Genomic DNA, 72,089 nt, shown 5'->3' with positions numbered 1-72,089 from the left:
ATGTCTGCTGTCCGTCTAACCCCTTATCACATGACTTTCTTAATCTTATTGATGCTTTTAAATTTTAAGCCTATATTATTAACACTGCCTCTTCCAGAGCTCTCTCATTTTTCTAATACACCTGTAAGTTTTTCTCGTTTCTACTTCCACACAGTTTGGTACAAATTTCAACTTGTGTTTTGCTGAATGCTGCTCACAGCTTGCACTTTGGATCAACCGTTATCTGACTTGATGCTGATCAACATCTAGCCTCCTTGAACTCTGCTCTGGCTTAAGGCAGCAAATGAAAGCCTCACAAGCAAAAACCAAAATCTGTACTGTGGCAAAACTCTGATACCCGTCTCCTAAGACAAAACTGTAGAAAGGCAGAACGGAAATGGGAAAAGGACAGGCTGCATATCTCTCTCCAAATGTTCAGAGACTCTCTTACATTCTACCAGACTGCAGCTAAGTCTGCAAAAGCTGCATACTTCTCTAACCTAATCCCAATCGAAACTAATGAAGGTTTTGTTTTCAATTATTCAGTCTGTTATAAATCCTTCTGTTAACACCTTGCCTGCTGCCTCTGATGCTCTCTGTGAAAGCTTCTTGAGATATTTTTACTAACTTAAGACTTGGTGTCTGCCCCACTTTAACTTTAACCATCTCTCCAGTCATGTCATCTGCCTCTGCATTTTTGGATGCTTTTGAACCCATCAACCTCCAGGAATTGAAGGAGGTGACTGACAATCTTAAACCTTCATTCTGTTCTAGCGATATCATTCACCCCAAATTTTTTTAATTAATTATTGATTCGATCGGGCCAGGTCTGCTCTCTCTTATTAATTAGTGTCTCCAAACTGGCTCTGTTCCTGCCAACCTTAAATTTTCGGCCTATTTCTGTTTTGCCTTTCATTTAAAAAGTTTTGGAGAAAATTGTGCTGAATCAACTTCAATGCTTTCTGACTAGTAATTGTATTTTCTATCTGGTTTTAAGTCTGCTCATAGCACTGAGTCCGCCCTTTTGAGAGTGTTAAATGATATTTACCTCTACACTGATTCCGGAGACTCTGTGGTTCTTATTCTTTTAGATTTATCAGCTGCTTTTGATGCCATAGACCTTACAGACAGGAGGTTGAGCAGCTGGCTGTCTGGTGCAGTCACAACAACCTGGAGCTGAACACTCTCTCAAAGCTCTGTGGAAGGAGATTGATGGTGGACCTTCAGGAGAAACCCCCCTGCACTCCCCCCCACTCACAACGTCATAGATAGCACTGAGTCTGTTCTGTGCGTACTCTAATAGCTGTCTGGTTTGATTCAGCTGCAAAATCAGACATAGGGAAGACTACAGAGAGCAGTCACGGGCTGCTGAAAGGATTATTAGTGCTCCCCTGCACACCCCTACAAAAAGAACTGTATATACCATCTAGAAAGCAGCCCTGTTCCTGGAGATCTACCTTCCTATAGAGTGCTCCAGCTCCAACCCTGGATCAAACACAGCTGAACCAACTAATTAGGATCTGGAAGAGGCACTTGATAATTACAGACAGGTGTGTTTTTTTTGATCAGGGAAGTTGGAACTGAACTCTGCAGGAAGGTAAATATCCAGGAACAGGGTTGGTCACCCCTGATCTTGAGAGTGAGAGGAAAAGGGCCCAGAAAATCACTCTGGATCCCTCAGATCCAAGCCATCTCCTCTTGAACTTTTGCTATTGGGACGGGCGCCTACAGAGCACCTAAATCTTCTGAACACCAGGCTTAAAAAAAAGTTTCTTCACCCAGGCAATCCACCTCTCATGAACAGCTAAATGCTCTTCCCATTGTGTTACACCGTTTTAATATTTAATAGTATCGATCTTGGAAATAAAGTAGCTCATAAAGTAATTACAGCTGTAGTGTTGGGAAATGTCAGCACCTGTTGATGCTTTATTTAGTTTTCATAATTTAGCCACTGTATTGAATAAATACCTAGGAGGAAGAAAGGGTCCATCCTCGAACATTTTACTGCAACGGCCACGGTGGCTGTCTCCTGTTCCTTTATCGCGGTTGTAAGGATAAAAGAACCTCAGATACTTTGATCTCCCGAGAAACAGACAATACAAACATACATGAGCATCTTTGAGACACCCCACAGAGTGGAGGTGTAGGAGACCTCCTTCCCTTCTGTCCATGTTGTTTCATTTTTAAATCCCTTCACCCCACCTTCCTTCTACTTGGTGTGCTCAAAATGATAACATGAAAATGTGCAATGCAGAGTGTAACTAACAGTCATGTCTGGTATCATTTGAAATGTCTCAGCTGAGCCATACTATGACCAACATGGGTTTTTACTACTGTCCATTACAACTGCTCTGTCTGATTTTGAATGTTGGTGTTGGTTGGTGTCCGCAGATGGACGTATGTGTGGTGTGGCCGCCGTGCTCATGCTGTTCTTATCGTTATTTTCTTAACACTGCTTATGATTACATACAGGCTTATGTTCTGATTAAATGGTGATGTAAATTCAAGCAGGTGTAACTGTTAGTTGTGTTGGCCTATTTTGAGGTTACATATGTAAAATAGGCTAGGCCCACCCACATTGTAATTCCTCCTGGCTGTTAATTGCCTAGTGAATACAAGATTGATCTGGGTGGACAAACCATGGGATCTATTTTCCTTATGGAAGGTGATGAATCTATGTAGTATTGTCTCTGATGAGAATTTGATCTCTTGTACAAACTCAGAGTTTGCACTTAATTGGCTATGTAAACTGGGCATAAAAACTAGTTGAACTGATATTACTTGTTATTTTTGATACATTCTGCCTTGGACTCTGAAAATTAATGAACGGCAAGTAGATTCACTGACAGAAGGAATCCATTGGAGAGGAAGCTAAAATTCATGTAATGCTAAATTTCTCCAAAATCTGGTTCAATAAAGAAACTATTTATTTTTTATATATTTTCTATTTTTATTTTCTTAATCTCACTTATTTAAATGCTCTTTCTATTCTTTTGTGTTATGTATGTACAGTATGTATATGTAGCTATTAGGGGTGCATGATAAATAACTGACAAGCTGCGCAAATCAACGCTGATAATGAACGTGGATTTGCGCAGCTTGTCAGTTAACAACGGCTCTGTGTATACAAGCTGCTCTATGTTCCCTCATGCACCTGATGGAATTTACACTCTGATTAGATAACCGGCCTTTACTGACTAGATTTCTTCCCCTGGAAACCACAACAAATTCCTTTCGTGTTTGCACACACTTGGCGAATAAAGCTAATTCGGTTTCTGATTTACTATTTTTAACTGCTATTTTTTGCCTTTTCTTGCTGAATTCGGGGGTACAGTTTACTACATTGTAACTGCTATTTTTTGCCCTTTTCTTTTTGTAGACTTCAATAAAAAGGTTTTGATTTAACTTTGACATGTTAAACAATCTGAACTTTACTGTCAGATAACAAGTACCAAAAATTAGACATAGATTACTGTGAAACAGACATAATCACTGCGATTCTAATGACGTTATCACAGTCATTCCTTGCTCCATTATACAAAAAAAAAAAAACAAACATAAACAACCCAAACAGTCCAGTCTCCATAAATATAAATTTAAGAGTTACTGAGGCCAGTTCTGGATAACCAAAGAAACATATGAAGCATTCATCCTGTAAAAAAAACGACTCAAGCCCATTATACTTAACCAGACCACGACATCGACTGCCACCAATTCACACACACCCTCCAAAACACACATACATTACACAACATTCAAGCTCCATTTTTTTGTGAGCCACTCGCAAGGATTGACTGGGACTGGAGTGCGCCTGCCTCATGTACACATCTTCCACAACTGGTATTTCAGTGAATCCACTGATTCATGAGAAATTCTTTCTTCATTTGTTTGGGTGCGTCTTCTTTTTGGACAAATAAAAGACCTGTTACAGATACATAGACAAAGTAATATATCACTTTATCCGGTTTGAGTAACAAAAAGAAATGTAGTTAGGACTATTCTTGTTAAAACATCAGGAAACAACCCTGTGTTTGTCATGTTAACTAAATCTTGTTTTTATTGGTTCTAAACAACAAGGAAATAATCTGTCATAGTCTAATGATCATTTAGCCTATTATCACTATTATCATCATCATCGTCGTCATTTAAATAACTGGAAATAAATCATTTTGCAAGAGAATACAAAAGCATTCCAACACATATGTCATTCCAACCAGACATCTCTCCTCACAGGCTTTACTTTACCCTGTACAGCATTCATCTCAATAAGCGTTTTCCTAACATATTTCTCTTTCTTCTAAAAGTTTCCTGATTTATCTATGACTTAGGGAAGGGTCAGCTGAAACATTGCGTACTGATAGATGTGAAGTTTATGACTGATGCAGAAAGCTAGTTCAAGTCAAGTCCAAGTTCAAGTCAAGTCTGATTTTATTGTCAATTTCCACATGTACACTACATACCTACAGAGAATTCGAAATTGCGTTACTTCAGACCAGACCCCCGTTGCAATACAGATAACATGACACATTAACAGCCTAAAACAAATAAACTAGAGTCAAATATAAAGAGGGTAGATACAATCAGTACACAATAAGTGAATTATATACAAAAAAAACGACATATATAAAACTAAAAGTTTAACAAATAAAGTTAAAGGGTTAATAAAAGCAGCGCATGGAGTGGTAAAGACAGATACGTAGTGCAAACTCAATGAAGTGAACAACAGTGCAGTAGAGAAGATTTTTTAGTGCAAAAAATCACTTATTAAACATATCTTAAGTATGATTAAAGTGACAAGTGACAAGGTCGACACAAGAGCAGTTTATTTAAACTGACTGATGAGGTAAGTTCCATGCCGACGTGAGGTAGGTGAAAGCGTGAGTGTGAGCAGACCAATGCTGCACAATATGACTTCGTGCATGTCAATCATATATATTAGTGGGAGGGGGGGGTTCAATAGGGGGGCAGGTGGTGCCTGGGGAAAAAGAGGGGAGGGCCTGGGCAAGGTTCGGTGAGGGAGTTCAGCTTCCTGACAGCCTGGTGGATGAAGCTGTCCTTCAGTCTGCTGGTCCTGGCCTGGAGACTCCAGCATCATCCTCCCTGATGGTTAGCAAGGCTGAAGAAGCTGTGTGATGGATGAGTGGGATCACTGTGATGCGAGGGCTTTTGCGGGGTGAGACGTTGTTCCATAAATTTCCTGGAGGGAGGGTAGAGAGACACCAAGGATCTTCTCAGCTGCTCTGCACTATGCGTTTGTAGAGTCTTCCGGCAGGACGTTGTTTGCAGGCGCCATAACCACACACAGTGATGCCGCTCGTCAGGATGCTCTCGATGGTGCCTCTGTAGAAGGTGTACATGATGGGGGGTTGGGTCTCTGGCTCTCCTCAGTTTGCGGAGGAAGTAGAGACGCTGCTGTGATTTCCTTGGCCAGTGCTGCAGTGTTTGTCCGGTCCCAGGGAGAGGTCCTCTGTGGATGTGACACACCAAGGAACTTGTGCTGCTTCACTCTCTCCACAGTCGCATCCGTTGATGGTCAGAGGAACGTGCTGAGTGTGTTGCTCTCCTGAAGTCACAACAATCTCCTTCGTCTTCTCCACGTTCAGAGAGAGATTGTTGTCACTGCACCCCCCGGCCAGGCGGCTCCCCTCGCTCCTGTAGTTTGTCTCATCTCTGTTGCTTAAATGAGACCCACCACAGTCGTGTCATCCGGCAAACTTAATGAAGAGGTTGGAGCTGTGTGACGGTGTGCAGTCGTGGGTCAGCAGGAGTGAAGAGAGGAGGGGGCTCAGCACACATCCTTGGGGTGGCCCCAGTGTTCCAGTGTGATGGTGCTGGATGTGTTGCTGGCGCGACCCGTACTGCCTGAGGTCTTCCAGTCAGAAAGTCCAACAGCCAGTTGCACAGCGAAGTGTTGAGCCCCAGCTGACCAGCTTGTAGATGAGCTGTTGAGGGATGATTGTGTTGAATGCTGAACTGAAGTCTATGAACAGCATTCTGACATAAGAGTCCTTTTTTCCCCAGATGGGTGAGTGCTGAGTGGACGGCAGTGGAGATGGCATCATCGGGAGTCGACCGGTTGGACCGATATGCAAACTGGAATGGGGTCCAGGGAGGGGGGGAGGGCAGACTTGATGTGGTGCATGACCTAGCCGTTCAAAGCACTTTCCTGAGGAGGGGGTAAGTGCAACAGGGACGGTAGTTCATTGAAGCAGGATGGAGATGGCTTCTTCGGGACTGGAATGATAGTGGTAGTTTGAAGCATGTGGGAATAAACAGCCTGACCTCAGTGAGATGTTAAAAATGTCATTGTGAAGAAATCAGTGAGTTCTGCTGCACAGTCTTTCAGTACACGCCAGGGATGTTGTCAGGACCCGGAGCTTTGCGGGCATTGATCCTGCTGAAGGATCTCCTCACACTGTCCGGGGGTCAGCGTCATCACCTGGTCGCCCGGGAGGAGGTGGAGTCTTCTGTGCAGTGGTGCTGTTTTGTTGCTCAACGCGCGAGGCGAGAAGGTGTTTCAGCTCGTTCAGCAGGAGGAGATGTTTGTTTGCGTCACCAGGTCCGTGGCTGGGGGGCTTGTAGGTCAGTAATGGGTCTGTATCCCATGGCCACAGGCTCCTAGTGTCTCTGCATGTCGCTGAATTGGTGAGCTATCCTCCTGGGAGTGCTGTTCTCTTAGCCTCTCTGATAGGCCGCTGGGACAGAGTCGGTGTCGTGCTAGCTGTTCTCAGGCCTCACCGTCATCTCCAGCTCTGAAGGGCAGCATTCCGTGTCTTTCAGGAGTTCTGTAGACCTCCCCCGTCATCCATGGCTTCTGGTTGGCCCGGACAGTGATAGTTTTTGTGATCGTTACATCATCAATACACTTATTGATGTAGGCCCGAACAGTCTCTGAGTACTCCTGGAGGTCAGTGGTTTTTTTTTTGTTATTGCATGTGGCAGCCTGTTTAAACATGTCCAGTCACGTTGTGTTTGAAGCAGTCCTGAGAATCTTCTGATGATCCTTCTGGCCACACTTTAATCTGTTTGTAAACTGGTTTGGCGACTTATAATGCAGTGGTCTGTATGCAGGCATTAGCATACAGTGATGTGATCTGAGGCTCCGACGGTGGGGGAGGGGGGGGCTTTGTAGCTCCTCTCTGTGTGGTTGTAAAACAAAGTCCAAAATGTTATTACCTCGTGTTGGAAAGTTGATGTGCTGGTGTATTTTTGGAAACACACTCTTAAGGTCAGCATGGGTGGATGAAATCCCCAGCTATGATTAGAAAAAGCATCAGGGTGTGCTGTCTGCTGCTGCTCACTGATTTGTGTTGGTACAGTTTCATTAAGTGCGCGTCGTTCCTGTTGCTTGGTGATGTTGAAATGGGGGAATGTACACTGAAATGAGCAGTATATAGCAGTATATTCCATCGGCAGATAGAACGGCCGGCAATTAATAATCATAAACTCCACCAGGAGGGTTGAGCTCCGTGTTGTCTGATCTGCAACAGTATGGCGGAACCACGCGTCATTGATGTAAAAAAACAAAGCCCGCCGCCACGGCGGGTTTTTCCTCCGCAACGAGAGCTTCTGTCCCGCTCGATAGCACGTCAGCTGGTGCGCGAGCTGCAATAGCGCCATCCTTTGGAACGGCTGTTGCTGAGCCATATTGTTTCGGTGAACACAAAAAAAACACAACAGTCGTCTTACGTCCTCTGAGTTGAGCGTAGTAGTAAACGAATGTAGTCCAGTTTATTGTCCCAACGAGGCGTGAGCGGTAGCCAGTACGATGGTGGGAGGAAGATGGCTTGTGTGGGTTTAGCCGTTAGCACTAGGCCCGGATACGCTCCGCGCTTCCCCACTCTTCTGCTTCCTCTCACGGCCGCTGTGGCGCCTCCGCTAGCGGGAGCGAGATGCAGTAGTGGGGGGTCGCGACTGATGGTGAATGGCCCTCCGTAGCAGATCGAGATCCGCAGCTGTTCCGCTCTCTTGCGCGGAGTTTTGAACTGTAAAAATGCGGTTCTGCACGACATCGAGCAGAACTCGCGACTGTAATTGCGCCTTACCAGACCGGTCGACGTGACGACAACGTGCAACAAACACTGGCGAGCTCACAAGACAAAAAACATACGGCAAACCACTCTGGTCTGTCGGGACAGAGAGAAGCAGCCTGCCTTGTTGCGCGCGCGCCGCCATCTTCATCTATATCTAAACATCATAGTCATTTTGTTCATGACCTCTAGAATGGACTATTGTAATGCCACTTCTAGGTGGGTGTCCTGCGAGCCTTCAATGAAACTAAGCTACCAGGTAGTCCAAATGCAGGGGGCTAGAGTCCTTACCAGGTCAAGACAATAGTGATCATATCTACCCACCAATTACCTACAGCGTCTCTGCACTGGCTACCTGTTTAAGTTCCGTAATCAGTTACAAATAATATATACTTACTTATAAGGCTCTTAATGGCGCTTACGCTCCTGCGTCCCTAACTAGTCTTCTTTTACCACGCGCATACAATACCATCACAGCTCCTAAGGTATACAAAACGCTGGACTTTTGATAGTACCTAGGATAGCTCAGATGATGCTAACCCAGAGACAACATACAGAACTACCACATTTTGCTATAAGTTTGATTGCATAATTGCTGTTAATAGTGTTAATCGTCTGTATGTTGAGTTCTTTTATTGTATTTTTTTCTTTCCGAGCATTCCTCTGTGCCGTAGGTCACATAAACTTGACAGTCACAACACATGATAAGCTACTCACCTAAACATCCATACCGCTAGCACACTTAACTTTCTGTAAAGTTGCTTTGCAATGATTTGTATCATAAAAAATGCTATACAAATAAACACTGAATGCACATGACACTGATTATTGAATTAGATTCATTGTCACCCTGACCCAATTTTTGTGAACCTTTCTTCAAAACTGTGTAATTTACATAAGATTAAATCTCTTTTCAAATAGTTTGGAAGGAAAAACCATGTCCACTGTTCAGCTTTCTAGTAATCCTGAAGATTACCTTGATTAGCGTGTTCAGGTGTGTGTTTGATAAAGTTTGAAGCTAAAGTCGAGAACTCCTGACATAAGACATGAAAGGGAAAAAATAGGTAAAATTTTAAACATTAGTGGAGTTTAAAAGTAAATTATTCCAGTTACTTAAAGGTGCAATAGATGTTGGAAAATGCTAACATTAGCCTGATAGCACTGAAAAAGAACGTCCCACCCTCCCTGCAATAGCCATCCAAAGCCACACCCCCTGAATGCATTTATGCTCACAGACCAAAATACCAGAGACAACCTTACTACATTAGGCTACATCAGCGGTTCCCAATTACAGTCCATGTTCGAAGTGAAGTAAACCCCTGCTCAGGGAGTAGGGGAGCAGCAATGAACAACGGTGTTGTAGGGGCTCATATCAATCGGAACAGTTCATTCACGTAGCTTGAGTGGTCATCTGAATCGGGTGTGTGTGTTAATTAAGCGAGACATGCAAAATATGTTGCGCGAGCACTGAATTGGAACCGCTGGGCTACATCTGTGTCATTAAGAGTACTACAATACACGGAAGGAAGACCGGGTGTGTTGATGTTTGTCTGCCATTCTAGCTCTGGTCTGCAACAGCGTGTGTTGAAATGCAGATAATCGATGTATTCATGTCTGCGCAAGCAGGGTGCGCGAGGTAAGCAGATTTAAAAACTACAGTGGGTCCGGAAAGTATTCAGACCCCCTCTAACTTTTGCACACTCTTTGTTATATTGCAGCCATTAGCTAAAATCAATTAGTTCATTTTTTTCCCCTCATTAATGTACACACTGCACCCATATTGACAGAAAAAACACAGAATTGTTAAAAAAGAAAAACTGAAATATCACATGGTCCCTAAGTATTGCAGACCCTTTGCTGTTGACACTCATATATTAACTCAGGTGCTGTCCATTTCTTCTGATCGGATCCTTGAGATGGTTCTACACCTTCAGTTTGAGTCCAGCTGTGTTTGAAACAAATCTAAAACTATAAATGGGGATTGGACTTGATTAGGGAAAGCGCCACACACCCTGTCTATATAAGACCTTATAGCTCACAGTGCATGTCAGAGCAAATGAGAATCATGAGGTCAAAGGAACTGCCTGAAGCGCTCAGAGACAGAATTGTGGCAAGGCACAGATCTGGCCAAGGGTACAAAAACAACGAAATGCAGCCACTTAGGGTTGTCCCTAAGAGCCACAAGTGCGCCTATAATCCTTAAATGGAAGACTTTGGGATGACCAGAACCCTTCCTAAGAGCTGGCCGTCCGGCCGAAACTGAGACTACATATGGGGAGAAAGAGCCTTGGTGAGAGAGGTAAAGACAGAGCCACAAAGTCACTGTGTCTGAGCTCCAGAGATGCAGTCGGGGAATGGGAGGGAAAGTTGTAGAAAAAGTCACCATCACTGCCAGCCCTCCACCAGCTCGTGGCGCTTTGGCAGAGTGGCCCGACGGAAGCCTCTCCTCAGTGCAAGACACATGAAAAGCCCGCATGGAGTTTGCTAAAAAACAGAGAAATAAGATTCATCTGGTCTGATGAGACCAAGATAGAATTTTTTGGCCTTACTTCTAAGCGGGTATGTGTGGAGAAAACCAGGGCACTGCTCATCACCTTTCCAATACAGTCCCAACACGTGAGAGCATGGTGGTGGCAGCATCATGCTGTGGGGGTGTTTTTCAGCTGCAGGGACAGGACGAATGGTCTGCAATACGAGGGAATAGACTGAATCGCGGCCAAATGGACACCTGGATATCCTGGACGAAATACCTTCTCCAAGCGGAGGTGCTCAGGACTCTCAGACTGGGGCTGAGGTTCACCTTCACAACAAGACAATGACCCTAAGCACCACAGCTTAAAAATAATGAAAGGACCTGTCTTCACAACAACTCCACATGACTGTTCTTGAATGGCCCAGCCAGAGCCCTGACTTAAACCCAATTGAGCATATATGGAGAGAACCTGAAAAATGGCTGTCCACCAACGTTTACCATCACAACCTGAACAGAACTGGAGAGGATCTGCAAGGAGTGAATGACAGCAGAGGATCCCCAAATCCAGGTGTGGGGAAAAAAACTTGTTGCATCTTCCCAAAAAAGACTCATGGCTGTATTAGATCAAAAGGGTGCTTCTACTAATACTGAGCAAAGGGTCTGAAATACTTAGGACCATGTGATATTCCGTTTTCTTTTTCTTACTAAATGTGCAAAAATGTCAACAATTTCTGTGTTTTTCCTGTCAATATGGGTGCTGTGTGTACATTAATGAGGAAAAAAACAATAACTGAATAAATGATTTTAGCATAGTGGCTGCAATATAACATAGAGTGAAAAATTTACGGGGGGCTGAATACTTTCCGGACCCACTGTACGTTGACAGGCAGGTAGGAAGTCAAGGCTATTTAAAATGCCTCGGGACCGACGGTCATTTGATGATGGACGTACATTTCTTGGTCCTAGTGCCTTCCACAGCAATATATAAAGTACAATTTCAAACACATAACTTAAATGATTGCTATCGGTATGTGAAAGAGATTGTGGGGCAACCCAGTTTATAAAAAAATGTTTCTGAAGACAATCACCTATTTCCACCTTAAGTTAACTTGTTGGTGATGCAAAGTTATCTTCCAGAAGAAAGACTATTCCGACCTAAGACCAGGGCTTTTTCAACCCTGTTCCTGAAGTCCCCTCAAACAATGAGCATTTTGCCCTGTCTCCTTCATTAAACACACCTGATTCAGGTTAGGTTTAGACTTATAAATTGTGCCTCCGTCTGGACCAAACAGACATGGGTGTTTCAGACAAACGCGATGTATAAATTGTGCAGTTTGAGGGACATTTCTAGTGTTGAAGTCTATTTGTAAGTGCTCCGCTTGTTAGTCCTCTCCGTCATTTGCAGAATCTTGCTTAGGTTCATTAGCGTCTGTTACCTGCAGGAACTGGATGTGATCCTGTGTGAAAGCTGCTCAAGCTCAGCATCTCTTCTTCTCAGTAACATGATCTCCGTGACTCCAGTCCCTTCTTCAGATTGACTCACTGCAGCCTTTTCCTGATGTCTGAACTGCTGTGTAACTATCAGAGCGGCTTCTCTCAATGGTGCAGATGAACTCCATAAACATCTTTTCAAGTGATATTTCCATCTGCTGTCTCTGCAGAGCGCTGTTAGGACAAATAATAATCACATAACTCCTGTGGGATGTGAAAAGGATTTCAAGTCCCCTTACGAACATAGCTTTACTTCAAGTGTGACTATTAGTATAATTATTTTAAACTCCAAATAGGGAAAAGTATGTTTTTATGTGTAATTTTTATGTACTTCTCAGAATTGGGCTTTATGTAATTCCTCAGAAAGATACTTTAATAAGTCATTTAAGTATACTTGGACATATACTTACAAAAAGTTCAAAATATATATTGAGCGAGAAGGGTTTATTACTGCACAAACCGGAGGCTGCAGTTTCAGGACCATCAGGTTTCTAGGACCGCAGTTCTAGCGACCCATAGTTTTTTTGTGACAGCGCCACCGCTACCGTAATTGGATCAACACTAATTCAGAATGGAATGACGTGGACAGCAATCAGACGGTGACGTAACCGAGATTTAATTAAGTTTTATGTTATAAGCGTCTTAAATAAACGGTGCGAAGCTTTCATAGTGAGAACTGCGAACTATGAATTACTAATTAATTCTCACCAAATTAAGAATTCGTGAGCTAGTTGTATTATTTACTACGACGGTATTCGTGGCCATGCTTTTATCCATCCTTGTTGAATTTTAATGACGAAGTATTATAAGTGAATCTACCCAGAACATTAATTAAACTTATCAGATGGACGACGAGCAGTGGTTTTATGTAAGGTTTGTAACGATGTACTGCAGCCTTATGGATTTAGTGGAAATAATGGGCTTAATACTCTTTGTTTTAGCCATATTTAAGTATTACAATATCTTTCATAATTAAACTGCAACTGCCTGCTTAGTTGCACTGTGTTAGCCTGTTGTTTTGCAGGCATTGATTTTGCACTGATGAATGGAGGCGTTCTGGGCAGTTTTACTAGCTTGTTAACAATTTTGGCCTAGATATGCAGGCCTAACGTACTCAACATACGTTTTGCACATTGTGATCATGGGTTAGTATTCTGTCCGGTTCTGCCTGGCCAATATGAAGTGAGTATTTTATGGATTTTTTGGAGGGTTTAGGCTCATTGTAAGGAAGGTGATTTTAAAAAGGCACTACTGTGTGAGGTTTTCATGATCTTCAAAATACTAAAGGACTAGCTTCTTTCGTGGTCCAGGATTAAATCCTTTTTTCAGGTCAGAGTTCCACTATTAAGGGTTAGTTTGGTGGGCATACAGGCCTAGTGCCCCATTTTGCTAACTGATATTCTGTTTATCACAAAAGTGAGTGTCCTCTGAGAACTATTTCAGTGAAGTCGGAGTGAATTTAATAGAAAGAAATTGAACAAACAATTGAGGAAAGAAGGGAGATCATTCAATTGGTGAGTATTGCGCTGATGTACTTACAACAGTTTGACAGTTTGTGACTAGATGTCAGGAACATGTAGATTCCTGTTTTGGCTCTCTCTCTAAAACTCCAACAGGGCAGTAAGTGTTTTTAATCCTATGTATATATATATTATCATGAATTTTCAGTTGAAGATGTTAAACAACTGTTTTCTTATTTATCCCTCTCTTCGCTCTGTCTCTCCGCTCTCCTTCTCTTCTCTTAGAGTTGAAGCCTCAGCCATTCACTCAATGGCAGCAACTGATGAACAAAGGGCTGGTTCGCTTTGGGATGTTGTCGCACCAATGACATATTATATATACACTACCGTTCAAAGATGTGGGATCAGTAAGACGTGTAGTATTTTTTAAAGAAGTATCTTCTGCTCATCAAGGCTCTATAGTTGAATGTCAAAAATACATAAAAAAAACGGTTATCTTGCAAAATGTTTTATAATAATAAAATAATGGTTTCTATTTAAATATCCTTTGAAACATATAATTTATTTCTGTGATCAAGAGCTGAATTTCCTCAGCATTACCCAGTATAAAGTGTCACAATGAACTCCTTCAGAAATCATTCTAATATGATTGATTTTATTACTAAAATTATCAACAGTTGTGCTGCCAAACATTTTTTTGGAAAGCTGTGATACTTTTTTCAGGATTCTTTGATAAAAAAAACAAAGTTAAAAAAAGGAACAGCATTTATTCAAAATATGAATCTTTTTCTAACAATATAAATCTTTTCATCGACACGTCTTAACAATTTAACACATCCTGCTGAATTAAAAGGTTTAATTTCTTTCAAAAAAAAAGAAAACTAGAAATTTACCGACCCCAAACATTTGAGAAACAGTAGTGTATATTGTTAGAAAAGATTAAATAAATGCCTCCTCTTCTTTTTAACTTTTTGATTCATCAAAGAATCCTGAAAAAAAAAAGCATCACAGCTTCCCAAAAAAAATATTTCGGCTGTTGCCAAACATTGAATGAATTTCTAAGAATAAATCATCACAAATTTAGACGGATTCGTGAAGGATCATGTGACGACTTTTACACTGGAGATAATGGGTGAGTGGAAATTCAGCTTTTTCCTCACATAAATAAATTATATTTTAAAGATTTTTTTTTTACGTAGCAAACCATTATTTTATATCTCTAATAACCTTTTTGCAATAGGATTACAGTTTTTGTTTTCTGAAGTTTTTGATCAAATAAATGCAGCCTTTGATGAGCAATGAGAGAGACTTCTGTAAAAACAAAACATTAACAAGTCTTACTATCCCAAACTTTTGAACGGTAGTAATATATCTATAATGTATATATAATACTAGACATATATATAGATATATATATATATATATATAATATATTTATCACTTATACGATATATATGCTATTATCCGTTATATCTCTCATATAATTATAATACACTTGCTAATATAGATAGATACATATATTCATATATATCTATATAGTATACATACACTATATAATAATTTTATATGATATGCATTCCTTGAATCATGGGGTGTCTTGGTATTGTCCTCTCACCACCTTTAGACAACATCATCTGTGACTGTAACTTTTAGTGACTGCATAGCTGAGGTCCAACTTTAACTTACCTGATAATGAGCTAGATTCACCTTAAGGAGGTTAATTCGCGTATACTGTATAATTCAAGGACTAAGACTTTTAAGGTTCCCTCACATTTTTTATTACAATTGTGGTTTAAAAGTGATACACCAGCCATTCATTTATCTTTTGTTGTGGAAAATCATGTTTACAATTTAACATTGTGACTCAATAAGCACACTTAGTAATAGAACCTCTGATGCATTTTAAATCAAAAATCACATTTAAAAACAATACTACTGAATTAATATAGTGATGCTATATACAAAACGTATGACTAGCAAACTAACCTAACATGGGGTCCTATAACCGCCGGTCTGAAACTGCAGCCCCTCGCTAATCATCCGCCTACCGGTCATAGGTGGGCCTGTCACGAAAAACTAGGGTCCTAGAACTGCGGGTCCTAGAATCTGTCCTTTAAACTGCACCTCCACAGTTGTGCAGGAACAACTATTGATTTTATCATTTCCTAGAACTGTGTTTTCATTATTATTCAGGGTAGAGGGCCTAGTACACCCATCTGCACAGAATTTCCAAAAAACCAAGTGAAGAAGAAAAAAAACACATCAACATACTAGCCACTGCATCATGATTCATCTGGCATGAAACAGCATCAAAACTGTAACGTTATGTAATAAAATGTTGACCGATGAAGATGTAATAATTACAGTCAAGCTTTGGGGAGTTGGATCAAATACATCTACGTTTTGATTATCATTCTGAATCCAATTCATAGTCTTTTTTTTCAGCTTTTTGTTTAATGTTATTTCTTTATTTTTTATGAAACTTACCCACATTAAAGTTTTTAAAAAAAATAATGCATGAAGCTAGAATAAAATGTTTTTGTTTACAAGCAGATACCCTGTTCTTTTCTTTGGATGTTTTGTATGTTCAAATATTCATATATCAAAATATGTACACATTAATACCTAAATAGGGACATAGTAGTATACTTAAAGTATGATGTAAAGTTCACTTAAAGAAAACTTATGAGTATACTTACAGTATAAAAGTACTAAACTAGTAGTTTACTGAGAGTATACTTCAAAGTGTACAAAGTATTTAATTAGTAAAGTATACATATAAGTTCACTTTTAGTATAATTGCAGTACAAACTACAAACATAGAGGTAAAACTAGTTGTGTACTCAAAGTTTGCTACTGTTATACTTAAAGGATACTTAAAAGTATACTCTTATATACTAGAAAGTGGGCCAATTTAGTCCCAAGGAGTATTGAAACAGTTCACTTACAAGTATACTACTAGAACACTGATATTTGTATACTTACATAAAGTATACTTAAAAATATACTTGAATCTTTACTTAAGTATACTTAATAAAATAAACTTGAAGTATACTACTTTTTCGTAAGGGTCTGGAGAAGAGTCCTAACTGAGACTCACCTCATAAGACTCCACAGCCTCTCTCAGCTGCTGAAGATCTTTCTCTTTTTGCTGGATTTTCTGCCGAGGAACATCCTCTCAAGTTATCTTCAAATCGATCTGAAGACAAACCAGTCAACCCATGTAGGTTCTGGCCATTTACTTTTTTGATTTAACGATTGAAAGCAGAAAAAATACAGAATTTTTTATTCAATTCCATTTTTTCTACCACAGAAACAAAAATTATAAAACAGAAATTCAGCTTGATTTATTTATTGATTTTATTTTTTAGTTTCAGGTATAGAAAATCGATAAACAGCTTGAATATTCAGTTTCCACATGTTTGTCAGGCATGAAACACCCATTTCACTGATTTCAACTCAGCCAAATATCAAAAAAATTGCCATCATCAGTTCTTCCACAGTTATGTGTAACAGAAAAATAGAGTTTTAGGATATATAGGATTCTTAAAGAGGACCCTTCTTGCAATCCTTTATTTTTTGCATCTATAGGCTATATCACCTCCTACAATAATTAGATGGACTGTCAAGGAATGTCTTGACAAAAAGCCATACTGGACAGTGCCATGCAGACAGAGCTTCTCTTCTATATAAGCATAGGTTTGGCAACTACATTGTGCCAGAGAAGAAGTTGTTTAATGTATAAGAGTATTACTTCTGAATTAAACCTTCTCTTCATAAACTGTAAATCCTACAGATAAGGCAGTACTATGGACATAATTTACAGATTTTTAAATACTATCAGCATGATATACAGATAGGTGTGCTATGAACATACTATACAGATGGATTATGTAAAAGAGTGTATGAACATATGAACATCATTTATACTAGTGCAATGGAAAGTAAAGTGCATAGAAAATATTTCAGTGTGCAAATGAATTACTCAGTATTCTGGGATGAACAGACAGTAGTGCAAGTAATAACAAGTTTACTGTTTTTTGCTTGTTTTAAATAAATAAATAAATCAGATGTAGTGATGAGGATGGGGTGAGGAGTCTGTGTGTGTATGGTGTGAGGGGGCGTTGGTGGGGGGTGTCCAGAGGGCAGAGTTCAGTAAGGAGACAGCTGTAGGGAAAAAGCTGTCCCTGAATCTGCTGGTCCTTGTCCGGAGGCTCCTGAAGCGCCTCCCGGAGGGCAGGAGGTTAAACAGTCTTTGGTCAGGGTGAGAGGAGTCCTTAAGAATGCTGCGAGCTCGACGTAGACAGTGTTTCCTCTGGATGTCCTCAATAGCAGGAAGTGGTGTCCCTGTGATGCATTGGGCAGCTTTCACCACCCTCTGCAGTGCCTTGCGGTCAGCAACTGAGCAGTTCCCATACCAGACTGTGATGCAACTGGTAAGGGTGCTCTCGATCGCACACCGGTAGAATTTCACCAGGATGGCTGAAAAACAGCCTGGTTCTTCTTCAGTGTCCTGAGGAAGAAGAGGCACTGGTGAGCCTTCTTGACCAGGCTGGAGGTGTTTGTAGTCCAGGACAGGTCCTCCGAGATGGTGGTTCCCAGGAACTTGAAGCTGGAGACACGTTCAACAACCATCCCGTTAATGTGGATGGGGTCGTGCGTGCTTCCTTTCTTCTTCCTGAAGTCCACAATGAGCTCCTTTGTCTTGCTGGTGTTAAGGAGCAGGTTATTGTCAGCGCACAATGTTGCCAGGTGCCATACCTCCTCTCTGTAGGCAGTCTCATTGTTGTCTCTGATGAGGCCAATCACCGTGGTGTCATATGCAAACTTAATGATGGAGTTTGATCCATGCACAGGCTTGCAGTCGTGGGTGTAAAGGGAGTAAAGGAATGGGCTCAGCACACAGCCATGTGGTACGCCGATGTTAAGTGTGATGGTGGTGGAGCAGGTGTGGCCTGACCTAACATGCTGAGGTCTGTTGGTCAGAAAGTCCATAATCCAGTTGCAGAGGGAGGTGTTAATGTCCAGATCTCCAAGTTTTGTGGTCAGCTTTTGGAGGGAATGACGGTGTTAAATGCTGAGCTGAAGTCAACAAACAGCATCAGTACATATGTGTTGTTATTGTCCAAGTGTGTGAGTGCAGAGTGCAGCACTGTGCATACTGCATCCTCTGTGTTCCTATTTTTTACAGTAGGCAAATTGGTGTGGGTCCAGTGTGGGTGGGAGGCAGTCCTTGAGGTGTGCTAGGACCAGTTGCTCGAAGCACTTCATAATGATGGGGTGTGAGTGCTATGGGGCGTTAGTCATTTAGCACATCGGGGAGGAGTGTTTCGGTATTGGCACAATGGATATGGACTTAAAGTATGTTGGCACAGTTGCTTGGGTGAGGGACAGGTTGAAAATGTCTGTGAAGACCCCTGCAAGCTGCTCTGCACATGCCCTAAGCACACGTCCAGGAATGCCATCCGGGCCAGCAGTCTTGCGTGCATTGATCCGGCTCAGTGCAGTATGAACATCTATGGAGGTGAGTTTGAGGGGTTGGTTGCCCGCTGAGTGTGTGATTTTGGTGGCTGTCTCCTTGCTGTCACTGTTGAGGCGAGCATAAAAGTAATTTAGCTCGTTAAGGAAGGAGACGTCTGTGACCGTTGGAGCGGAGTTGCTTGACTTGTAGTCGCTGATGACCTGGATGCCCTGCCACATGCGTCGGGGGTCAGAGTTGGAAAAGTGTCCCTCTGCCTTCAGCTTGTAGCAGTACTTGGCCTTTTTGATGCCCCTCCTCAGGTTAGCCCTGGATTTGCTGTAGGCCTGAGCGTCATCTGACCTGAAGGCAGTGTTGCGGGCTTTCAGCAGAGTTCGCACCTCCTTGTTCATCCATGGCTTCTGATTAGGGTATGTTGTTATCTGTTTTTTCTGTTGTAACACTGTCAATGGTAATGTTGATGTAAGTCAGTACAGAGGAGGTATAGATATCAATGTCCGTGTGAGGGCCACAGGCAGCCTGAGAAAGCTAACATACTCCAGTCCGTGTGTTGAAATCTGTCCTGAAGTAAAGAGTCTGCTCCAGTTGGCCACACTTGGATGGTCCTCACCGATGGCTTCACACGGTTGATGAGGGGTGTATACTTAGGGGTGAGAAACAAAGAAAGGTGATCAGACTGTCCGAGGCTGGGGAGGGGGGGTCACGGTGTAAGCTCCATCAATGTTTTGTGTAAACATGATCCAAAGTGTTGTATCCGCTGGTGTGGCAGGAAACATGCTGATGGAATTTGGGGAGCACTGTCTTTAATTTGCAGTGATTAAAATTATCCACAACAATAAAAGCAGCCTCCAGGTGAGCAGTCTGTTGTTTACTAATGGCCGCATGCAGTTCATTCATAGCAAGCTTGGCATTAGCATCCGGTGGAATATAGACTGCAGTTATAATGGTGGAAGTGAACTCCCACGGCAGATAAAAAGGTCTACACTTAACCATAAGAAACTCTAGGTTAGCTGAGCAGTTTCTCCCAACAATGACAGTGTTCATACACCAAGGTTTGTTAACATAAATGCACATACACCACCAGTCATCTGCCATTCTATCTGCCCAGAGTGTGTAGCATCCGGCTAGCTCAATAGCATTATTGGGTACATCGCTGTGTAGCCATGTTTCTGTGAAAACCATGACATTGCAATCCAAAAGTGTCTTACTGTGGGTGATGCGAAGTCGTAACTCTTCCATTTTGTTTACCAGTGACTGCACATTAGCAAGGAAAATGCTGGGTAAAGAGAGCCGGAGCGGTATAAAAACACCTAAAAAAAAAAAAAAGAGGAAGTAATGACAAAATGAGATGCTATGCGATATGATTTGACGACGCAAACGAGCAGTGTATCCCAAACAATATGAGCAGAGGGCAAATGTGGAGCAACGAGGAGGTAAAGTGCCTTTTATGAGCTCTTTGTGAGTTTGCAGGTGGTGAAAATAAAATCAAAAGACCGATCGTGAATGGGTACATTGGTGTCATACACTGATCTGTCTGTGCAGCGCCGCTATTGAGTATTTTAATTAGAATTCAATTTAAAATAGTTTTAATTGGTTCAGTAGACACATTAAATACAACTTTCACCCAACAGATAATATGTGTGTGACTTTATATACATTTTTATACATTAAATTTATTATTGTTTATATAAATATATTGTATTGCAAAATAAAAGAGCTATACAAAGTGTTAATATGCAGTGTTGGGGAAAGTTACTTTTAAAAGTAATGCATTACAATATTGCATTACTCCCTAAAAAAGTAACTAATGCCGTTACTTAGTTACTTTTTATGGAAAGTAATGCGTTACTTTTTCAATCTGGGCAGGGCTTGCTTGTTTGTTTTTAATATAAAAAAGTTCTATTTTTTGGTAAACGTAAAAGCCCTTTCACACCAAAAGCTAAATGAATAAGTCTCAGGCTGAAGAGAAAGTAAATTCACATCTGTACAATAGAACACAAAAGAAAAAAATAATCAACACACTTCAGCAATAAAAGAAGAAGCACAAATGTTTATCTAGAGTAATTTTTGCTTATTAGTATGGTTGAATTGGATCATTGAAGGTCAGCACCAAAGACTTTGGTTAATAAAATGGGATTAAATACATAAAGGATATTTGTGTTATTTAACATTTAATTATTGCAGGTTTGCATCACATTCTGAGTTGCATTTCACTGTTTTTATTCATTTTGAGGAATACTTAATCTTTTTTTTTTTTTTTTTTTTCGAGTGAGATTAATACATTAATCTCATTAATTAATGCATGCTGAATTTTATTCTAGAAATCTTACTCCTGATTTTTCTTAACATGGGGACAGAAGAGCTGTTAATCAATAAATGGGGGAAAAGTAACTGGTTTTACTTATTTGAAACTCAGATATTCTCTTGTAAATTAAAAATTAATGCGTTACTTTACTAGTTACTTGAAAAAAGTAATCTGATTATGCAACTTGTAATGCGTTACCCCCAACACTGTTAATGCGTTCTGGATGACCCAAAAAAACAGTTCTGCTGGTTTCATGGTATATCACTGTATATTTCTCTTTTCCACAATATAGCAATATATTTTTGTCATAAAGTTAAAATTAAATTTTATTTTGGCGGACTGTGAATAGCTTTGAGCCTGTGTGTATCTGATGATAGTTTTCTAAAATAAAATGGTGACATGCTGAAGCAGTGCTGGAAATGAAGTTCATGTGCTCATAGTGAGAGGGTAGGCGAAGGCGAGCGTCATGTGGACTTGAGTATGTGTAGTAGTCGAAACTGCGGCGCTCATTCACACAGGGGCACAGATCACTCAGATGTCAGAATAAAGTTTAGACAAGTGCTTTCCAAACCTATCCTGGAGGACCCCCTGCCCTGCACATTTTGTGTGTCTCCCTAATCAGACACACCCAATTTAGCTCTTGCAGTCTCTACTAACGAGCTGATGAGTGGAATCAGGTGTGTAAGATAAGAGAGACATACAAAAGGTGTAGGGCAGGACAGGTTTGGGAAGCACTGCTTTAGACAATCATTACTTCATCATGACTTGATACTTTGCAATGTAAATATCACTTTAAATAAAACTAACCAAGAGAACTTTCCTTTCGTGCTTGTGCCGAGCCGATCTGAGATGCTCCAGTGCTGAAAGGATTTACAGAACATCACTCCCCCATCCTCATAAAAGTCATTAGCAAATTATTTTCATTCATTTCATATATATCGTTTTACTGTGCATATTTAAACACCTTCACCTTATTTTTATTATTCTCAAGTTAGGTAAGTAAGTCGAATCAGATCTAAATTATAAGCACTTTAAGATACAAATTCGGACAAAGACTTCTCCGTGGTCTGCTCTGGCTTATAAATCAATGCCGGGGGAGGCAGACTGTGTTATATAAATAAGTCAATTTATTTATCACAATTAGTGGTTACACTTTATTTCGATTGTCCGCTTTAGACATTCTACTAACTATAAGTAACTTTGTAACTACATGTCATCTACATGTCAACTAATTCTCATTAATTTGCAACTACATGTCTACTAACTCTCAGAGTAGACTGTAAGGGTAGGTTTAGGGTTAGTATAAGTTGACAATAAGTTGACAAAGAAAGTGTTAGAAGATAATAGGCAGACAGTCTACTAATACTCTACTAACTGCTAGTTGACATTTTAAATTTACATTTACATTTAATCATTTAGCAGACGCTTTTAAACAAAGCAACTTACAAATGAGAACAATAGAAGCAATCAGACCAACAAGAGAACAACAACAGTATAAAAGTGCTATGGTCTCAGTTAGTCTAGCACAGAACACGTAACTAGAATAGAGAAGAAAAGGTAAGTGCTAGTATTAGTTGGTCAAGGGCTGGCGAAAAAGATGAGTATTTAGATGTTTTTTGAAAATGAGTAAAGACTCAGTTGTTCGAATTGAGATTGGGAGGTCATTCCACCAGCCGGGCACAGTCCAGGAAAAGGCCCGTGAGAGTTATTTTGAACCTCTTTGGAATGGCAACCACAAGGCGTCGTTCACTTGCAGAACGCAAGCTTCTGGAGGGCGTATAAGTTTGAACTAATGAGCTTAGGTATATTGGTGCCCGTGCCAGTGGTCATCTTGTAGGCAAGCATCAATACCTTGAATCTGATGCGAGCGGCTACTGGTAGCCAGTTGTAACCTGATGAGGAGAGGAGTAACATGGGCTGTTTTTCGGCTCATTGAAGACAACCCTCGCTGCTGCATTCTGGATCAGTTGTAGAGGCTTGATAGTACATGCAGGAAGGCCCGCCAGGAAGCATTACAATAGTCCAGTCTGGAGAGAACAAGAGCTTGGACAAGAAGTTGGGTGGCTTGCTCTGACAGGAAGGGTCTAATCTTCCTAATGTTGTATAAGGCAAATCTGCAGGACCGGGTCGTTGTAGCAATATGGCTCTGTGAAGCTTTACTGATGATCCATCACAACTCCTAGGTTTCTGGCTGTCCTGGAAGGAGTTATGGTTGACGAACCCAGCTGTATAGAGTAGTTGTGATATAACGATGGGTTAGCTGGAACCACAAGCAGTTCTGTCTTAGTAAGGTTGAGCTGAAGGTGATGGTCATTTCATCCAGCTAGAAATGTCACTCAGACAGGCTGAAATACGAGCAACTACCGTCGGATCATCTGGGTGGAATGAGAAGTAGAGTTGAGTGTCATCAGCGTAGCAGTGATAAGAAAAGCCATGCTTCTGAATGACAGATCCTAATGACGTTGTGTAGATGGAGAAGAGAAGCGGTCCAAGTACTGAGCCTTGAGGAACCCCAGTAGCAATAAGTTGTGACTTAGAAACTTCACCCCTCCAAGACACCCTGAAGGATCTATCTGAGATGTAGACTTAAACCACTGGAGTGTGGTTCCAGAGATGCCCATCTTTTCTGAGGGTGGACAGCAAAATCTGGTTATTAACGGTGTCAAAAGCAGCAGACAGGTCCATCAAGATGAGTACTGAGGATTTTTGAAGCTGCTCTTGCCAGTCACAGGGCTTCAGTAACCAAAAACAGGGCAGTCTCAGTTAAGTGGCCGCTTTTGAAGCCAGATTAGTTGCTGTCCAGGAGGTTGTTCTGTACAAGAAAGCGATGGTTCTGGTGCTGGAGAGGTTCTTCAGGTGGACCCGAAGCAGCATCTGATGTCACGGTCTTCATCACGGATATTTAAACTAGTGACTTCCCCAGATGAGCTCATCCTGATTGGACACGCCCTCAACGTCTTTTTGAAATAGCCTCAGTCAGCTCTTCTTTCTTCTTTCTCTGGACTCCCCTGCTGTCCTCTGCGTCTCATCCCACACCCGGCCCATCACCTCCTGCTCCTTCTAATACACGCTTCTTCCTCTCTACTCTGTTCTCTTAATAATCCACATTGACAATAAAAAGCATTAATAACAAACAGTGTCTGGTCTTTTTCTAAATAAAACACATTCTCAATAAAGGTCTTTTCCTTATCTTGTTGACCCTGAATTCCAGTTAAAATCTATGTGTGACCCTTGTGATGGACTGGCCGCTCATCCAAGGACTCGAGACGCTGGGTTATGCTCCAGCTCCCTGCAGCCCTAATAAGGACATATTTGTTTGGATAACAGAATGGATACAGTTCATAACTCTGAAGGCATTTTTAAAAATTATTTAAAAAGTAAAAAATTAAGAATTAAAAAAACAAACAGACTGCAGCTGACCTTGCAGAACTGGGCTAATAGTATTCAACATATAAATGTTGCAAGGAAAGACAATTTCGGTGGCCAATTTTCATAAACAAGGCCTATTTAAAATTTACAGAACTAAATCAAATTCAAAACAAAGAACAAAATCAAAGCCACTGGCTCAACTTACCCCACTCCTACCATTTTAACAAACTTATATCATCCAGCAGTTTAGAGCTAACATCATGCAAACATTATAGCGTCATATTATAACCTCCTAAAGCACAAACACGTGTCATATTTTCTCAGATCTGTCTGTAATTATTTAGGCACAAGAAGCGAGTCGCTGAATATACAAACATCACTTTGAACAGCAAAAAAAAAAAAAAAAGTTACCCCACGGTCCTCTGATCCATCACAGCATAAGTAAAATGGAAAACTCACATCACCAATTTTGTTTAACAAGGGGTGGCTCAACTTCCCCACAGGCTCAAATGCCCCTGCTCTCCCCTACATACATGTGAATAAGAAACATGCACGAATGAGGAAATAAAGTGTTGGGCGTGCTAGATGCTAAAAAGAGTTATTAAGTGCAATAGATCTCGAAAAATAACCCAAAGTGCGTGCATGGAAGTCCTCTCTCTCTTGTGATCGTGAATTCAGATCTCTTTCAGCAGTTCCTGCACTTCAGTGGTCAAATACACACACAGTCATGTTCAAATGCCCATCTTGGTTCATTTCTGTATCACCTCTTTCTTGAATGCTACTGTACCTAAAAACACCATTAATTTCATTTGTGTCTGTTTTATCGTATTTGTCCTTTTGTTTGTTACTTGCATTCATGTTCTTATTATTAATAACAGAAATGACTTTATATCATGATATAAATAGTTACAGTGAGATAGAATGACTCCTAGCGTTGAATGATATTTTGGTCACATCTCTTGCCCTCAGCTAACACAGATCTACACTCCTGTAGGCTCGGCTGCGGCTGTGCGTTGCTCACCATAGGCCTGTGTGGGGTTTTTGATTTTAAGAGGGAGGAAACAGTCAAAAACAGGGCAGGAACACTGGTCAAGTGTAAGAGAGAGATTTCTTTCTTTCCTTTTTTTTTTTTTTATTAATTTCTGTCATGGTATCGGTTCAGTAGTAGTATCAAGATATTTTAGTCAGGTATCGTATCGAAGTCAAAATGTTGGTATTGTGACAACATTAATATACATATACAAACATAAATAATCACAGTTAAAAGGAAATTTTAACATATGCCATTCCATTAATAAAGTTAATAGCATTTATTGGATTATATATCTTTATATTACTTTAATGTGTTTGTGTCATTTTTATTTAAGTTTTTTTTCTTTATAGTAATTATACAAATGATTGATCTGACTTTATAGTAAAAACTGATCTGCATCAACACAAATGAAAAAAGCACAGAAACACATCGTCACTCATCAGGACTCACTCACTCACTCACACACACACTCACTCACACACACACTCACACACACACACACACACACACACACACACAGATCTTACTGTCTATATGAGGATTTATGACACACATGTTATTTCAGTGACAGAAGTTCAGCTGCAGTATTAATATCATTAAGAGACTCTATAACATCTCACTGTTATTGATTCATCATGCAGCTCAAAGCATTATGGGTAGAATCTCTCGTCAGCCTTGATTCATCAACACAGTTTCAGTGATGATCCAGTAAAATAAAACCCAAACCCAGGATAGAGCGGCTGAGTGAATGTGGTCTGGACTGTGTGGATGAGGCTCATTGTGTCAGAGACGCTGTAGAAGGACAGAGTTCCTGCGCTGTGAGCCACAAACACTCCTATTCTCCTGACATCATCATCATCATACACTGCTATTCTACTGCTGATGGACTTCACAGAGAGATCAGTCCATATGTTATTGTGTGTGAATGAGTATCTGGAGCGAGTGCAGTACAAACTCCAGGACTGATCATTCAATCCAAACACACACTCATCACCCGCTCCCTTCCTGCTGATGCTCTTATATGACACTGATATATACACATTATCTCCACTGCACTCAGTCTCCCAGTAACAGCGTCCACACACACTCTCTCTACACAACACCTGACGATAATGATCAAATCTGTCTGGATGATCAGGATACGGCTGAACTGTTTTAGTGTCAGTAATCACTCTGTTGTTCTCAGACAGACAGAGGAGTTTATGCGCTGTGTTCAGATCCAGAGTGAGCTGATGGGAATCTGATGGAGATAAAACACATCAGAATCAGGAATTATGAATCTGTTTGATCTTTTCATGTAGCTGAACTCTTAATGTTCAGTGTATCATCAGTGTCTCAGTACAGATGAACAGATATCTGTGCATATCATCATTTACATCATCAATTATAAAACTCTTCTTTCACCTTCTACAGGAAGAACATGAACACACTCAGAGAGTTTTTCTGCTGGTTTTCTTACTGACTTACATTGTAGGAAGTCCTTCCTGGTCCAGAGATCAATGTTGGTGAGTGTGACTGTGGAAATCAACGGACATGAACGTTGATGGTCTAGCTTCTACACAAGGAGTCCACGTGACTAAAATAAGAATAAAGACACGTTAAGTGTATCTCTGTAGATTAGATTCAACTTTATTGTCATTGCACATGTAAGGTACAAGGCAACGAAATGCAGTTAGCGTGATCTTCACAGCTTCTTCTTGTCCGAAACGCTTCATCATCAGATCCACTGTGTCAAGAGCGTCTGCCTTCTCCAGATCAGCAGCTGAAACGCCGTAATGATTCTTTAAGTGCCATTTAAACCTCTTCAGTTTATCTGCGTCTAGTTCATCCAGAGCGGCCAGAAGCTGCTCTGAAACAGACGCCATCATCCTCCGGCTCTCATACACAGACGCCATTATCCTTCACAGATTCACTCCTGAAGGACAAGCAGAAACTTCACAATGTCTCAATATTGTCTGATACTGAAGGTCTAGAATCAGCGTGAACTTTAGATATACATAGGTCAGTATTTTATGAAGCAGTATTCTCTTACCATGAAAAATGAGGACGTCTGTTGGCTTCTCATTCCACCTCTGAACTGGCATCTCGAGAATAACTCTGAAACTCCTCTCCGGGAAAACAAGTGAAACTAGTTTTTCAAGAAACATGAGAGAAGCTCTGGGGAAAAATGACGACAGTCTGTCATCAAACACATACAATAACACAGAGATAAACCGTAACAGACAGAGCGAGCGATAGAAGGACCAACACTCTTCTAACTCTAACCCCAAAAATACTACTGACTCAAAACAACCAGAACTAAACACAAGCAAAAATGGCTGTGCACTGCTCCGGGTGTGTATTCACAGTGTGTGTGTGTGTGAGCGTGTGAGTGTGTGTGTGAGTGTTATGACCCTGTCTTTCCCTTCTTTACCTGATGGTGGCAGGATAACCATCATCATCGTCATGTGACGTCAATGTTAATTGGATAACGCATGGGTGGAGAGTATAAATGTTTGGCTGAACTGCCCAACAGTACTTCCTCTGGGAGAACCTAGCTCTTCCGAGGAGTCATTTGCTCCCACTTGTTGGTTATTATTCGTCAGGTTTCTTGCCCAATGGATTGTTATTTTCTTTTGTTTATTTAAATCCCTAGACATTGTGTTATATTTCTGAAACAGGTTATTTTATATTGAATAAATAATCTTGCAAGTCAAACAATTAGTTTGTATGCGTGAACCTCTTTATGTGACGGTCGGGAACGAGCTGGCCGTGACAGTGAGTTTGAGTGTGTGTGTGTGTCATGGTACATTGTTGTTAACATGTTCTGTCACAGCACTGAAGTCTCTCACAGGCTCAAATTATAAATTTCTTGTGATTTATTACACAGAAGAATGCTTTATTAGCAGTGACATTCATAATCAGACACAAACTTGACATGTATCTTCATCATCAATCATCATTTGACAAAAGCTGAGAAAAAGACCTCTCCATCATGAACTGCTTAAAATCCTTTTACATAATAAATAGATTCACTGTCCTTCAAATGCTGAGGGCAGAGACTCGTCTGAACAGGAAGTTCACTGCTGCAGGATCTCGTGGTGACGCAGCAGATTAACTGTGCACTTGGGTTAGTTAGTTGGTTTAGGAGCTGAAGAGCAGAGATATCCCCGAACCGTTCATTCAGTCTTGATACATCAGGTGACTCCTCCAGGACTACAATAATAATGAGCTACATCTATCAGAAACAGGAAGTGATGTACTCTGTGCTGATGTAGCAGCTGGTTTCCAGTGCCGTGAGTGATGGGAGTGTGTTTGTGAGGTTAGCTGCTCTCCGGAGGGTCGGTTTGGGGCAGCGCTGGGACAGACGGCGAGGACATCACCACAGTCTCTGCTCCCACTCTGACGGTCGCAGCGGCGGCTTTATGCGAGCAGGCCGAGCAGATGTAGTCTTCATTCTCAGCCATCTCACAGGACACCCCCACACACACCTGATGAAACCACTCGTCACAGCCGCCGTCACACTGGACCCAGTCCACCTGCAGCCAGAGGAGAGTGAACACTGTCAAACACCAGTCACTGCTGTCTCGTTCAGACTCCAGCAGACGGTCACTCACCTTGTCCTTGCACGGCCGCTGGCAGTTCTTGGCGGCGCAGACGGCGTTCTCGTCGTTGGAGTCCTCCGCTCCAGACCAGTCGTACTTGGAGGGAATGTCCAGAATCTTCTGGCTCTTCTTCTCCAGCCCCTCCTTGGGAAACTCAGCCTTGGCCGCCGCCTTCTCCTTCCTCTTGCGCTCTTTCTCCTCTTTAGCGAGACGCTTGGCCAGCTGCTTCAGCTCGCGGGACTTGTCCGGGTTCAGCTTCAGCTTCTTCTTCTTGGGCTTGAGCTCCAGAACCCGCTTCATGTCTTTGGACTTGGACCGTCCCTGCACGCCGCCGCCGGCCAGAAGCAGCTGCTGCTCGGCTCGCTCCAGCTTCCTCTTCCTCTTCTTCTCCATGTCCTTCAGCTTCAGCTTGACGTGTTTGTCCAGCGAAGCGTCCTCAGGCTGCGGGAGCACAGCAGGGTAAAGAGGTCAATGCGTGGACACAAGAAACATGTGCATGCACAGAACCCCATGAGACACAGAGACACATTGAGCTGTGGTGTGATCTCACCTCCATGACCTGCAGGAACTTGTCTTCTGAGGGCGGGTGTGTGGCCTGCAGGATCCTCCAGATGTGCTGCGTCTCGTCCAGAGACACCTCCAGCAGGTCTCCCTCCATCATCAGCTCCTCCAGCTGGGCCTTGGCTGCCGGCGAGAGCTCCAGCACCGGAGGCTCCAGGCTGCGCGGCACCAGCGGTGTCTTCCTGGGCTGCTTGCGTGGCGCCGCCGGATCTGAGGAGGAAACAGAGATCTGGGTACTGGATTCTTCTGGGGTGCTTCACTCTACATGTGTAAGTGTGTAGTGACATCTTACTCTGAGGACAGGACTTCGAGGCAGAGGAGTACGCGTGCTCAGTGCAGAAAGATGACATCGTGGGCCACATGTGACTGACCACCTCCTCCGACTTCACAGGAATCTCCTCGTCACAGAACAAGTACGGCTTCACCTCTCCTGAGTCCTGAGGAGAGAAACACGAGACAGAGAGACTGAAACTGAGAGCAGCAGGGAGACCACATCACATTACCATGATCTTCATCCGATGAGGAGTAAACATCAACTACATGAAAACACTAGCGATGGTTGATCGTGTGTGAAAGGGATTCATCACATACCTTTACGTCATATCCATAAGTCTCTCTGATGTCCTCGTCTGAGTCCGTCTCTTCATCATCATAGTCCATCGAGGGCCGTGGTGACGTGGCCCTGCTGAAGCCGGCCTGCTGGAAGGTCTGGATGTGGCCCTGAGAGTGAAACAGAAGTTAGTCGTGGAGCACTGATATAATCAGACGTGATGGTGTGGGGTCACGTGCCTGCAGGTCGGGGTTGGCGGCTGCCTTCTGCAGCTCAGCGTTGATGATCTTCTCGGTCTTCTCTCGCGCGGCGAGCTCCACCATGCGCTGGCTGAGCACCGAGAGCTTGGCCAGGGCGGAGGAAAGCTCGTCGGTGGCCAGGGCCTGTCGAGCGCGGTCCTGCCAGCCCATGGCTCTCTCGGTCAGACACTGCAGCGCCTCTCCCTCGGGCAGCCGCACCGGCAGCTTCTGCAGCGACACCAGCAGGGACAGGATGGTCTCCAGCCGCGGCCGCCGCGAGCGCTGGCACAGCGGGCACAGGAACTTGCTCTCTTTGCTGCCGGACACCAGCTTCTTCTGTGAGCCAGCTTTGGGCAGCGGCACGCAGGCACCGTGGAACCAGTCCCTGCACAGCTCACACTGCAGCATGAAGCCGCCGGCCGTCTTACGGCACAGACAGAACTTCACCTCCTCGATGCGCTCCACCAGGGCCATCTTGGCCAGGTTAGCGGCGCGGAGCGAGTGGATGGCCTCCAGCTCCTGCCGCTCTCTGGCTTTGAAGGAGGCCACGACGGCGGCTGGGTCACGTGTGTCCTCCACACTGTCCTCCAGGTCACTCAGAGCGTCCAGCTCCAGGCCACGCTCCTTCTCCAGCAGCTCTCTGACACGCTTGCGTTTGCTCTTGCTGGTGCCGTACACGCCGATGTCCACGCGCGGGCTGAGCACCTGCAAGAGTTCAACCGCAGGTGAGTAAAGATGAACATCACAGGTTCAGTCAGCAGCTGATTCTCCTGACCTCACTGGCTGATACGTGTTCTTGTTTTCAGCATAAACTCATGTCATTTTGATTAATTTCTCAGAAAACAAGACTTTTTGTTTCTTAAGCCACTTTGCTTCTTAAGTAAATGCCTCTTGATTTAAGAATGTTTAGCTATTTGTACTGGAAAACAAGACAAAAAATACAGAGAACATCATGTTTAGCAGTATAGAAACCATGTCTGTCATGAAGACATTTATATCCATAAAACTTTTGGTCAAAATTTTGGGCACTAAACCAAATAATTAGTACATCATCTTCTCCTACATATTCCACTAGTGCAGGGGTTCTCAACTCTGGCCCTCGAGGGCCATATTCCTGCAGAGCTCAGCTCCAACCTTGATCAAACTCACCTGCCAGTGATCCTGAAGAGCTTGATGAGCTTGTGCAGGTGTGTTCAAGGGCCAGAGTTGAGACCCCCTGCACTAGTGTGTCATTGTGTGTCACCTGCTGTAAGGTGTGTGTGTGTGTGTCACCTGCAGCAGGGTGTAGGTGGAGTTCTTCTTCAGGAAGGTGCGGGCGGTTCTCTCTCTCCAGGCTCTGGCAGAAGCCACCTGTGACTCCACCTGCGGCAGAGCCTCTAATCTGACCGGGATGGAGCGTCCTCTCCCTAACAGACCCTCCAGCTGCTCCAGGTAGGCGTAGTTACTGCCGTTCTGCTCGTGGAGATCGAGACACAGGTCACATGATGTGCTACAACTGATAAAGCTGAATCAACATGGATGAGATAGTAACAATGATGATCTCTTCCACAGCATTCATGCCCTTGATCTGTATAGAAACCCCTCTGAACTAGCATGAACTAGCGCTGTTCAAACATCATCTCAAAGTGTCACATGACCCTTATTTCTGCATGTCTTGTGTTTACTCTAAACCTCCAGTTCCCTGTGAAACACACGGTCACCTGAATGGCCTCCACTTTGGCCGTCCACTCTTTGGCTTTGTGCAGGGCGTCTCTGAGGGCCAGAACATTGGGCAGGTACGCTGGGATATTCTTGGCCTCCATTACGATGCTTTCCAGCGTCAGTCATACTGAGAAAGAGTTTCTCAACAACCCAAGTACTGTACTATACAGTCCTTCAAGTGTTTCACAACCACACAGGACTCTCTATACACTCATTTGCTTGAGTTTTGTCCAGTAATGAGAGGTCACCTGGCCTGCAGGCAGGCGCGCGCCCGCTCCTCCCAGTGCTCGGACAGCGTCAGCAGCTCCTGCAGCTCGGCCATGGCCTTCTCCACGGCGTGATGGGGCGGCAGGCCCACGCCCGAGTCGATCAGCCGCTTCATCAGCTCCAGCGTGAGGCGCTGCGGCTCCATCAGCGTCAGCCGCACCTCGTCCAGCCAGCGCGCCTGCTGCAGCTCCTGCTTGAGACGGGGCAGCTCCGGCAGCTCCAGCTCCAGCCCCGAGCCCAGCTCCAGCAGCGCCTGCAGCTTCCCGGAGTCTGGAGTCTCGTCGGCCAGCGCCGCCTGCGCCCGCTCGTGGAAGTCCTGCACGCTCTCCAGCAGCTCCTGCGGCGCGGACACACACGAGGGAACACGTCAGACCGTATATCAGACCTCAGACGGCTGCGGAGGCTCGTGGACTCACCTTGACGTGTCGGGCCTGGCTGATGACGCAGGGCAGGCGGTACAGCTGCTCCACAAACACCTTCAGCTCCTCCACCGTCAGCTTGCTGCGTGCTTTCTGTGCGCTGCTCTCGGGACGCTCTCTTCTTAACACACACACACACACAGGGCTGAGTGATGGGACACACACACACACACATATCTCACACTAGTCAGCGTTCGGCAGTGACTGACCTGTGCCTCTGTTTGTGGCTGAGCAGCAGCTGAGCAACAGACGAGCAGGTCTCGGCCTCCTTCACCGTGTCTCTGAGGCTGCGCAGCAGGCTGTTCTCGGGGTACTTCCTGTCCTCTGCGTCCTCCAGCAGCACCTTCAGCTCGATCAGATCTGTGGAAGCACCAGCGACTCGTTTATAACCCACAGATGTGGACTAAAGTGGCAACTCGGTGCCGTGTCTGACCTTTCTTGCTCTTGTTATCAGCCGCCAGCGCCTCCGTGACCCTCTTGGCCCAGGTGTCATAAGACTGCGCACGTGTCTTCACCCCGTAGAGCATGGCGGGAAACTCGTCCTGATCGTACCTGAACCTGCAGCACACGGTAATATAAACTAGGCCTTATAGTTTAGCTTAACCTGCCTGACACGGTAATCAGCTCATCAGGCCTTCACTGAAAGAATTGAGTGATACAGCAATGTGTAAAGGAGTAGTTCACTTCCTGAATGAAAATCCTGTCATCATTTACTCACCCTCCACTTGCGAACACAAAAGAAGATATTCTGAAAAATGTTGGTATCTGAACAGATGATGAACACCATTGCCTTCCATATCAACAAGTGGAGGGTGAGTAAATGATGACGGATGTTTCATTGAGGAAGTGAACTAATCCTGTGAGTGAGCCGGAGCGGCGCAGGTGTGTGGAGAAGAAGAGCAGTCGTACCGCAGGCACTTGTTGCTGGCTGCGCAGCTGCAGAGCTCGGCTGCGTGATGCAGACACACCAGACGCTGTGGGCTGCAGCTGCAGGTGAGCGCCGACAGGAAGCAGGTGGTCTTGCACTTCCAGCACTGCCGCTCGTCATCGGGCACCAGCTCAAACACCTCCTGCTCCGAGCACAGCACCCCCTGCAGGATGGGAGGAGTCACAATCATTTAAGTATATTGGTGAAATACTCCTGCTAGTGAAATGTTGGTGCCATGTGAGGCCTGTGTTCTCTCTCACCATCTCCTGCACGGCTGCTCTCAGTCGGCTCTCCTCCTCGATCATGTGTCCAAGCTCTCGGACCACAGCCGCCGCCAGCTCCACGTCCAGACTCTCCGGATCGGCCGCCATCTTACACACCAGCTCCTCGTGGGAGAAGACGCAGTAGCGCTGCAGACGCCGGTAATGCGCCACACACTGCCTCCCCATGGGCAGCTGCACAACACACACACACACACACACGTCATCACCACATGCTGAAGACCTGCTGCTCAGTTATGTGTTGATTAGGGATGCATCGATCCGATACTCAGGATCGGTATCGGCTCAGATACTGGCATTTTCTGCGGATCGGGTATCGGTCAGACGAGACCGATCCAAATCCGATATTGTGCGTGTAGTATTCTGTGTTATTGTTGAGCCCCACGAAAGGCACAAAAACATTATAAAGCACCAAATGGGGCAGCTGTGGCCTAATGGTTACCAGAAGGTCACAGGTTTGAGTCTCGGTGCTGGCAGGAGTTGTAGGTGGGAGGGAGTGAATGAACAGTGCTTTCTTCCACCCTCAATACCCATGACTGAAGTGCCCTTGAGCAAGGCACTGAACCCCCAGTTGCTCCCCGGGCGCTGGATATATAGCTGCCCACTGCTCCGTGTGTGTGTTCACGGTGTGTTCACTTCTCACTGCTGTGTGTGTGTGTGTGTGTGTGTGTGTGTGTGTGTTCACTGCTCCGGGTGTGTGTTCACCGTGTGTTCACTACTCACTGCTGTGTGTGTGTGTGTGTGTGTGTGTGTGTGGTGTGTTGTGTGTGTGTGTGTGTGTGTGTCACTGCTCCGGGTGTGTGTTCACAGTGTGTTCACTTCTCACTGCTGTGTGTGTGTGTGTGTGTGTGTGTGTCTGTGTGTGTTTACTACTGTGTGTGTGCACTTGGATGGGTTAAATGCAGAGCACCAATTCAGAGTATGGGTTACCACACTTGACAAATGTCACGACTTTCACTTTCACTAAAACATTTTAGTGCACATATTTCAAGTGTTCTGAAGCTGTTCCATCGTTCGATGTGAGGTACAGATTAATATTGAAGCCATTAAATTCAGTTCACATAAACTCTTCTTTCTGCTGCGGCTGTCTGTCATCCTCCATTCAGCAATCAAACTGTGTGTCTCGTTCGGTTACTACCATCAAAACCATCAAACTCTCTCCAAGAGCGCACAGTAACTGAGGTTTAAAACTGTTCAAAGAAAAGGCTCATTAAACTAACACACAGATTTAATACACTACGTATCCATATCTCTTCCCTTTGTACTAGTGATGTCTGGTTCACGAATGAATCGTTTGATTTAACCGGTTCTTCTTAGTGAACCAGTTCACAAAATCAGACTGATTCGTTTGAACCGGTTGGCGTCTCCAGTAAGCATTAATCCACAAATGACTGAAGTTATTTACCTTTTTAACGTGGCTAACACTCCCTCTGAGTCTAAATAAACCACTATCCCGGAGTAATTCTTTTACTCACACAGTACACTGACTGAACTGCTGTGAAGAGAGAACTGAAGATGAACTCGAGCAGAGCAGCTTGTGTGTATTAACTGCTTGTTCTATATGGACACACTGTGACTCCATTCTGATCCAAGCACATAAATAAGAGCACGGGATGTGCATAAGCACTCTGTGACGCTCTATACTGGTGCCTTTAGTATTATAATACTTTTCTGCACAATCAAAGATTATTAATAGTCTTTCTTGTTCTGTTCTATCTATCATATGTTGCTCCCTTTATTACTGTGCTATATATTTAAAATAAACATCTTTTATATTTCTATATAAATGCATATACTTGTATTTTCATGAATGTATTTTACAACAATGCAAAGAGCAATGTGTAACATTTTACCAGATTTTAGACATATTCACTTTTATATGTAAATAAAATATTTCACTAGATTTTATAAAATTATTGTGCAACCGTGATTTTTCTAGAATCTAGAGTATATTTGCTGCTGAATTATCCACTAACCTAGTTTATAATAGTATTGTTGTCATAGATTATGATTATATATTTTTTGTCTATATGTAGTAGATTGTGTTTAACACACAAAAGAGTGATGATCAGGTCAACACAGAGAAGTATAGAAATTCTACATTGATTTAAAAAAAAAAAAAAAACTGTGCTGCTATCGGATTGGATCGGTCTCAGCAGATACTCAGCATTTATGGTATCAGATCGGTTCTGAAAAAATGGTATCGTTGCATCCCTAGTGTTGATTAGGCATGGGCCGATTACCGGTTTCAAGGTATTTGAAAATGTCACGGTTTCAAAACCACTAATATTTTCCATGATAGCGTTCCTGCGGTATGCGCTGTTCTCCATGTCTCCTCAGAGACTGAAAGAGCAGGAATCCCTCAGAGAGTAACACTGACCCTTCCTCCTCCTCCTGCTGGTGTGAGCGAGCGGTCAGTCACGTGTGTGTGGGCCCGCCAGCTCGACACGGTACACTTCACATTCAGCGCTCCTTTCAGTCTCGCGCACAGCCGCGTCCGCACAGCTTTCAAAAGTATCCTCAACCGTAGATGAGCGCGGACGGATGAGCTCGACACATGCGCAGTACCACGGGGTGCACGGCTGTCCACGAGCCCTCTTGATGACGAAAATAACGTAATGCCAACGGTGCGCGGACGGCCGAAATATACTTTGGCCTTTACGCAATCGGCAACCAGCCATTTTTTGCCTTATTGCAACTGCTCTATTGCACAAACTGCGTCATTATCCAAAATGAAAATAAAATATGAAGTCTGTTAACAGCCGTTAACACAGACCAGAGACGCTGAAGATGGACACACAGAGAAAATACTGCAGCAGGCAGATCACTCACTGTTCATGATGCACAAACTATTTGGAAGAAAATCCTCAGTACTGATTTGGGGGTTTATATGAATGTGTTTCTGAGGAGAGCTGACTGTCTTCTGAAAAGTTTACGTGGTATAATTTCACAAAGCTTGACAGAACATTCTGTTTTTGCTTAAAATTGGGTTATTATTAAATCAAATTATGTGTATGATTACTATTATATAAATAAACGATATGAAATGATATAAATTATTGTATATAAAAAATATAATAAAAAAAAAAAAAAACTAAAAACACATATATATTAAAAAAAAATATCACACCCTATATTTTCTTCTTATTAAAAAAAAAATAAAAAAAAAAAAAAATAAATTCTACTGTTTCTAATATTCTGTATGTTTCTCAAAAACAAAATATATTTTGTCCAACGGGAAATTATTATTATTTTTTTTTTACCCAGTCATTTAAAAACAACACATTTCAGATTTGTAACAACAATACGGTGAAACCGTGGTATTTTTGCTTAAGGTTATCATACCGTCAAAATCTCAGACCGGCCCATGCCTAGTGTTGATTCACAGTGGCTCTAGAGGACGTACCCAGTCTGCAGTGCAGAAGTTGACTGCCTCAGAAAAGTTGTAGCCTTGATTGAAGCCGCTGTGATAGGCTCTTGGGAAGGTGACGACAAACTCTCCCGCGCACTGATTGGTCCGGTACACCTGTAATATAATGAGGCCTGTCAGTGACTGCTGAGGAATATCTGTCAGATAACACGTCCTAAAATACTGCTGCCAGTGGTAAAATCATTTTTTTTTTTAATTTCTTTAGCAAGTGTGAAGCTGGTTTTGCCGGTGAGCAGCAGAATACAGGGCAGATGAAGAGGAGGCCGGTACCGGGACGCCGTGCTCCATGAGGAGGTTGGGGTTCATCAGGGTGACCAGCTGGTGCAGGAGGTCCGGCTGAGAGTCGAAGAGCTCCGGAGCCACTTTCTTCATGACGGACTCCAGCTGCTCGGCGGCGTGTGCTGGAACACCGTACCAGGTCTTGGGCTCGCCCCTGATCAACAGACACACACGTCACTCGTCTCTGCTGCGCTTCCACACGCTGAACATCAGCACACGCAGGACTCACCAGTGCAGGTAGTTGATGGAGTAGCTCCAGTGGTCCTCGATGTGCCAGCAGAAGGACGAGAAGCACATGCCCACGTACAGCCAGGGCACCTTCATGCCGCTGATGTCTGCGCTGATGTGCGTCAGCACCGACTGCTCCAGCACCGGCATGTTGTTCAGGTTCCAGCCCGAGTTTGCGTACTCCTGCCCACACCACACCACCAGAGAAATCAACACTCTCATGAGAACCAGGAAGACCTGTCTATGGTGTATGTGTGTATAAATATGTAGAAAATGAAATTTCTTCATGCACTAGTATGAGATGCAGTCGTATGAAATGGAGCATCTTACGTCCTCGTCGCCGATGAGTTTTCTCTTGCCGTCTCGCACTGGGAATCCACTGCCCATGTCCTTGGAGCTGATATCGGCACCGTACTCCACGATCACGTCCTCCTCGATGCTGCTGACCAGACGCCAGAACTCCTTCTCCACCAGCTCCGTGGGCACCATCTGACACACACACACACACACAGCATGTTTACAAGTGTTAGCGCTGCACTCTGAACCCAGAACCAGGGCTGTGCAATTAATCAAAAAAACGATTCGATTTCGATTTCGTCCTCCAACAATTATGAAAATCCAATAATCAAGATAAAACGATTATTGTGCCCCATTCTGCCCCCTTTCCAGCTCTGCGCTTTCGTTCCTCCATAAAAGCCCAATTTCCCGTGCAAATCAGTAAAATCATGTAACATGACATTTGCAAAATGGGACGTGCTTGACTGCTTGATTTATCGAAGTATATTTATTCATGTTTTTAAAAAGCGTGAAAGAGAACTTGCACTGCTCCTCAGGAAGAGATGCGCTCAGAGACACAACAGAACATGGATATTTAAAGTCATCTTTTAGCTCAAGGTGCACACCTAATCGGTCAGGTACATGCAAAAATGCTGCGCTTAGTGATTATTCATGTATACCTTCGTCTGTCATGTAATAATGAACATTAAGAGTTGAGAATGAAAATATGTATGTAACAGTAATTTGGATCTGTGCGGCTCTTAAAGTGACAGCGGGCTATATTTTGATTTATTAATTTCTGCAGTAGGCTGTACCACGCTACATGAACCTTTTCATATAAACTGCAATAAATACAAAACTTAAGCCAAAGTTAAACTGAAATGAGACATTAATAATAAATGGAATAGTGAATAAATGAAATAATCATACTGCTTGGGAGTTGCAAAAAAATAAAAAATAAAAATAAAGCACAGTTTGTTTAATTTGTATCTTTTTATTCTATTGTATTTGTTCTTTTGCTTCCTTTGCTTTTTTATTACTGACAGTTTAATTATTTTCAATAATTTTGAGGACTGGTCTCTCAAAGGACTCATACGTCAGAATGCTGTTCATAGACTTCAGTTCAGCATTCAACACAATCATCCCTCAACAGCTCATTCACAAACTGCTCCAGCTGGGGCTCAACACTTCGCTGTGCAACTGGCTGTTGGACTTTCTGACTGGAAGACCTCAGGCAGTACGTGTCGGAAGCAACACATCCAGCACCATCACACTGAACACTGGAGCCCCCCAAGGATATGTGCTGAGCCCCCTCCTCTTCACTCTGCTGACCCACGACTGCACATCCTCACACAACTTCAACCTCTTTATTAAGTTTGCGGATGACACGACTGTGGTGGGTTTCATTAGCAACAGAGATGAGACAAACTACAGGAGCGAGGTGAGCCGCCTGGACGGGTGGTGCAGTGACAACAATCTCTCTCTGAACGTGGAGAAGACGAAGGAGATTGTTGTTGACTTCAGGAGAGCGCACACTCAGCATGTTCCTCTGACCATCAACGGTGCGACTGTGGAGAGAGTGAGCAGCACCAAGTTCCTGGGTGTGCACATCACAGAGGACCTCTCCTGGACCGACAACACTGCAGCACTGGCCAAGAAATCACAGCAGCGTCTCTACTTCCTCCTCAACCTGAGGAGAGACAGAGGCCCACCCCCCATCATGTACACCTTCTACAGAGGCACCATCGAGAGCATTCTGACCAGCTGCATCACTGTGTGGTATGGGGCCTGCAACGCGTCCTGCCGGGAGACTCTGCAACGCATAGTGCGAGCAGCTGAGAAGATCATTGGTGTCTCTCTCCCCTCCCTCCAGGACATTTACGGAACCCGTCTCACTCGAAAAGCCCTCTGCATTGCAGGTGATCCCACTCACCCGTCACACAGCTTCTTCAGTCTGCTGCCATCAGGGAGGAGACTGCGGAGTCTCCAGGCCAGGACCAGCAGACTGAAGGACAGCTTCATTCATCAGGCTGTCAGGAAGCTGAACTCGCTCCCGAACTTGCCCCCCCATCCCTCTTCTGCCCCAGGCACCACTCAACTATGACCCCCCCCCCCCCAGATCCCACATCCCCAGGTCCTTCCACCCCCCCCTCCCTCTAACATACGAATGTCATGCACCAGTCACTTTGTGCAGCATTGGTCTGCTCACTACCTCATTCCCATGGAACTGACATCATTCTACCCCCTCATCAGTCAGTTTAAATAAAATAACTGCTCTTGAGCCCTTTGTCACTTTAATCAGACTGAATAAGCTAATTTTTTTTTTTTTTTATGCACTAAAAATCTTTTTATCTGCACTGTTTGTTCACTGGTTTGCACTCTATCTGCCATGTGCCTTGCGCTGCTTTTATTTAACCATATTTTCATTCCCTTTTTTTTATTATGTCTTTTTTTACATTCCCTTATTGTATAGTTTTATCTTATATTTTATATTTGATCTAGATTTTTAGGCTCTACTGTTAGTGTTATCTGTATGCACCGGGGTCTGAGAGTAACGCAATTTCGATTCTCTGTATGTATGTACTGTACATGTGGAAGAATTGACAATAAAGCAGACTTGACTTGACTTGACTATAATCTTCCGCTAGTCTCTATAATGTAGATACCATGGCAAGTCAAGTCAAGTCTGCTTTATTGTCAATTCTTCCACATGTACAGTACATACATACAGAGAATTGAAATTGCGTTACTCTCAGACCCCCGGTGCATACAGATAACACTAACAGTACAACATTAATTACAGATAATAAAATATAAAGTACAACTATACAAATAGGTCATGTAAAAAGAAAGATAAGTAAAGCAGCACAAGGTAGATTGCAAACCAGTGAAGTAAACAGTGCAGATATAATGATTCTAGCAACCTTATTTACAGGAAATACATATTTGATATGTATCACTACCTTTAAATAAACCACTCATATAAAGTTTTGGTCATATGGCCCCCACATGATCGTGTTAAATAATCGTGATTACAATATTGACCAAAATAATCGTGATTAAGATTTTTGCCATAATCGAGCAGCCCTACCCAGAACTCTGCTATAAATGTTGAAGACTGTGCAGACAGTCTTTAACGACACTTACGTGAACCGGCATGTTGAAGAAATCAGACTTGAAGTGGTCGGCCATCTCGCCGAAGCTCTGGAGCGTGTACTCGCGCACGGCCTGCTTGAAGCCGAACGCCTCCCGAGGCTTGCTGCACTCCTGTGTAACGGACGGCAGGAGATCAGTATATCACAGAGAAGCTTTCGATACAGCATGTGTGTGTGTGTGTGTTGAGCTGTGAGGGCGGCTGTACCTCTGCCACACACTTGGGGCAGCGCCAGTCTCCTTTGGGCACGTCCTGCAGCGGCGGCATCAGGCAGAAGGTGTGGTAGCTGTCATCACAGCCGTCACACAGCAGGAGGCGGTCCTCCTCGTCGCCCCGCCCACACGCCATGCACATGTACACGTCGATCTGTCAGTCACACACACACAGAGTCCACTACTAGTGATTAAACAATCAAAGAGTGTTTTAGATCTAAAACACACAGAACAGACATGTCTTCCCTGGTGAAATTTGTTTGCACACTCATTTTGTACTAAGTATATGGAAAATCCATCTTTAATACTTCTTAAGATAATCTTAAGAACATCTAAGACCTGACAAATTTGACAAGTGAGCAGACTGTATCTGTATGATCAAAAACTGGATCTCGGCTGCATGATTGTTCATATCCTTGCACAATGTAATTTTATTATCCAGCGGTAATCTGCTAAATGTGACTATAAAGCATGAATATATTATATTATCATGATTTTCTGTAAAGCTACTTTGAAATGAGCGTTTGGAAAAAAGCGTTGTAAAATTTACTGGACTGAGTCTTAGAGAGGTGGTGAATGAAGAGCTGCTTCACGAGTCTCCGCTGACTGAGAGCGTACCTTCCCAAACGGACGAGGCTTTTATACTTGTCTCGTTCGCTGTTGTACTATTCTTTTTAACGACAGGGGGCGACGAGGATTAACTGTCCTCTAAAACCGTCGGGAATCACCGGTGAGAAGAACTCATTTTGTGACAAATGAGTTGATGAATTAATAATTTCATGTACAAACTTAAAACAATCTTTAAACTATTGGCTTTATTTCTTATCAAACACAAGAACAATTTAAAGGTGCCATAGAATGCACTGATATAATATTTTAAATTGTTCTCTGTTGTCCCCAGAGTGTGTATGTGAAGTGTTATCTCAAAATACCCCACAGATCATTTTTTATAGCTTGTTGAAATTGCCACTTTTATAATACTTTTTTTAATCATGTGATATTTAGCCCCTAAAATGTGAATTTTACTAGGGGAATCCCACCAAAAACGTGTATTTTACCCCACCGGAATGTGATTTTTACCGAGGGATCCCCCTCAAAACGTGATTGGGCTAGTTTTGAGTAGCAATTGGGCGGGTTTTGTTGTGAAAACCTGGCAACCCTGGCGGAGCTTCAAGAGCTCATGCTCGCGGGCAGACCACCGGTGTTACGGTTTAACTGGTGGAGACCGTGTTACTGACCTCACAGTGCTTCCAAATGCAATTTTTAACTACCACATTCCTATTCACGATCATTCTGGAAGCACGTGAAGGCAGCATTAGTGAAAACTGGCAGAAATGGTAGCTTTAGCAACATTAGCCTTACAGAGAGAAATCTGGAACTGCTCGTGTGGAGAGACATTTTATAAAATAGTTTGATTATAAAACAATGAGTGGGAAGATTTTTACCATTATAGGCTGGTTGTTTTCACACACTGTGGCCACACAACTGTGTTCAAACACCTTATAAAAGTGATTTTTGCATTCTATGGCACCTTTAAGCAAATAGTGTATAATTAGTATCTAAATGAATTCTAATTCAAATTTTTTATTTGTTTTTACTCTTTTTTCATTAGAACATGCTATAAAAGTTATACATCAGAGATAGACAATAGGGGTGTCGACATTAGAAAAAAAAATACAAAGATAGGGAAAAGAAAAAAAACAAAACAAAAAAAACCAAGTAGGTGTTTTTCAGTTTCAAATTTTTTTTAAAATAAGAATATAAGGAAAAAACATATGCTTTGTGAACGTACATATAATTGCATACATATTTCACTCCACTATGTATAATCAGTTAGCAATTATTATGTATTATTCTTAAGGTTGACCTCCATCTTGCCTCAAAAATATTCATCTGAAGTTTAAGGGAATAAGTTATTTTTTCCATTTCGTAAATTTCTCAAATTTTTCAGATCCACTGTTCATATGTGGGTGTGTCAGATATGTAACATTTAGACGTGATACATTTTAGGGCTGCAAAAAATAATATTTGAAGTAGATAACTCAATCTCCTTTCCCTCACGCCTTCAGGTATCACTCCTAGAATAGCCACAGTTGGATCAAAAGGAATATCAGTATAAAATATGTCTCCAAATACTTTACAGATATCTTCCCAGAATGGTTGTATCTTTGGGCAGGACCAAAAGAGATGAGTGAGATTTCCCAATAGGTCACCACACTCCCTCCTCTATCTGTTAGATGATCCTGTTCGCAGCTTTGCTACAATTTGTGGAGTGCAGAAGTACCTTGTAATAACTTTCCATTTAAATTCTCTCAATGTGTTTGAGTTAGTTACTTTATGGGCCTCGGAACATATATCTATCCAATCCTCTGGTGTAATCTCTACCTGCATTTCAGCCTCCCATCGTTTTTTGTATGCAGAACAATTATATGGGTGAAGGGATAGCAATCCTTGATATCATTTAGAAATAAGCCTTTTGTCAATCGTCCCCATCTGTATTTTCATCATTAACTTCTCCATTTCATTTGGATTAATGATATTCTTCCACTCTTTATGTTTTGTAAGAAAATCTCTTTATTTGTAAATATCTGTAAAAATCTGTTTTTGGTAACTTAAATTCTTCTAACAGTTGTTCAAATGATTTGAGATGGTCTTTACTAACAAGCTGATATATAAAATTTAGTCCATAATTTGCCCATTTTTAAAAACCAATATCTATTGCAGATGCTATAACGTTATTTATTGTACTTATACTAGATAAAGGAGCAATGGAATGAGTTATTTTCAATGAAGGTCATATCTTTTTCCATATTTTTAAAGTAACTCGTGGCCACTTACCCCAGCTGAAATCTATGAAAGGGAGTGATACTGACAGAGGCCTTTCTCTGTTTAACCAACGCGTATCCATATTGTCCTTCAACCATGCCTCTATTGGTTTTAGCTGTGCTGCCCAATAATAGCATTTAAGATTTGGAAGACCTACTGCCCCATCAGCCTTGATAAGCTGCAATGTTTTATATTTTATTCTTGGCCTTTGTCCTGCCCATATAATTTCTGAAACCTGCTTCTCCAATTTGACAAATACACTGTTGGGAATTTCTACAGGTAACATATGAAAAAGGTAGAGGAGTCTGGGTTATATATTAATTCGTATACTTTCCATACGGCCTAAGAAAGATAAGGGAGTTTCTGACCATCTTTGTAGGTCCCTATAAATACATCTAATGAGTTTGGGGTAGTTTACTTCATATAAATCCTGCAGTAGAGGAGGAATAATGCCTTCTTTGGGCCATCTGAAACCGCTCTGTTTTATCACTCTTCTAGAATTTTTTTATTTGTAATATCTAATGCCTCAGTTTTGTCCATGTTTACTCTATAGCCCGAACAACGTCTGAAGTTTGAAATAAGTTCTTTGAGTTGGGGTTTTGTTGATTGGGGTTTGGACAAATATAGTAGGACATCATCCGCATATAGCGGAATTTTATGCTATTCTTCACCTATGTTGATACCTTTTCAAGTTCAAGTTGAGCTTTATTGTCATTCTGCTACATGTGTGGACGTACAGTAGAATGAAATGTCGTGCCTCACAGGCCCACGGTGCTACATAAATACAACCATACACAACTAACCTACTGACAGAAAAAAATAAACAAAACAAAACAAATATAAAATTTTTACTAACAAAAAAACTGAAAAGGAAACAACTGAAAAGGAAAAATGCATAGACTGTATGAATGCTTCACATAATACTGTACATGTGCAGAGAGAAACATCGTAAGTCAAGCAGCTGGCTGGGGAACAGTGCAAGATGATTTGTAGTGCACGAGCATGTAAACACATATTACTGAGTCTTTTGTGTGATTATGTACACACAGCAGTGTGTGTGAAAAGTGTCTAGTGCGCATAGAGGAGAATTGCACAAGAAGAAGAAAAGAAGAAAAAAAGGAGATTTCAGACAGTTTTTCTGTGATGTGGTAAGGTTGGGGCATGTTTAGGGGTGGAGGAGAAGGGGAGATGGTCCATGTTTCAGGAGGTAGGGGGCTTGTGTGGGGTTTCAGAGGAGAGCGGGGTGATTAGAGTTCAGGGCTCTCACAGCTTGGGGGAAAAAGCTGTTGAGCAGTCTGGCAGAGCGGGCTCTGATGCTCCGGTACCGTCTTCCTGATGCCTTCATAACCATACTTTCTCTTATAAGCTGGGCAAGGGGTTCTATACTTATAGCAAATAGTAATGGGGATAGAGCACAGCCTAGTCTACAACCTCGCTCCAACCCAAAAACCCTTGATTTATGTCTGTTAAGTCTAGTTGAGGCTTGTGGATTGGAGCACAAGGTAGGTACCCATTTAAGAAAAGTAGGTCCAAAATTAAATTTCTGCATAGTATGAAACAGAAATTGCCAGGACACCCTATCAAATGCTTTATATGCATCTAATAACACAATAACACCCTCTTACCAATCCATTAATAAATAATTAAATAAAATTAATAATCATCTTATATACGTATATATAGCATCCTTAAATGCCTTATAGAATTCATTTGAAAAACGTCCGGACCTGGAGTCTTATTATTTTTAAGTCTCTGAATTATCTCCAAAATCTCTTCTTCTGTAATGGGTTTATCTAACTCTGATCTCATAGATTCTCTTAATTGTGGTAACTGCATACTATCCAAAAAGCATTTTATTTCCTGATCATCTGTACATGTATCAGTATTTTTATACAGGGACTTATAGAAATCAGCAAACTTTTCAGCAATCTCTTTGGGTTTTGTGAGGACAGTAGATGAATTCTTAGATTTTAGCTTTGATACTATGTTTGTGGATTGTTGTTCTTTTAGATGGAGAGCAAACAGTCTGCTCGCTCCGTTACCATATTCATAGTATTTTTGTTTAACAAATCTTAGCCTACCTTCCATTACATTGGAAATTAATGTATTTAATTCTCTAAGTGCTACAGTCAATTCTGTTAGTAATACAGGGGTTGGAGTCCGTTTATGTTGTTGTTCCAATTTCCTAATAGTATTTTCTAATTGTTGCTGCTTATGTTCCCTTTCCTTTTTTTTCTCACTGACAAAAGCAATTATGTGTCCTTGTAAATAAGCTTTAGCACAGTCCCACAATATTAGTGGTGATATATCTGGAGTGGTGTTAGTATCTAAACAGAATTGTAATTCATTTTTTAGAAATGTTATAAATGCATTATAATTGAGTAAAGATATGTTAAGTCTCCATTGCCTGGATATTGGTCTAAATTCCATGGCATCATCAATGGAGCATGATCTGATAATGTTATTGGCAAAATTTTTATATCTGTTACTCTATGTAGTTCTGATATTGAAGTAAATAAATATCAGAATTATTTTTTGTTTGTTTACTGTGTTGAGACGTGCTGCGTTTGGTCTCGTACTCTATCGCATACGTTGTCAGTGTCGTGCGCTTGCTTAGACCTTTGTTGTGATAAACAGTAAAGTGTGTTCAGCTGAATTCAATTTCCGTTTTGTCTGACGGGTATAAAAAAAGTTAGTATACAGCGGCAGCGGTCGCGGCAGCCCTCCTGTTAAGCCCTCTTTGTGTGAAGACCGAAGAGTGCGACTCCACCGGGCAGGGACACCGGCAAGGGATATAAGTATTGTTTTGATTAATCCTTTTTCCTTCTACTTGTTTCACTTCTGTTTCAGTTTTTATAACCAATTCTTACTATGTGTTCCCAGATCCCTACTATCACTACCACTCGCAAACCACACATCACACACTGACACTGTAGGCAGCGCAATCCTAACAGCCTGTGCACTTTGCCTATGTCTGCTAATACATTACTTTCTGTTGGTCTCTGGAATTGCCAGTCTGCTGTATACAATGCCGATTTCATTACTTAGTTATAAAGTCATTCAAAGTTAAATCTCACGGCCCTGACAGAGACCTGGATTAAAACCAGAGGACACTGCTACACCTGCAGCACTCTCCAATAATTTCTCATTTTCCCACTCCCCCCGTTTGACTGGAAGAGGTGGAGGTACTGGTCTGCTCATCTCTAATGATTGGAAATTTAATCCTTTACCATCTTTGGGTATCAACAGCTACTTTGAATCTCATTCAGTTACTGTTACCTACCCTCTTTAAAATCCATTTTGTAGTTGTCTATCGACCCCCAGGACCACTAGGTCACTTTTTGGATGAATTCGATGTGCTGCTCTCAACCTTTCCTGAGGATGGTACTCCCCTAGTTATGCTTGGAGATTTCAACATCCACCTAGATAAACCACTAACACACGACACCCACACTCTGCTTGCCTCTTTTGATCTCAACCGAGTGTCAACTACTGCTACTCACAAATCAGGCAACCAACTAGACCTTATTTACACACGACACTGCTCCACTGATCATGTACTGGTTACTCCACTGCACACCTCAGATCACTTCCTCCTCACTCTTAACCTCAACATGCTTCCTAACACAACACTGCTAAAAGGACATACTACCATAACAAAATTAACAATTAGTCTAAATCTTGCATGCTCTTTAAAACATTTTTAAAGATTCCTCCTCCCCCTCCTGCATCAACTCTAACAGCTGATGACTTTGCCACCTTTTTCTAACTACTGGGGTGCCTCAGGGCTCAGTTCTTGGACCACTTCTCTTCTCTGTCTACATGGCATCATTAGGTTCTGTCATTCAGAACATGGCTTTTCATACCACTGCTATGCTGATGACACTCAACTCTACCTCTCATTCCATCCTGATGATCCGACGGTAGCTGCTCGCATCTCAGCTTGTCTAACAGACATTTCTTGCTGGATGAAGGACCATCACTTTTGTTGATTTTGATTGCTTCCATTGTCCTCATTTGTCCACTTTGGATAAAAGTGTCTGCTAAATGACTACATGTAAATGTAAATAAACAGTCAATTCGTGAATATGATGAATGCCTAGTAGAAAAAAGTAAAATCTTTCATATTGGGAAATTTTTGTCTCCATATATCCACTAACCCTGTTTCTTTAAGTTGTTCAACCTATATTTTACTCATTTTAGGAAGAGGGGACTTTGGAGATGGTTGTCTATCCACAGGGTTTCCCATACATTGATTTATTTGTGGCGGGCCACCACAATATCAAAACTGACCGCCACAAATAGATTTTCCAAAAGGCACTGCACGTTTCAAAATCAAAAACCGGTGCGGGTGTTTTTATTGTATTTCAGAAGGAAACCGACTTTTCAGAAAATTTCCGATGTCATTTTCATTTCATCTTGCATGTAATGCCTGATAAAGCAGCGTTTGTGAGCTCAGTGCTGCTTTACAGCTGTTACTGGAGAAACCTCTATCTCCCCCGCTCTTAAAGCGCCTCCTGCTGGCAGAAAATGAATTTGCATATACATATACAGTACATGGGGGTGGGGGAGTGCTGCCACAAATAGAGCGTAAGGCTGTAGGAAACACTGATCCATATATTGTGACATGACACAATTAAAATCTCTGCCCAGCAAGACAATTCCTTTACTATGTTGCAAGATAACCCTAAATATTTTATTTATAAAATCTGGATCATCTTCGTTAAGGGCAGAGACATTCATAAATGAGACATTCAATCCATCAATTATACCATTTACTAAAATAAATCTACCTTCAGTGTCTTTATGAACTGTAGTAGATGTAAAGTTTAAACCTGTACGAACTAAATTACAGACCCCTCTCCTCTTTTCCTGATTTGTGAGATGAATAAAAAGCTTCATCCACTCAGGACTTTTTCAATGTTTTGTGTTCTCTATCTGATAAATGCGTTTTTTGAATAAATGCGATCTGACATTGGAGTTGATTGAGAATTTTTTTTTCTTTTGATAGGACTATGAAGGCTATTTATATTATAACTTATTACCTTACACTGACTCAAACCTGTATATGATACCAATATGAATAAATCTGAAGGCATGAAAAGTCTAAGGAGAGTAACAATACATATATTTGTGTACATATAGGAATATATATGCCTCTGTAAAAAAAAAAAAAAAGGGGGGGGGGGTTGGGTTGGGATAATGTTAACCAAGTATGAGCAAATAAAACTGCTGTTACTGTCATACTTCAATCTTTGGTCCCTATAATCTAATTTGTATTTTTATACAATTAAAATAAAACGTACTTCAAATAAAAAGCCTTGTACAAACTATGTAAAAAAATAAAAAAAGGATGCACTGTTTTCCGTCAAAAAGCACCTGATGGAGTTTGAACTTCACATTCAACTGCTTCTGTTTCACAGAGACGCCGACACAGACGTGCATGTTCGGCTAGAATCGCCCTGAACTCGTGCATCTTCGGATGCGGAGCTGCGTGGAAAGTTACAAAAAATGTCATGCACACCGTCAAGCGAAATGAGTTCGCACTCAAAGCGAACTTCCGGCAACACCGCGGTGACATCATATTTTTGCGTCGAGTATAAATCAGCCTTAAAGGCTCTGCTGATGAATTTCATTACATCTACACACATGCATCTGGCAGACGCTTTTACTCAAAGTGTCTCACATTGCATGTGTTATCTGAAACCTAGATAATTTCACCAGCAATTACTGGACATCAAGTCAGCCACTGTGATGTTAATAAAGCTGTGTTCATGTTAAGGAAACAGATCCACTGGGAATGAGTGTAATGAGTCTGATTGCTGGAAGCTTCTAATTCCACACAAACATTCTGGACAGACATGCTGACTTATAAGTGTCTCCTGTTTACAGTTTTTGTATTTGAATGACGGAGACACATTAATGCAGATCTATAATTTAAACAGCAGTGGGGCTGCGCCGCAGGTCAGATACAGAAATATAACAGGCCTTTTAGTGCAGTCTGTACTGATCAATGTAGAAGCTCAAGAACAGGAACACATTTATAATATCTTATGACACACAAACGTCATACTCACATAATTAACCTCCAGCACCTCCTTGCGCGGACGCATTTTAATAGCGAACGCCTGAGCCCTCATGTGCTTCTGTTTCCTGAGGAAGCCCTCGTCATCTGGACACACACACACACAGTCTTTACACACCGCTGTCTGCTGAACAGCACTGATGTCCGTTAGAGAACCGCTGAACGTCTCACCTGCTGTCATGATGTCTAACCTGAACACCTGCACGTCTTTGGGCTCTGTGTTTTCACTCTGAGACACAAGCATCACATCAGCACAGGCTCACGAGACAACATCAAATAAATACTGTTCTTTCTATTCAGAGAAGATTGTGTGTATGAGGCCTGACAGAGAAACTAACCTCGTCCTTGAGCCGTCGAGGGGAACGTCTCTCCACTCGTCTCTCCTTCTCTTCATCCTCATCGGCGCCCTCTTCCTCTGCACCTCCAATGCCTTCATCTACCACTGTCAGGGCCTTCTGGGTAAAGCCTGTGAACGCTCTACACACACACACACACACACACACGTCAGGAGCGACACGAGACACGTCACACATCACACAGCTGCAGGAGTCAGACTCACGGTCAGCGTCGCTCCGGTCTGGAAGAGCTCATATGGATACAGGATCCGATCGAAGTGAGAGCGCAGCAGTGACCCCACACCTTTCCCAGCCGGAAAACCCATGCGACTGCTGATCCTGGACCAGCGCTTCTCCTTACAGACCGCCTCAAACCCTCCTTCAGCACGCACCAGCTGCCACCACACAGAGAGAGGAGATCAGCTGCCTCTTCAGCACATCAGTGTAGTGACACACACTCACACACACTCATGGTTTAACCTTGCTCAGCAGGTACAGGTCCAGCACTTTTCTCTCCACGTGAGGAAGGCGCAGTTTGCAGCCCTGGAGCTCCCAGAACTTGGCGATCTGGTCGAGGAAGTTGAGCTTGACTCTGGTGAGGGCCTGAAGAGAGACACGAGGTGAGAACAAACACAGCGTCTGTCACAGGACTGAGAGACTGAACTCACCTCCAGCTCATTGAGCCGCTGGATTCGAGGAGTGAAGTGGAAACTGCGCACGTCGCAGGCGAAGGGAGGCTGCCAGCCCTACAACACACACACACACACACACACACACACACACACAGCAGCTCGAGTCACGCTTTCAGTACCTGCAACGGTCTGATCTCGCGCTGTACTACAGTAAACAGTTGTTGTTGTGTCACGTTACCTGCGGCGGTCGGATCTTGCAGATGCCCGTGTTCTCGGCGATCTCCCGGATCCTGTGGATGAAGCCGAGCGGGTTGCTGAAGTCCTGCCAGCTGGGCTCGAACACCGGACACTCCGGCGGAGCCTGGAACTCGCGGAACAGCGCCATGTTAAACCGCTGACACACGGAGCGGAGCTTCAGGTCATGATCCCTCTGCGAGACGATCAGCGTCCGTCAGCTCCTCAGCTCTGCCCGCTGTCCTCAGATTCTCCGCTACAATCAAACACAAACCGGGTTCACTATCAGATGACCAGCACGTTACGAATGCTGTGTTTATTATGACCGGTGCGTTACGAATGTTGTTGTGTTTATGATGACCGGCGCGTTACGAATGTTGTTGTGTTTATGATGATCGGCACGTTACGAATGTTGTTGTGTTTATGATGACCGGCGCGTTACGAATGTTGTGTGTTTATGATGACCGGCGCGTTACGAATGCTGTGTTGTGACCGGTGTCTATTATGATCGGCGCGTTACGAATGCTGTTGTGTTTATGATGATCGGCGCGTTACGAATGCTGTTGTGTTTATGATGACTGGTGCGTTACGAATGCTGTGTTTATTATGATCGGTGCGTTACGAATGCTGTTGTTTATTATGATCAGCGCGTTATGAACGTTGTTGTGTTTATTATGATCAGCGCGTTACGAATGCTGTTGTGTTTATTATGATCAGCGCGTTACGAATGTTGTTGTGTTTATGATGATCGGCGCGTTACGAATGTTGTTGTGTTTATGATGATCAGCGCATTACGAATGCTGTTGTGTTTATGATGATCAGCGCATTACGAATGCTGTTGTGTTTATGATGATCGGCGCGTTACGAATGTTGTTGTGTTTATGATGATCGGCGCGTTACGAATGCTGTGTTTATTATGATCAGCGCGTTACGAATGTTGTTGTGTTTATGATGATCGGCGCGTTACGAACGTTGTTGTGTTTATGATGATCGGCGCGTTACGAATGCTGTGTTTATGATGATCGGCGCGTTACGAATGTTGTTGTGTTTATGATGATCGGCGCGTTATGAATGTTGTTGTGTTTATTATGATCGGCGCGTTACGAATGCTGTTGTGTTTATGATGATCGGCGCGTTACGAATGTTGTTGTGTTTATTATGATCGGTGCGTTACGAATGTTGTTGTGTTTATGATGACCGGCGCGTTACGAATGCTGTTGTGTTTATGATGATCGGCGCGTTACGAATGTTGTGTGTGTTTATGATGATCGGCGCGTTATGAATGTTGTTGTGTTTTATTATGATCGGCGCGTTACGAATGTTGTTGTGTTTATTATGACCGGCGCGTTACGAATGCTGTTGTGTTTATGATGATCGGCGCGTTACGAATGCTGTTTGTGTTTGTGATGATCGGCGCGTTACGAATGCTGTTGTGTTTATGATGATCGGGCGCGTTACGAATGTTGTTGTGTTTATTATGATCGGTGCGTTACGAATGTTGTTGTGTTTATGATGACCGGCGCGTTACGAATGCTGTGTTTATGATGATCGGCGCGTTACGAATGCTGTTGTGTTTATGATGACCGGCGCGTTACGAATGTTGTTGTGCTTATGATGACCGGCGCGTTACGAATGTTGTTGTGTTTATGATGATCGGCGCGTTACGAATGTTGCTGTGTTTATGATGATCGGCGCGTTACGAATGTTGCTGTGTTTATGCCGGTGACCGGCGCGTTACGAATGTTGTTGTGTTTTATGATGACCGGCGCGTTACGAATGTTGTTGTGTTTATGATGACCGGCGCGTTACGAATGTTGCTGTGTTTATGATGATCTGCGCGTTACGAATGTTGCTGTTTTTATGATGATCGGCGCGTTACGAATGTTGTTGTGTTTATGATGACCGGCGCGTTACGAATGCTGTGTTTATTATGACCGGCGCGTTACGAATGCTGTGTTTATTATGATCGGCGCGTTACGAATGTTGTTGTGTTTATGATGATCGGCGCGTTAACGATGTTGTTGTGTTTATTATGATCGGCGCGTTACGAATGTTGTTGTGTTTATGATGACCAGCGCGTTACGAATGCTGTGTTTATTATGATCGGCGCGTTACGAATGTTGTGTTTATTATGATCGGCGCGTTACGAATGCTGTGTTTATTATGATCGGCGCGTTACGAATGTTGTTGTGTTTATGATGATCGGCGCGTTACGAATGCTGTTGTGTTTATGATGATCGGCGCGTGATGAATGTTGTTGTGTTTATGATGACCGGCGCGTTATGAATGTTGTTGTGTTTATGATGATCGGCTCGTTACGAATGTTGTTGTGTTTATGATGACCGGCGCGTTACGAATGTTGTTGTGTTTATTATGATCGGCGCGTTACGAATGTTGTTGTGTTTATTATGATCGGCGCGTTATGGGCGCGTTTACGAATGTTGTTGTGTTTATTATGATCGGTGCGTTACGAATGCTGTTGTGTTTATGATGATCAGCGCGTTACGAATGCTGTTGTGTTTATGATGATCGGCGCGTTACGAATGCTGTTGTGTTATGATGATGATCGGCGCGTTACGAATGTTGTTGTGTTTATGATGATCAGCGCGTTACGAATGTTGTTGTGTTTTATTATGATCGGTGCGTTACGAATGTTGTTGTGTTTATGATGATCTGCGCGTTACGAATGTTGCTGTGTTTATGATGATCGGCGAATGTTGTTGTTACGAATGTTGTTGTGTTTATGATGATCGGCGCGTTACGAATGTTGTTGTGTTTATGATGATCGGCGCGTTATGAATGTTGTTGTTTTTTTATGATGATCGGCGCGTTACGAATGTTGTTGTGTGTTTATGATGATGATTCGGCGCGTTACGAATGTTGTTGTGTTTATGATGATCGGCGCGTTACGAATGCTGTTGTGTTTATGATGATCGGCGCGTTACGAATGTTGTTGTGTTTATGATGATCGGCGCGTTACGAATGTTGTTGTGTTTATGATGATCGGCGCGTTATGAATGTTGTTGTTTTTATTATGACCGGCGCGTTACGAATGTTGTTGTGTTTATGATGATCGGTGCGTTACGAATGTTGTTGTGTTTATGATGATCGGCGCGTTACGAATGTTGTTGTGTGTTTATTTTTAGATGATCGTCGCGTTACGAATGCTGTTGTGTTTATGATGATCGGTGCGTTACGAATGTTGTTGTGTTTATGATGATCGGCGCGTTATGAATGTTGTTGTGTTTATTATGATCGGCGCGTTACGAATGTTGTTGTGTTTATTATGATCGGCGCGTTACGAATGCTGTTGTTTATTATGATCAGCGCGTTACGAATGTTGTTGTGTTTATGATGATCGGCGCGTTACGAATGTTGTTGTGTTTATTATGATCAGCGCGTTACGAATGTTGTTGTGTTTATGATGATCAGCGCATTACGAATGCTGTTGTGTTTATTATGATCGGCGCGTTACGAATGTTGTTGTGTTTATGATGATCGGAGCGTTACGAATGTTGTTGTGTTTATGATGATCGGCACGTTACGAGTGTTGGGTTTACGTGTTTGTTTTATGATGATCGGCGCGTTACGAATGTTGTTGTGTTTATGATGATCGGCGCGTTACGAATGTTGTTGTGTTTGTGATGATCGGCGCGTTACGAATGTTGTTGTGTTTATGATGAGCGCGTTACGAATGTTGCTCTGTTGTGTTTATTATGATCGGTGCGTTACGAATGTTGTTGTTTTATGATGATCGGTGCGTTAACGTGTTTATTTATGATGATCGGTGCGTTACGAATGCTGTTGTGTTTATGATGATCAGCGTGTTGTTACGAATGTTGTTGTGTTTATGATGACCGGCGCGTTACGAATGCTGTGTTTATGATGATTGGTGCTTTACGAATGTTGTTGTGTTTATGATGATCGGCGCGTTACGAATGCTGTGTTTATGATGATTGGTGCGTTACGAATGCTGTGTTTATTATGATCGGTGCGCGCGTTATGAATGTTGTTGTGTTTATTATGATCGGTGCGTTACGAATGCTGTTGTGTTTATGATGATCAGCGCGTTACGAATGCTGTGTTTATGATGATCGGTGCGTTACGAATGCTGTTGTGTTTATGATGACCAGCGCGTTACGAATGCTGTTGTGTTTATGATGATCGGCGCGTTACGAATGTTGTTGTGTTTATGATGACCTGGCGTTACGAATGCTGTTGTGTTTTATGGTGATCGGTGCGTTACGAATGCTGTTGTGTTTTATGATGACCGGCGCGTTTACGAATGTTGTTGTGTTTATGATGATCGGCGCGTTATGAATGTTGTTGTGTTTATTATGACCGGTGCGTTACGAATGCTGTTGTGTTTATGATGATCGGTGCGTTACGAATGCTGTTGTGTTTATGATGATCGGCGCGTTACGAACTGCTGAAAAAAACAACATATGATGACCGGCCTGCGTTACGAATGCTGTTGTGTTTATGTGATCGGTGCGTTACGAATGCTGTTGTGTTTATGATGACCGGCGCACAAATGCGTACGAATGTTGTTGTGTTATATGATGATCGGCGCGTTATGAATGTTGTTGTGTTTATGATGACCGGCGCGTTATGAATGTTGTTGTGTTCAAATCGGAACCAATGATCGGCGCGTTTTGATGGAAACAAGAAATTGTGTTTATGATGATCGGCGCGGTTACGAATGTTGTTTGTTGTTTATGATGATCGGTGCGTTACGAATGTTGTTGTGTTTTATGATGATCGGTGCGTTACGAATGTTGTTGGGTTTATGATGATCGGCGTGCTGTTACGAATGCTGTTGTGTTTATGATGGACCGGCGCGTTACGAATGTTGTTGTGTTTATTATGTGAGATCGGAAGAAGTCACTTGATCTCGCCTCTCTGCGCTCACTTATCTTAGTTGCGCTCGTTTCTCTGCATCTCTCTCCTCGTTGGTCTTCTGCGATCATGTCCGTCAGTTACCGGAGAGATAGTCCTGTATTAATCCGACGGATTCTCACAAACGCCGTTAGCATCTTCCACTAGCCTCCGCTCAAATGTTTCCGGAAGTGTTACCTTTCACCTTCACCGCTGTACTTTGCCGCTGCAACAGCTGCACAACAAAATAAACGCTAACGTAAAACGCCTGAAATGTTTCAAACGTGTTTACTAAATGGTTACATTCACTTTTTTATATGGTGTATGTAGCTAAAAGTGTGTCAGAGAGATTTAATGTGTATATTGATTATTCCTGTGATTTAGTATGAACTGAATATGAAGGGAAACGACTTCAAGATGAATTGCAGACCGTACGAATTAAAGAATTAACATATTAAATGATGGTCCAAATGCAGGAAAACAACTGAGTGCAATCTTGAGGTTTATTAGGAACTGAGGATTAATGGACACAATACATCACATCTCAACACTCCATCACACCATAAAAACATGTTACCCTAAAAACAATCAAAACCCACATAAAAACAAAAACAAAAAAAAAAAAAAAAAAAAAAAGAAGAACAAAAAGAATAAGAAGAATCGCATCGCATCTGCTGTGATTCAGAGGAAGAACGGTTTGTGGTGAAAGTGAAACCGAGGCTTTCTCAAACTGTGCCGAGAAACGGTTCATTACTCGAAGCTTTAGCGACATCTGCTGCTCAGACTCGGGTTCTCCACCAAATCTCACCAAAACATCGCGGAGCAGAGGATGGCTTGAAAGATTTCACACATTGATCAGTAACAGAAGATATACTAGTGTGTGATTATGATGAATAAGTGATGTGAGTAGTAGCAAACTGTTATAGAACATGATCAAGTGCGATAGAGATGTGATGGTCGTTCAGTTTCTGTCTGGGGTTGAGTTTATTCATCTGAACTATTCTACTCAGTACACACACACACACACACACACACACACACACACACACACAACCAAGTCAGTGTGAAGTCAAACACAAGAGTCATGCGAGGCGCCAGATCAAATCAGATGATAACAACCAAACTAGATGTAGCTTTGATATAAACAATATACAAAGATCTTGCAAAATAACCAAAAAACAAAACCATTAAGCCAGGGGAAATTTATACATTAGAATAAATTAAATCTGAGAAGAAAGGAAGAACCAAAGAAGAAGCTAAAGCTACAGCTAGCCAATAGCACATTATAAAGAAGCATAAATATCATACTTTGTGCACAATACGTAAGATTTAAAAACTTTGACATTGCTGGAAGAGGATATAGTATCCAAATAACACTTCAGGTCTTTACAAAAAAATAAAAAATATTAGCTTTTATTTTATTAGAAAATACTTGTCTTTTACATTCTTGTCAGAGTTATAAAAACCAAATAACACCTAAGAAATATGTTCTGAGATAAAGACACGTTCAAATATACAGAATTTCTCCCAAAAGGTAGCAACATGGACACAATCCTGAAAAAGATGACATATGGATCCATCTCAGGAAAGATTTATTTCAGATACAGTCTGACAGGGTAAAATCAGTGGAGCAACTTCAAAGATATCTCTTTAACCTTGTTAGTAATCAAATATTTGTTAGGAAAGGACCAGACTTTCTTCCAAGGAACACCTTCAAAAGAAAGACTGCAGTGAGATATCACAGAAGGGATAGTAATTAAGTCTCTCTGAAAGAGCTGTGTAATCTGGACAAACAGCTGTTTGTCAGCGGTGCAGTTTCTCCACTACAGCAAAGGCAGCAGGGGTGACGCGAATACCTTATTTAGAGAAGAACTCAGAATAAGAAAGCAAGAGACCCTTTGAACGTAGTAGCTGAGAAACCAAAAGAATATTACTATTAAACCAATCAGAAAAAAAAAAAGTTTTATTTTTGTACCGAATATCTTGATTATTCCAAAAAAAGTACCTGTGGGGACTAAAATTGTGATTGTAAATTAAGTGCCAGGCCAAAAGGACCTGCTTATGGAAGTTTGATAGTTTGATAGGCAATTTAGAAAAATTATAATTACATACCAACAGAAAGGGGAGACCACCAACTTTAGAAGAAATATAATTGGGAATAGTCTTCCATACAGATTCAGAGTTATTCAAAAATGGCCTCAACCAATTTATCTTAAAGTGCATATTGCAGGTAAAAAAAAAAATTCAAATTAATATATAACCTTGTATGAAAATACCATATGAACCGTTAATGCAGGATTTGAAAATGTTTTACAAGACGCGAGGGCACAAATTTAGAAGAAAAAGTGACTGTTCCTTGACAGTTCTCAAAAACGGCTTTTTTTCTCTTACATCGTGTCATATTACGTCAGGAGAGGGAGTCGTGTGCGGCGCTCTGGAGTCCGTGTGTTTTCGGTAGTTATTTTATTTCGATTCATCATCATCACGGTAAATGGTTGTGTTTGTGGAGGTTGCACTAACTCCAGCCTGTCAGGACATCGAGTCCACAGGTTTCCTAACAAGAAATAGGACGGGATCTTCCGGGGCAGTGTGTGTTTGTGCGGGTGAAGAGACCGCACTTCACTAATGCATCTGCTTCGAGAGAAGGGGCGGTCACACTAGAATGTGAACGTGTGGAATGTTTTCGGACGCCTCTGTGAATATGGGCGGGAGCAGGATATAACAGCAGGTCTCCCCTCAGTTATCACAACATTGATTCAGATGTGCTTGCACTGTGTCTTTTGCGACCGTGTCGAAAGCGTCTTATTATACTGTACTCTCTCTCTCTCTCTGTATATACACACACACTAAGCAATAAAAAATGATAAAATGTGTCCGCATTCAAATCTATCATCTGTTCCTGTTTCCATTGACACTGCGAACCATGCAGCTTCTTTTTTTATTTGATTTTTATAATCTTTTAAAGATGTATCATATAAAATAGGATGCTGTGCTACGGCTAAAATTAGCGCTTTCTCCATTTTTGAATGGAAGGAAAAGTGCAGTGTAACTGCCCCTAAACGCAGTGCTGTGTAACTTAGCGATCACTTCACACCGGAGGAAGATTATCATCCTGGTGATATGATGCAGTTCAACATGGGATACTGAAGCACCTTCATCAGGTCCCGGGCCGCCTGTGGCTCGTCCGCCGCTGTTGTGTAATATTCGGTTCCTGTGAGAAACTGTTCCCCTGGGTGGAGTTTACATGAATATTCATTAGTTCTCATATTGTGGGCGTGTCCTTGAGACAACACGCAAACGAGTGGAGCTGAAAATATTAGTACACGCTCCTCAAATCACAACTTGTTTAATGGATTATTTTGAACAGGTAATGATTAGCATTAACTGCCACAGTGCCAAAACAATGCATAGTTTGTGTAATACTGTATGATCAATTGTCTGTAACCTTGGTATGTGTGAATTATGCATTACTTCATGCATTAATATCTCATGAATTATCATCTCATGAATTATCTCATGAACTAACATGAACATGAGCTCATAATCTTTCATTCGTGACTTCATGGATAAAAAACAAATTAATAAATAAATTAAGTAAACTAAATAAATAATCATGAATTATTACACATGATCATGATGTTTTCTTTGTTCACAAAAACAAGGTCTTTACCTTACAGTAGGTGGACATCCAAAACGTCATTTCTACCGCGTAGTGCCGCGGCGTTCACAGGTTTTCAAACCGCTGAGTGGCGCTTTAATCACAGGTTTTCAAACAAGCGCATCAAAGCACATTTTCGCAAATAGACGTCAGCTTTGCCTCACCGAAGTGTTATATTTGACTGCAGTCGGGGAAAATGAAAGAAAAAATATTTAATATTCACAGATGAAAGTTTAGTCCTTATGAAGATATGTGCGTTTCTTAGAATTCAAGCAGGATAAATGTCAAGCCTATGAGCCTGTGCTTATTTTTTCTCTACACCATATTTTAGATTAGACACATTTAAATAGTGTGCAGTATTATTTATACAATATGAATTATATGTTATATTATTCAAAAGAAATTCTGGTTTACTTTGCATCGTAGCATTAAAAGTGTTAGCATGGTGAGCTAGGCTTGTGTGTTTTATAAATTATTTTCTTTATTTTAGTAAAACGTGAGGCACTGTATAATTTTGCTCCCATTATTTAGGCCTAATTAAAACAAGAAACGAATAAATTAAACCTGCACGATTTAACTAAATCATTGCAAGCTCTAAAGAATGGATGGATTAATACAACGTCATCATGATTAAACTCAAGTTCTATCAACAAAATAAACAAAATACAAAAAATATAAAAAATAACTTAAAAAATCAACAACCTCAACTTGCTTTCATGTAACTTCTTTACTTGCTTTCATGTAATTTAAGTAAAAAAAAAAATAAAAAAAAAAAAAAAATGAAAAAAATAAATTGCAGCCGCATTTAAATGCAGGTTTGTATAATATTCCGTAAAATATCAGTACAAGATTTGCTCTGCATGATGCTGAGGGCACGTGCAGCATTTATTCTTATATGTCTACATATTTTATCTTCATTACAAATCTTGTTTGGTTTTATTTTGGATAATTGCATGTAAAAAAAAAAAAATATTTGCTTTGTAATGCATATGCAAAATGTGGATTATTATTCATATTCACGTGTTTGTGCGAAAATTATTAATGCGCATGCACGACAGGGAGGCCCCCTCTCGATCACTTGATTTTTTTCCTAATAATGAAATAACTGAAAATCTCGGTCTCACATACATGAGAAATATATCTACAGAAAGCTTGAAATGTCTTTTAAATGAATCAATTGAAAAAGAAAGCATTATGTAATCTGTGAAGGTTGTATTTCTCTCTAAAGGCGCGTCCATGTGGAGAGAGTCAGCACTGTGAATTTCATCTTGCAGCCGACAAGAAAACATTTGCTTAAAATTGTATTGCACAAAATATTGTATGGACGCAACAAAATAAAACAGCCGACGCTCCACTCAGGGCTCGTAGTTGTGATTGGGCTCAAGCCTCCCCCGCGCGTCTGAGACACGCTGCCAGCAGAGTATGAGCGGAGCGGAGTGATTCTGACTGAAGAGGAGCCGATTTTTTAAAAGTCGGAGCATCGTGGTTTTCACTCGCTCCAGCACCGCTCCTCACGAATACAATACAATCAAACTGCCCATAATATAACTGCATATTTATTAAGAATTCACATGATAAACATATTTAGCTATAGCTTGATACACATAATCTCTCCGATCAGAAGACTATAATGACGGCAATATCCTACAAACAAATGTAATCCTAGTTCTCAAGGAGTTTGTCATTTAAACATACACATCACATTCAGGTTAAAACACAATTTAAACAGCAACAACACATTCACACGTAATCGCTTACGCAATAATGCATTCAAACAAATGTAATCTTACAGTAGGCTACTTCATCTGTATCTGATTTTGAATGAGCAGAAATCTGTAACAAATGCATCGATCTGTAGATAAAATAACTGACGAAAATGTAAACTGTTATTTTCATCACAAACAAAATTTGCACAGCAGAAAGCAGCAATTATACCTTTTAATGCTGACAATGTTATTAGTTTGGAGTTTGGTAGGCAAAAAGTTTGCACACAATAGCCTAATCCCCTTTGAAACTCTCCTGTAATTTAATTCATTTATTTATTTTTATTTTATTTTTATAAGTTATTATGAACATAACATTTCAACTTTAGCCACGCAGTGAAGGCGGAGCAGTGTTTCTGGTATCAATGAACGCGGAGCTTAGTGATTATTAAATGCTCGGAGCGCGGAGGGAAATTGTTGCCGCTCCACTCTCACACACTCTGCTGCCGAGTGAGAGAGATGTTTCGCCCTATATGAACAAGGCCGTCCGGTGTAGACACAGTTAGACAGTGTCTGCTATATTTACAAATAATTGATATAAGAAATAAAAATAAATACACAACCTAAACCAGCGGCATAACGAGATGAAAATATAGACTAGAAAACTGATTTAGGCCTACACTTGGTCTGTCCTCCGTCCATGACGCTGACTCACTGTGGAGCTGCCAGTTTTAATCTGAACAGCTCTTAACGCCGAGTGGATGGTTAGATGGGCTATTATTAAAAAATAAATTAATTAATAAATAAAATAAAGGTATTTCCAGCATTAAGGTAATAACGTTACTGCTTTTTTTAATCGTCTTGACTCAGTTCATAATTTGACTGGTAAATGATAAAGAATTATATTAAAACTTGTTTTGAACAATTTATTTGTCATTTGAATATTGATTTTAAGTAGGGAGGCAAAAAAAAATCGATTTAAATCGTAAATAGGATTTTTTGTGAAAACAAATCGGGGATTTTTTTAGGCCATCGCCCAGCCCTAATGCAACAGTTTTTTTTTTTTTTTTTTTTTTTTTTTAAGTTAAGGCAACTTCCTCTAAAATTAAGTTATAATAACTAATAAACTTTATTGCGCTATAGTCAACATTTGAAGTGATCAAACCTTTCTTTAAAGTTGTCCTAAAACCTGTTCTGCAAGTTTGAAACCCTCATAAGACTCTGTCCATATGAAAGACCAAGAGATTCACACCTTTATCTCGACCCCCACAAGCTAAACAGAACTACCCCCCAACACCCTCCAGCTGAACTGAATTCGGTCTGTTTTTTTGGCTGTGAGGAACGGTATATTGTTACTGATTATAAAAATACCTTAACCAACATAATAATTAAAAATAATATAAATCGATACATAGCCAGCCCATATTATTATTATCACTAGACCAAAAATAATAACAAATTATTAATTGATAATTAATCATTATTTTTGAGAAAATCTTAGACATTTGTGAACATAGACGTTTGAGGCAGGCTTTAAGACCAAGCGGAATCCTCCGTAAGCTGCTCCCGCTTCACAGCGCGACGCAAGCGCTAACTGACTCAGCTTCACCGTCCGCGGTTTGATTTAACAAAATCAGTTTGAGGCGAATACAACTTATTGATCATGAGCCCAACACTCAGCAAGGCAGGAAAACAATCAGTCTACCTGAAGAAAGATGTATTTCATTGAGCTAATGCTGTTAAATAGAGCAAAAAAAATAAAATAAAAAAAAGATTAAAAAAAAAAAAAACACTGTAGGCTATTCTTAAACTTGGAGCTCATTATATTGAAGTACAAATCCAAACACCAGAAGCAACCTACACTCTCAGTGTTCTTTCACTGAAAAGTATGCATTTTATTTATTCACAGGCTATATGGTTGAAATAATATTTTAGTTGAAAACTTTAAGTGCCATTGTTTAAAAAATGCATCATAGAAATGTTTCATAGACCTTCAGTTGTCATGCTTTAAAATCCAATGGACAGACATAGGCCTATATTATTGTACATTACAAATATTTGGATCGTCCCTTATTTTCTAAAAGAGTAAATACTTATTTTCTTCAAGAATAAACATTATAAATAAATAATTAAGAAAAAAACCTCTGTTAGCCCTTATTTTCCATTTCTGAAGTTAATGTGCAACTCTAATGATGATGTGACTCCCCTGACAGTGGCACGTTCCTCAAAAAATAAAATAAAAATAAAATAAAACCTTGTTAGAGCAATGTGAGCGATTAATAGATTTAATAAAGAAAAAAAAAAGTGTGTGCTTGGTTTCCGAAATTGAAAACGAAAACAGCTCGTAAAAAATGATATGATGAAAAAGTCATGATAACATATTATTAATTGATAGAAATAATTTAAGCAATTAAAACCTTTTTTTAAAAATACCATATTCAACTTGAATTTTAATACTGACTTTAAAATCTCAAGGAGTTTATAAGTTGAAACGGTAAAATGTCACAGTGCATGTTAAATAGTCTAAATTAACTTGTATCTTATATAGTATCTGAAGACCTTGATTGCATGTTAGCATAAAACTAACAATATAATTTTTTTTTTAATGAACAATTCCTGTATATAAAATGTGACAGCAACCTTTATATCAAACAATTTGAAATCGTCCACAGCTGAACAACGCGAGGCGCAGATTGAGCGCGCGGAGTGAATGTGATGCACAAAGTCATTTTCAGATGCAATTACAAAATAAAGCTGGATAAAATTATAGCTACACAAAACTTGTAAATAGTTAACAACATAGCCTAGATTAGGCCCATACTCTGTTTCTACGTATATAATGTAAATTTGTTAACCCACAAATTTTAACCGATTAATCGCCTATTTTCATAATGAGATGAGTTAGGGTTAGGGTTGTGAGAGTTGCATTTTACTACATTCAGAAATAATAACGGCAGGCCTAATAATGCTATAGGCTAATGTACCAACAGGATATTTTTAGTTCCCTTCACTTTACAATAAATCTTTTAAATTTAGCAAATTTATCAGAACAGAACAAGGATTACAAATATATAATTCTAATGGATAAATATAATTGCAGTATATAATAATATAGGCTTATAAACAACAACAAAAATAATAATAATTAAAAATAATTTAAAGCGATACATAAGGTTGGGCTTATCTCTCTCATTCGGGACAAATCCAAACATGTTGCCCATTTGAAGCTAAACTCTTATTCATTAGGTAAAACAAGCTTTGGATTTCACACGTGTTTCAGTATCGACAAAAAAAAAAATCATAATTAGCAAAATTATGCCAAAGTGGCCCGCTGCTCGCGCCGCATGGCTCGGTGAACGACTGCTGTTTCCAACGAATATGTGCGCTTGAGGCACCAGCGCAATCAAAGTCACAATTCACAATTATTGGTCACACAGTAAAGGCATAATTCAAAAATGCAAAGCGTTAGCAGTTTGAAAAATCAAGAATAATAGCAGAGTTTATAATAATTATTTCGAAATGCTGGACCGTTCTCATTTCGCTCTGAGAATGGAACCTGAAGATTATTATTATTATTATTATTAAACCAAGAATGAACCGAAGTGAAAACATTTAGCTTTTAATCCGTATATATAATATATATATATATAGGCCTTTCTTTAATTTTTTGATGAGCAGACTGTAGCCTAAGACTATCCTATTTTTAGTGGCTTTTAAGGATGTTATAAATAATGTATATTATAATGTTATTGTTGTTTTACGTCTTCCTTTCATTCTACAATTACATTCAGTTTGCAATCACTCCCTTTTCGCCACCTGGCGGTAGTTTCATGAATGATTTTAACACGCGACTGACTTGCAGTTAACGCCGCGGCCCTGTGGCGGCGGTATTACCTATTTTGGTTGTCTACCTACTGTACTTATCTGAGTATCACTAACCTTTGTGTTACTGTTCTGCTGTCTCCAGATCTGTTTCCTGATGTCCGCGATCCCGTGTTCTCCTGTGCTCTCTAAGGTTCCGTCCAAGTCAATTGCTGCCGGTCACATCTGAGAGAGAGAGAAAGAGATTAAGAGATCTGAGACTGTGTGATTGCAACATTCCTGAAGTTATGAGATTAATATCCTCTGAGATTAATTAAAGATAATATTTCAATAATTTAACAACACACTTTCATGTTGACAGTTCTCTGATGCGGTTAATTTTAACATGACATGCAGGTTAACAAATAACATCTTATCTTTATAGTAAGTGTTTTATTTTTACTGTTTAAAATTATACTCAAAAATGATATTGTAGATCACATAAATATTAGTTACATTCATTAAACGTTACTATGACAAGTACAGAAGTAATTGCTTTATGAGTATAACAAAGGAAATAAAGAAAAGGAAAGCTGTGTGAAAGTATGCATGTGGAATGAAGCAATGCAGAATTAAGTGAATGTCTGAGATATTTATTGGCACTCGATGAGAACAGCCTCCATGTATGTCCAGTTCATACAGTGATCAGCTACTGTACCAGTGACTTCAGCTCTCTCGTCCTAATCTGATTTGTTAATTATGCTGACCTATGTCCAAGAAGACTGCATCAGAACAATGCAATCAAAGCCATATTACAACATTGGTGTGTCCAAGAAGACTGCATCAGAACAATGCTTTAAAAATAATCTGATTTGTTAATTATGCTGACCTATGTCCAAGAAGACTGCATCAGAACAATGCTTTAAGGTTTAATGTATTATATAATCAATTAGCCTACAAATTATAATGATCAAAATATAAATATTTTAACTACAAGAAAATGTTTTGCATGTAGCTTATTTAGGTAACAGAAACACTGGCTACATACAAACTAAACAAGGACACGCCCACAACAGAGGAACTAATGAATATTCACCTGAACTCCACCCACGGGAACAGTTTTCACAGGAACTGAATATTACACAACACCGGCGGGAGACGTGATGCTCACGATCCGTCAGAGGTGCTGCTCCACAAAAACATCAACTGTGCACCGTAAGTCTTGTTTTTTAAACATTTGCTACCTACCAAATCAGTCAAGATAATTATTTAAATAATGAGACACGACAAGATGTGTATGGGTTGTTGTAAAGCACCGCAGCTAGCTTGTAAGCATTAATTAAGAGACACTGCAAGTAATGAGGGAGTGTGTAGATGATCTGAAGCAGTGAAGGCCAGCTGTTATACACCACCTCTACTGGACTGCAGCTTCCGCTCCTAATGGAGATGCAGATGTGATGGAGGCCAAGTGGAAAAGCAGGGTCAGCAGTGAATATGATCTAAACTTGTGCTTGCTTCTCCCAGCATGCATCAGGCCTCATGGAGTCTCTGAGAGAGGAATACTGAGGTCACCACAGACTCCAGGAGAACACATCACTGTCTTGTCCTCCACTACACCTGCTCCTCTTTCCAGATCCCTCCAGAGGATCAACGAGATGAGGCTGTTGTGTATCTAGCACAGCATTCACCATTTAACACACGTTAACAACACATTAGTTATGTATATTAACAGTTGCAATGTTGTGTTTTGAGTTAGGTATTAACAGTGCTAGGAAATAATATTTGTTGATTTAGTGCTGTATAAATAAAACTGAATTAAATTAACCATAAATGTAGATCTGCTTGATATTTATCTGATGTAAACTTCATAAACAATTTGTTATGCAGTAAGACAATTTGTTATTGTGATTATTTTTTATTGATTGTCACCAAAATGGGGCCATACAAAACATTTTTAAAGTTCTCCTTCCTCTGTAATGATGGCTGACACAACCCATGCAGGTAAGGTCTTCCTGATGTGCCTGCTCAGAATGCCACAGGCCCAGCGGACACCTTGCCTGTTTGCTGTCAAAATGTCTTATACCAGTGGTATCAAAAAGTGTGACTTACAGGTAGTTATATATAAATATAGGCAGCTTGTAATTGGGAAAATATACAAATAAATATTCTGATGTTTTTAATATTATTTTTTTTATTTACTATGTATTTATACATAGAAGTATTTAGCTCAGAATAATAAATGATCTCTGCCCTAAACACACATGTGTCTGCTGGCCTGGAGAGGTCCATGCTCCTGTCTGAAGTGTATATATGTGTCTGTAGCACATATGGGTTCAGACAGCAAGCCTCAAAGCCTGGGTGCAGAGTCAGATGCTGCACAGCATGTGTGGGGGTCACATTCTCCACTGTATGCATCTAACTCCCTGCAGCACTGACCTTTATCATAATGAGATGAGTTAGGGTTAGGGGCAACTAAACATTTTGGCTGCGTATCAATTTTAAATGAAAGATTAGTGAACAGTAAAGTAAATATTAAAAATGAATCAGGGCCTTGTCCGGCGCGCTGTGCACTTCAGTGTCGGGCCGATTCCGGCTCAGATGCGGCAGTGTCGGTTTTTAAGATGATAGAATGGAATGTTTCTATAACGTTCACATAAACCAAGAAAAAACTTTCCTAACACATTAAAAAAGATTAACATTTAATCATTTAACGAATATTCACTAATAACATTTTCATAACATTTTCAAGATGATAGAATGGAATGTTCCTGTAACATTGACATACACCAAGAAAAAACGTTCTTAATAAATGAAAAAAACTGGACATTTTAAACATTTAAAGAACATTCAGTAATGAAGTTTTCGTAACATTTTCAAAATGGTAGGATTGAATGTTCCTGTAATGTTCGCAGAAACCAGACAAATTCTTTTTTTTTTTTCAGAACAATACTGTACATACCTTTACTTTTACTCTCAATACCTTAAGTATATTAGAGTATAATACAAGATAATACTTTTACTTAAAGGATAGTTCAGCCAAAATTGAAAATTCTGTAATCATTTACTTACCCTTAAGTTGCTCCAGGTTTGGAATTTTCATTTTTGGGTGAACTATCCCTTTAGCGAAGGTTTTAAATATGACTAGTAGTTTTTCCCCAATGTGGTATTAGTAGATACTAAAAGTAGTTTACTAAAGTATTTTAATATTCCTTGTACTAATTACGTTTTCTCTTTACTACTTAATTACTAATTACGTAATTACGCTCTAAACAATTTCTCTTTTTCTTCTTTCCCTAAATCAGAGCAGACCCCTGTACTGCAGGATAAAGCTGAATGTGGCAGCGCTGAACAGTTTTTAATAGTTTTCGGCTGAGCAGGGAGGCCCTGACAGTGCTGCTGGATCTTCAGAGAAGGGCCACAATCCAGACCCTGGTGTTTCTTTTCTGTCTGCTATTGGTACATCATACAGATGGTCTCCAGAGTGTTTGAAATGTGCCTCGTCCACAGCATTGTCCTCCGAGTCGCTGAGGAGGTGCTGGTCATTCACCAAGAGATTCACCTCCTGAAGACCCCAGAACACATGGAGGCAGGGCTGGGCTCAATCTGATGTTGTTTTTCTGATGTTAAACCTAAGCTATGTTGTAAATAGGTGTATATAAAGTATGTACAGTAATCTATAGAACAATTTGTTTAAGGCAACGTCCACATGAAGCCACATCATCCCAAAAAATATCTGCTTCCACACAAAACCAAAAAAACCGACACAAAAAAACCGAAACCGACAAAAAACAATGTAGTATACATGCCAAACCAGCATGTGGCGCTGTAATTCTGCCACATAGATACACTAAAAACTGAGAAGAAGACTTGGACTATGCATATAAACCTTGCGTGCGGTATACAAACGAACATGGAACAATACATTTATTAATCTGTGTTAATGTTAGTTAATAAAAAGACAATCGTTTTCATGTTTTTGTTGCTATTACGTGACATAGCGGTGTCTGACTAGGGCCGAGATGTGGGCTGATGATGTCATCATTTCCGAAAATATACGGATTCACTGTCCATATGAATATATCAAATGAATGTCAGTTTCACTCTCCCAAAACACTGGAACCATGTGGACGAAACGCCTATACGATGCAAAGTGTATGCGTATACAGCGAAACGCGTCTCTGTGTGGATGGGGGCTTAATGTGTAAAAAAAATTATTTACAGGACAAACACATGAAAGTGAAAAAAGTGAAAGTGACATGACACATCCAAGTATGGTGACCCATACTCGGAATTCGTGCTCTGCATTTAACCCATCCAAAGTGCACACACACAGCAGTGAACACACACCCAGAGCAGTGGGTATCATTTATGCTGCGGCGCCTGGGGAGCAGTTGGGGGTTCAGTGCCTTGCTTAAGGGCACCTCAGTCGTGGTATTGAAGCTGGAGAGAGTGCTGTACATTCACTCCCCCACCTACAATTCCTGCCGGCCCAACACTCAAACTCACAACCCTTGGATTGCAAGTCCAACACTCTAACTGTTAGGCCAGGACTTTCCCCAAATAAACACAGAAGAATGTTTTGTGAAAAAATAAGCTGCATTAAAAAAAATTAACAATGTACATACAGTAAGTACTTCTTTTTTATTTACACGTGAATATGCAAAACAAAAATACAAAATGTACAGAAAGTACTCAGGCTCATTTACAAATAAATTACACTACAAAAATGAATAATGTATACAACTTATTCATTTAATTTTTAACTTACATCACAAAAACTACAGAAATTTCATTGACAATGTGACATTTAAAAAAGATATTGAAAAATGGTAATGTATCCATTTTTTTTTACTGCTTTCTCTTGCCTAATAGAGAATGGGTAATAAATAATTTATTTGTTAAGCATTCTTTCAAGAAGAGAAAACAGTCTCTCTACTTTCTCCCTGCTTTCTCCCTGTCCCAGGAAATTCGCTCTCCTGTGCTCTTCTCTCCTCTGTCTCTCTCTCCTGTGCACCTGTCCCAGGACACTCTCTCTGGAGTTTGATGTCCTCTCTGAGCAGCTCCACCAGCTCCCACTCGCCCCCTCACCTCTCCCAGGACACTCACTCCCTCACCTGTCCCAGGACACTTGCTCTCCTGTGCTCTTCTCTCTTCTGTCTCTCTCTCCTGTGCTCTTCTCTCCTCTGTCTCTCTCGGGAGTTTGATGTCCTCTCTGAGCAGCTCCACCAGCTTCCACTCACTCCCTCACCTGTCCCAGGACACTTGCTCTCCTGTGCTCTTCTCTCCTCTGTCTCTCTTTCTGGAGTTTGATGTCCTCTCTGAGCAGCTCTACCAGCTTCCTGAGCAGCTTCACCAGGTTCCACTCGCTCCCTCACTTCCCCCACTACACCCACTAATCTCTCTCTAGAGTTTGATATCCTCTCTGAGCAGCTTCACCAGCTTCCACTCGCTCCCTCACTTGTCCCAGGACACTCGCTCCCCTGTGCTTTTCCTCTCCTCTGTCTCTCTCGGGAGTTTGATGTCCTCCCTGAGCAGCTCCACCAGCTTCCACTCGCTCCCTCACCTGTCCCAGGACACTTGCTCTCCTGTGCTTTCCTCTCCTCGGTCTCTCTCTAGAGTTTGATATCCTCTCTGAGCAGCTTCACCAGCTTCCACTCGCTCCCTCACCTGTCCCAGGACACTTGCTCTCCTGTGCTTTCCTCTCCTCGGTCTCTCTCTAGAGTTTGATATCCTCTCTGAGCAGCTTCACCAGCGTCCACTCACTCCCTCACCTGTCCCAGGACACTTGCTCTCCTGTGCTCTTCTCTCCTCTGTCTCTCTCTGGAGTTTGATGTCCTCCCTGAGCAGCTCCACCAGCTTCCACTCGCTCCCTCACCTGTCCCAGGACACTTGCTCTCCTGTGCTTTCCTCTCCTCTGTCTCTCTCTCGGGAGTTTGATGTCCTCTCTGAGCAGCTCCACCAGCTTCCACTCGCTCCCCTCACCTGTCCCAGGACACTTGCTCTCCTGTGCTTTCCTCTCCTCGGTCTCTCTCTAGAGTTTGATATCCTCTCTGAGCAGCTTCACCAGCTTCCACTCGCTCCCTCACCTGTCCCAGGACACTTGCTCTCCTGTGCTTTCCTCTCCTCGGTCTCTCTCTAGAGTTTGATATCCTCTCTGAGCAGCTCCACCAGCTTCCACTCACTCCCCTCACCTGTCCCAGGACACTTGC

General features: G+C 41.6%; 1 protein-coding gene and 1 long non-coding RNA gene across 2 annotated transcripts; both read right to left on the bottom strand.

Moving 5' to 3' along the window:
* Positions 1 to 28,464: 28,464 nt before the first annotated feature.
* Positions 28,465 to 56,915, bottom strand: LOC109064318 (lysine-specific demethylase 5A-like). Its single transcript, XM_042753876.1, is given in 29 exon segments — positions 28,465 to 29,137; positions 29,216 to 29,644; positions 29,754 to 29,974; positions 30,057 to 30,201; positions 30,356 to 30,484; positions 30,554 to 31,258; positions 31,826 to 32,005; positions 32,254 to 32,395; positions 32,503 to 32,858; positions 32,938 to 33,058; positions 33,150 to 33,300; positions 33,374 to 33,498; positions 33,850 to 34,031; positions 34,129 to 34,323; positions 37,556 to 37,675; positions 37,850 to 38,012; positions 38,088 to 38,269; positions 38,417 to 38,575; positions 41,510 to 41,629; positions 41,724 to 41,882; positions 50,632 to 50,726; positions 50,811 to 50,868; positions 50,978 to 51,080; positions 51,082 to 51,116; positions 51,199 to 51,369; positions 51,455 to 51,577; positions 51,643 to 51,720; positions 51,845 to 52,099; positions 56,763 to 56,915. Coding segments are annotated over 28 exon segments (5,010 nt in total). The 5' UTR covers positions 51,992 to 52,099; positions 56,763 to 56,915; the 3' UTR covers positions 28,465 to 28,921.
* Positions 56,916 to 59,664: 2,749 nt separating this feature from the next.
* Positions 59,665 to 66,614, bottom strand: LOC109064339. The gene is made up of 2 exons (XR_002013374.2): positions 66,019 to 66,614; positions 59,665 to 59,947 (listed from the first exon to the last, which is right to left on the bottom strand). It is a non-coding gene; the product is annotated as an uncharacterized LOC109064339 (long non-coding RNA).
* Between the last annotated feature and the right edge of the window lie 5,475 nt (positions 66,615 to 72,089).

This window comes from Cyprinus carpio, unplaced genomic scaffold (assembly GCF_018340385.1).
Source record: "Cyprinus carpio isolate SPL01 unplaced genomic scaffold, ASM1834038v1 S000000169, whole genome shotgun sequence".
Classification (NCBI taxonomy): domain Eukaryota; kingdom Metazoa; phylum Chordata; class Actinopteri; order Cypriniformes; family Cyprinidae; genus Cyprinus; species Cyprinus carpio.
The sequence above is the reverse complement of the archived record's forward strand: the minus strand, read 5'-3'. Positions and strand labels throughout refer to the sequence as shown.